The sequence below is a fragment of the Ctenopharyngodon idella genome, chromosome 2 (assembly GCF_019924925.1).
Source record: "Ctenopharyngodon idella isolate HZGC_01 chromosome 2, HZGC01, whole genome shotgun sequence".
Lineage (NCBI taxonomy): Eukaryota > Metazoa > Chordata > Actinopteri > Cypriniformes > Xenocyprididae > Ctenopharyngodon > Ctenopharyngodon idella.
The window spans coordinates 21352022-21424110 of NC_067221.1; the positions used below are offsets into that span (position 1 = coordinate 21352022).

The 72089-nt window shown below is 40.3% G+C and overlaps 3 protein-coding genes across 3 annotated transcripts in view; all 3 read left to right on the forward strand.

Moving 5' to 3' along the window:
• Positions 1-26514: 26514 nt before the first annotated feature.
• On the forward strand, positions 26515-28999 carry LOC127505335 (atypical chemokine receptor 2). The gene has a single exon (XM_051880802.1). It carries the CDS (start codon positions 26952-26954, stop codon positions 28035-28037), a length of 1086 nt encoding a protein of 361 aa, XP_051736762.1. The 5' UTR covers positions 26515-26951; the 3' UTR covers positions 28038-28999.
• A 19234-nt stretch (positions 29000-48233) lies between these two features.
• rgs5b (regulator of G protein signaling 5b) lies at positions 48234-49996 on the forward strand. The gene is made up of 4 exons (XM_051878284.1): positions 48234-48382; positions 48669-48814; positions 49111-49277; positions 49378-49996. Exons 1-4 carry the CDS (start codon positions 48339-48341, stop codon positions 49549-49551), a joined length of 531 nt encoding a protein of 176 aa, XP_051734244.1. The 5' UTR covers positions 48234-48338; the 3' UTR covers positions 49552-49996.
• Positions 49997-61209: 11213 nt separating this feature from the next.
• The window catches only part of nos1apb (nitric oxide synthase 1 (neuronal) adaptor protein b), an 18592-nt gene continuing 7712 nt past the window's right edge, over positions 61210-72089 (forward strand). Inside the window, exons 1-6 of the mRNA XM_051875356.1 lie at positions 61210-61855; positions 62186-62257; positions 63913-64005; positions 64150-64208; positions 64760-64868; positions 71188-71266. Coding sequence (XP_051731316.1) covers positions 61751-61855; positions 62186-62257; positions 63913-64005; positions 64150-64208; positions 64760-64868; positions 71188-71266 — 517 coding nt within the window. The 5' untranslated portion in view covers positions 61210-61750. The remainder of the gene's footprint in view (positions 61856-62185; positions 62258-63912; positions 64006-64149; positions 64209-64759; positions 64869-71187; positions 71267-72089) is intronic.

Here is a 72089-nt window from a genome sequence, read left to right on the forward strand (position 1 = left end):
GCAAGCTTCTCTTCCAAACGAGAAGCTTCTCTGAATCAGGGCTTTTCTGGAATCTTTCTTCTCATTATGCTTTGTTTCTTAGCACGATATGCTTTATCTGCTCGGTCACCTTAATTTCACGATGAGTATTATTCCTCCAGGAGGCTCATCAGGCCCAGGGAGAACTCTCCCTCTTGATGCCTCTGAGAAAAAAAGGCCTCCTCAAGTGCAACATATGATTCTGCACAACTATACAATTCACGAAGGGCAGAAATAATTCTTTCTGGATCACTCTTATCGGTGCTTGAACGATATTTAATTTCATCGCAGGCCTCCCCCTCCAAATGATCATATAGAAAGAAGGCTTGTTCGGCACACGACATAGTACGAGTGCACATATGTGCTTAGGCTTCTTAAACCCACTTATCGATGCTAATACCAGTCCTGCCATTAAATCTTGGACATCGTCGCAATTCATCCTCCATGATGACACAATACAAAAAGGTCACTTACCCAAATGGAACACCAGCACCAACAGTCACCGCTGCGCTGAAAAAAAAACAAAAAAAACAAAACAAAGAGAGACAAAACAGACAGAACACACACCAATGTCTCAGTCCTTTAAGCAACAGCCATATCCTTCCGACTACGCCAGATTGTGGCAGACGAAGTGGTTACTCTCAGGGAGTAATAACAAGAGAAATTTAAAATTTGAACCAGGGAAAGAATTACATATACAGATAACCCTCCCCAGAGGCAGACTTGAAAATCTGCACCTCTAAAAATACCTGACTACGCCACCCCAGAGTCTAATATACCGGGCAATCGCCTGTTATAAAATCACAAAAGGCACACAGGTTCAGTTATGGCTGAGTCAGGACGTGAAACAGATATGAAGTATAAACAAAACTCTATTGAAAACCATTAAGTAATATATCGTCCCTTTGGAATTATAAGGTTCTATCTGCATTCTGAGATATTGAGCTTCAAAGTTTTTGCATTCCACTGGACTTTGTAGATAGAACCTTGCTTTCTAAATAAAAAGTCCCTATATTTACTCAACATTACCAAAAACATCACATAATGTAAATAAGTTGTCACAGAATAAGAATATGTGAATAACTCAATTTTTGACAAAAATGTCAGATAGAACCTTATAATTCCAAGGGGACGATATATCAAAAATGCAAATATAAAAAAAATCAATACAGCATACATGCAATTCTGCCTCCACTCCAGGGCTGGGGCCTAGTTCTCCTAATTTAAAAAAAACAACAGCACAGCAAACCTGTGTGCACTCGCACTCCACCTCACCCACAAAAAATAAATAAAACAAACAAAAATTACAATTCACAGGAAGCTGAATCAACAAGAAGGAAAAACAAAATTACAATACACATAAAAAATAGGCAAATACAACCACAGTGCACAGCAATAAATGGAAATTGCAGCAAGCCAAGCTTCCGCTCAATTCCAAGTGGCCAACACTGCAGTAAACACATTGGTAGCAGCATAAGAAAAGCACAGTTCTGCAGCATACAAGTTCTAGTTCACAAGCTCGGAAACCACTGGTCTGGCAGTTTAACAAGCACCATGCCTTATAACAAGGCCGTTTGCACCACACTGCTGCACGGAAAGCAGCAACGTAAGTGTCCCCATGCGAGCATGCAGCCAACAAAGTTCTGACGAGAAACCCACTGCAATGTCTCTCAGTGCCTTTTTTAAACTGACAAAAGTACAAAGAAAATATTTCCAATGTTTTCACTGATCAATTTTGATGGCTGCAACACACTACAAAAAAGTTGGGACAGAGGCAAAATAAAAGTGAAAAGATTATATAATATCCAAGGTAAACTGTTTTCAAACAGTCCACAATTAGCAGATGCATTGGTAATAGGTGAGGGTATCGTGTTTGGGTGTAAAAGAGCTTCTCAATCTTTGCAAGAAAATATGTGTCATGGCTCACCACTTTGTGCCAAATGCCAAATGAGAGAATTGTCAAACAATTAAAAAACACATTTCTCAATGCAACATTGCAAAGAATTTATGTCTTTCACCATCTACCATACATAATATTGTAAAAAGATTCAGGGAATCCAGAGAAGTGTCAGTCTGCATAGGGCAAGGTAGGACATCTCAGTTGAATGTGCATGACCTTTGAGCCCTCAGATGGCATTGCATTCTAAGAGAGACACTAGGTCTGTGAACCACACTCGGGTTGGCCAGAATGGGGCTACCAATATGAGACGGACCCCGTCCCGCCGAACCCTCTCCAGAACTCCGGGGAGCACAGCAATCGGGGGAAATGCGTACAGACGCAGCCTCGGCCACGTCTGTACCATGGCATCCAACCCCAGAGGGGCTGGATGGGTCAGAGAGTACCACAGCGGGCAATGAGACGTCTCTTTCGAGGCAAATAAGTCGACTTCTGCGCGACTGAAATTCTTCCATATGAGCTCCACCACCTCGGGATGGAGTCTCCATTCCCCGGGCCTCGGCCCCTGCCTCGACAGGATGTCTGCCCCCACATTTTGATGCCCCAGAATATGAGCTGCTCTCAGGGAGAGGAGCTTCCCCTGGGACCATAGGAGGATCTGATGGGCTAACTTGCACAGCTGGTGAGACCTCAGACCCCCCTGATGGTTGATATAGGAGACCACCGACATGTTGTCTGTGTGAACTAACACGTGGTGGCCCCTCAGGTCTGGGAGAAAGTATTTGAGTGCTCGAAATACCGCCATCATTTCCAGCCGATTTATGTGCCAGGAACGATGATGGTCCTCACAAAGACCCTGAGCCGAGCGACCACTCATGATCGCCCCCCAGCCTGTGAGGGACGCATCCGTCATTAGCATTACGCGACGACAAGGAGCACCCAACACAGGTCCCTGGGACAGGAACCAAGGCTTCTTCCACATGAATAAGGCGCGAAGGCATCGCCGCATGACCTTGATCATGCGGAAAGGATTTCCCCTCAGAGAAAACCCCTTGGTCCTGAGCCACCACTGTAAGGGTCTCATGTGCAGCAGGCCAAAAGGTATCACGTCGGACGCAGCTGCCATCAGACCCAACAGTCTCTGAAACTGTTTTACAGTGAGTGACTGGCCTAATTTCACCCCTTTCACGGCTGAGAGAATGGAATTCACCCGAGCAGGAGACAGACGTGCCTGCATCGTGGTGGAATCCCAGACTACCCCTAGATAGTTGGTAGTTTGCGCTGGAAGAAGCACACTCTTCTTGGCATTGAGTCTCAGTCCTAACCTTCTCATATGTGGCAGAACTACATCTCGATGTCGAACTGCTTGCTGCTCTGATTGAGCTAGAATCAACCAATCGTCGATATAATTTAGCACGCGGATGCCCTGGAGTCTCAGGGGAGCCAGAGCTGCATCCACACACTTCGTGAAGGTGCGGGGTGAAGGAGATAGGCCGAACGGAAGAACCTTGTATTGATAAGCTTCGCCCCCGAAAACAAACCTGAGGAACTTCCAATGTGAAGGATGGATTGACACATGACAGTAAGCGTCTTTCAGATCTATTGTCACAAACCAGTCCTCGGACCTGATCTGTGTGGTGATCTGTCTGAGTGTAAGCATCTTGAACTTGAGCTTTTGCACTGAACGATTTAACATGCGTAAATCTAGAATGGGACGCAACCCTCCATCCTTCTTCGGAACGATGAAGTAACGGCTGTAAAACTCTGACTGTTTGCTGGGAGGAGGAACCCTTTCTATAGCTCCTTTCTGCAAAAGTGTCATAACTTCTTGTTCCATAACCAGAGACTGCTCGGGGCCCACCACTGTAGGAAGGACCCCTTTGAACTGGGGCCAAACTGTATTTTGTAACCCTTTTCTATCGTGAGCAGCACCCATCGAGAAATATTGGGAAGACGTTTCCATTCTTCTAGAAATTCTACTAAGGGAACCAGTCTCTCGAGACTGGCCTCTGGTGTTTTTTGGGCATTTGACTCGGCGCCCTGAAGCGGCGCACCGGCAGGGAACAGCCGAATCAAACGCTGGCCGGCCCTCCTCAGAGGGTCGGTGGGGACCGCTGCGCCCTGAAGCACACGAGGTGGCAGGGTTGGCAGAACGGCCCCCTGAGGGCACCGAAGAGGGGTTAACTTTATAGATTTTAATACAGGACCCTCTTCGGAGGGGGCTGCCCTCGGAAGTCCTGCGCCACTGGCGTCAGGACTTCTTCGATACCTTCCTCGCGATAATGACAGTCCGCAGATCTGTCTTACCCTTGGAAGGCTTCGACTGTGTCGCCCGTCCTGGTCCCCAAGCTCTTTGCGGGGGAGCACGGGCAGCAACACTCTGTTTTTGCTGCGCTCTATGCGCAGATGAGGAGCTGGTAGATGGCCGAGGCTGCTCCTGCTCAGAAGCCTCGGCGGGGAGAGAGCGGAGGAACTTTTGAAAGGCCGCTGATTGTTTCTTGGCCTCCTGGAACCTCTCGACGACCGAGGTGACTGAGTCGCCGAAGAGGCCCAAGGGAGACAATGGCGAGTCTAAAAGCACGCTTTTATCTCTTTCACGGATGTCGGAGAGATTTAGCCATAAATGCCTCTCCGTGGCCACCAGGGCTGCCATAGAACGGCCGATTGTTTTTGCCGTCTCCTTGGTGGCACGGAGAGATAGATTGGTGGCTTTACGAAGGTCCTGTATTGTTTCAAAACTCGCCTCACCGCTCTCATCAATCTCCCCAGCAGGTCGGCCTGATATGCTTACAGGATCGACATCGTATGTAAACAGGCAGCAGCCTGACCTGCTGAGGCATATGCTTTGCCCACCAGCGCTGATGTTGTTCGTAATGGTCTGGTGGGCAGCGTCAGGGATTTGAGGGATGATGCAGACTCGGGCGAGAGATAGCCCGCAAGCGTCTCTTTAACCCGAGGCATCGTCCCATAACCATATTGTTTCAGCCCCGCTATGTTTGAATATATCGATGTCTGGGGGCTGTACACTCTATATTGAACCGGCTTCTGCCACGATCTCGACACCTCAGCATGGAGATCGTGGAAGAACGGCAATCCCCGACACTGAGGCTGTGGTATTCCAAATTTATTCCCAATTATGCGACATTGGTTGAATCTCTCCGTGCACTGCTTCGAAAGTCTACTGGCTTTTGCTGGACAGATGAGGCTCAGGAACATTTCAGCTGTGTAAAAACTCTTATCACTGCTAGCCCAGCCCTTGCATTATTTGATCCTTCTTTACTGACGTAAACTGATGCTTCAGTTTATGGCATTGATCCCAGTGTCATGGCGGTACTGAAAGAACAGTTTTTGCATTGAGAACATTGTCCAACTGCGAAAGGAAGTACTCTACAACAGAAAAAGAGGACTTGGCATGTGTTTGGGCGACAGAAAAATGGCCTACCTATCTCTGGGGCCGTCACTTCTCTCTTTGCACTGACCACAGCCCCTTATCTACACTACTTTCCACAAAAGGCCTTGGGCGTGTGTAACTGGTGTGAAAAATTCATTGATTTAACCTGACTTGTTTTGTTTATTTCTTTCTGTATTTGTATTATTTATTTATTTTTTCTTTCTTCTCTTAAACTGGTTTATTAATGCTTTATATTTTCCTACATTTTGTAAGAATGGGTTAATGAACTTCACAAAATTTTGTTCCTATATTATTGTTTACAAGTTATGAGAATATAATGCTAAAGTAGCAAAACTTTTCTTCGGGAATTTGTTCGGGAGGGAACATTATCAGTGGAACACACCTGTGGGGTTTCCTCTTGCGCGACATGCAATAGCCTCAGTCTGCCTGTGTGTGAGGCCAATGACCGCATGTGCTTTTCGCTTCTCCCCATGAATGATCCTGGTATAATGATGTTTCTCGTCTAAAATGCATATTTGTTGCTGGAAGAATGTGATTGACTGGTAGTAACATTCAATTGTGTTAGTTATGATGGAAATGTATCGTTTAATGTGTTATTTGATTTAAATGATGTACATCATGAAGCTAACTAATTAGTATCATATGCTTAGTGTGTGTGCCAGAGAGGGAGAAGTTGTCGCCCTGTCGATCCACTGATTATTTTTTTCCCTGTTACAGGTATGTTGTTCAATGAGTTCTGTGCTAAAGAGAAAAGAGATTTAGTTGACTGATAATGAATGTATATTGTACAGAGAGTGTTACGGGAGAAAGAATCCTATTTAGTGTTTCATTCTGTGCGCACATGGTGCAGCCTGCATGTGATACCGTGCTAACTTATTGAATGTTTTACTTCATTTTTGTGTGTAAATATGGGTTTATACATACAAATGATATTATAAATGTTTATTTGTTTTACTATAGCACGTTATAACGTATAAAAACTTGAATTAATGCATGTTAATAATGTAATATAGATATTGTATTTAATATAATATTATAATACGCTAATTGTTTTATATTATACACTATTGTAATATATTTATTGTAATGTTAATAAGAATATTAATGTGATGTATTAGAAAACAAGAGATTTATATAGTGTATGCAGTATAATTTATTTACATTTATATCATTCTTTTCCGTTATTGTATAATATCAGTCTACCTGTGTGTGAGGCCGATGACTGCATGTGATTTTTGCTTCTCCCCATGTATGGTCCTGTGTGTGTGCCAGAGAAGGAGAAGCTGTCACCCTGTCGATCCACTGATTATTTCTTCCTGTTACATATTGAGTAAAGGAAAGTGCTGAATCTCATCAACGAGTGGTCGTGTGGTCTTTGTGTGTGTGAGGGTGAACTGTCCAGACACGCTACATAAATTTGGTGCTGTGACCCAGGTGCACCAGATTTGTTGCAGCTGATAGCTGGGGTTCGACAATGCTTCTGAAACGACGGACGAAAAATCTTCATTGTTGATGTTTTAGTGCCGGTGTCTAGACATTGAACTTAACTGAGTAACTGAACTCTTGCTTTACATTACGCACACAATGGACTGCACACTTCGTGCACATTGGACTGTTTTCCATTTTAGTTTCCTTCATTTCTATATTTAGAAGCGTACGATAACTCTGAAGTTAATTTTCTTATACATGTTTTTCATTATTATCTAAAATTCGTAATATGGCCGAAGGGGGATGGAACAAAGATTTGATGATGCCACACATTGGCAGGGGGCGTAGGTTGTTTGGGGTATATGAGCCTGTAGTCGGCAAACTACGCATTTTGGTCTATGATTCTATGACTGATCCGACCGTGCCTAATCAGAACTAGTCGAGTAAACCAAGGTCTTCCACCCCTGCCAATGCTGGTCCTGACAACGTTACACAGCAACTACGCGACCTCATTGGTGAGCTCGGAAGCCAGATAGGTGATTTCATTGTCACACGGTTGTTAACGAACAAGACTTCAGCATTGCCTGGTTCCATTCCATCGTTTGAGCAGCAACCCTCTAACACAATGCCCCTGTCTATGAGCTTTGATCTGTCCAAATGAAATCTCATAGTCAAAGCTGACATTAAAGCACCACAAATGTTCAGAGGGGATGGTAGTGACAAATGTTCCATCCTAGAGTGGATTGAACAGATGAATGTGTATTTGTCCAAAAAGGGTTGCGGCAAAGCCAACGGGGTAGAAGAAATACTGAACCGCCTCTGTGGCTGGGCAAAGAGCATTGTCAAGGTTAAGCTAAAAAGTAGCCCGGCTGCTGTACTTAGCCCTGGAGTTGTCTACGAGGTACTGCAGCGCTATTTTAGTGAGAGCCCTGGCTCATGCCAGCCACTAGCCAATTTTTATGCGAACCAGCCGAAGCTTAACGAGCACCCTGTTGATTAAGGGGTCAGGTTGAATGAGGCGGCTGAGCTAGCAGATGCTCACCTGCAAAGATGTGGTAGCAAGATGGAAAATATGAGCTCGGAGATTGCAATGATGCTTATCAGGAACTGTCCCAATCCTGATCTTTCTAATGTCTTTAAGTGTAAGCCCATAAGCAAATGGTCAGCTGAGTAGATCCAAGAGGACATCGACAAGCATGAGAGAGACTAAGTCTTGAAAGCTGCTTCCATCTGTGGCCAAAGTTGCAGTAAATCAGGCTGTTGTTGCAGAAAAGCCCATCAGCACGCAGGTAGCAGTAGGAAGCGAAAGTGTAGGTGTAACTTCTGCAGCGTGTACTGCAAGCCCACACCCTAAAACAAGCGAAGCCGCAGAATTGGGCACTTTAGAGTGTGTGCTGAAAATGCTAGAAAGGGTGTTGGAGCGCACAACCTTACCTGTTTCAGAACCAAAGCCTCATGTGTCACCATGGTATCGAGCATCCCCGTGTGCAGTGTGCGGAGACCGATCTCATTCGACCCGTTCACACTGCATAAGAGAAAAAAGATGCCTTGATTGTCTAGAGTTTGGACATCAACGTAAACAGTGTCACAGGATTGTTGGACAAAGCGCGGCCCAGAACAGTGATGGTCAGGGAAAATAGACCACTCACATTGGGGAGAGGGCAGTGTGAATGTTGAGAGTCAGCCTTTCACCAGCGAAGATGATCTGATGGTCGTCTATAGCATTGTCAGGTTGAGTCAAGTGGCAGTATCATTTTGTTCCAAAACATTGCTGACAGTTTGTTTTATACCGATGTGTTGGTGAATGATATGGTCACTTGCCAAGGCCTGTTAGACACTGGTTCTATGGCATGTACTATTAATGAGGAAGTTGAGTGCAAGCTGCTGGATACATGCGTCTGAGCAGCCCCATGCCAATGTCTTGCTTGTAGGGTGTGGTGGTGTTCGGGTCAAACCCAAGTGTATCCACCAGCTAAAGATGTGTGTGTATGGATTTTCAGTCGTTGTGCCTACCTTGGTCGTACCAGGCCAAAAAGATCAGTTAATTGTTGGTACTAACGTCATCAAGTATGTTCTCAGTCAACTTAAGCAGTCCCAAAGCTATTGGCATGTTATGAACCAGCCAAATTCAACAGGAGAACCAGAGATTTAGCGGTTCTTGAGTATGCTGTCTGGGCATAACAGATGGGAAGGTGGTAGCATCCCAACCATTTTCGGTACCGCTAAGCTTACTCAAGCTGTCACACTTTTACCTCAGCAATAGCACCTCATGTGGGGCAGACTCCCGGCAAGTTCCACTATTTCTGTGGGTAGTACTGTGTTAGTTGAGCCATCTAAGGCACAAACTCATAAGAAAGGTGTTCTTGTTAGGCATGTTATAGCCTGGTTGCCTGGTGACAGATGGGTGCCGGTTAAGTTGATTAACCCATCCAATAAACCGGTCGCTTTGACGTAATGCTAAAATAGCAGATGTATCTCCTGTTTTAGCAGTCGAAGACCTGGACGTGCAGCCCAAACACGGTCATGGGGAGAGTGTGAACGTGCAGAGCCAATCTGTCTCCTCTAGTGCTGTCTCCTCCTCTAGTCCTGCGAGGTGACTCCATATTGGAAAGACCAGCTTCTGCAGTTTGTTCAAAGACATCATTTTATAATATTGCACTGGTGGAGGATGATAAAAAGCTTATGGCCTTTAAAATGCCGATGGGGCTGTTTGAGTTTAATCACTTACCGTAAGGGTTGTGCAATAGCCCCGCCAGTTTTATGCTCCTAATGAAGAACATCTTTGGCGATCAAAATTTTCTGACGTTGCTTTGCTATCTGGATGACCTACTTGTATATGCATCAGATGAGGGTTAGCCCCTAAAAAGTGCAATTTACTCCGGAGGAGCATGCGGTTTTTAGGGCACATCATTGACAGTTCAGGGGTAGCGACTGACCCAGATAAGGTCAGCGCTATTAGAGCGGTGACTGAGTCTGATTTGATGATGGAAGATGGTGTAACCCCATCTCAAAGAAAGATTAAATTGTTCCTTGGGATGGTGCTGTATTACCAGAGGTTCATCCAAAATTGCTCCACCATTGCAAAACCCATTTGCTTTGACAGCCACACCAAGGGGCAAGAAGCCTCCGGAGAAGGGTGCTGCTGCGTTCAGAAAGATGAGTCCTGGTGACTGGAAGGAGGAGCACAGTAGGGCCTTCCAGTTAAAAGCTTCTCTGATCAATTCTGTGGTACTCACACATCCTGATTTCGGTCGCCCATTTATTTTGTCCACTGATGCGTCCATGGACAGATTGGGCGCTGTGCTATCACAGGTAGCAGAGGGTGAGACTAGAGCCCAGCCGATTGCTTTTGCACATGCTCAGGCCAGGTATCCTGCACACCACTTGGAGTTCTTGGCTTTGAAGTGGTCCGTTTGCGACAAATTCAGCTACTGGCTGAAAGGCCATGAATTTGTTGTTTGGACAGACAACAATCCCTTAACTTATGTCCTTACAAAGCCTAAACTTGACACGTTTGAGCAGAGATGGGTTTCCAAGTTGGCGCCCTATCGTTTCAGCATCAAGTACATACCTGGCAGTAAGAACGTAGTGGCCGATGCTTTAAGTCGTCAACCCGCGTCAACCAGAGGCTGCTGAATGAGCCTTACAGTGCATTGCTTGAGAAAGCAGAGCAGTTTGAGAAAGACACATTGCAGGATGCATTCAGGTTTAGTGCAGGTATCCAGAGCGCTGAATTTCCTCCTTGTGTAACACCAAGCCACTGTCCGCTTTCCAGTGCCGAGGTGTCTGCGGTATTAGAGGGTCACAGTGACTGGGAAGTAGGAGTTGAGTCGAGAACAATCTCCTAGATAGGAGCAAGAGAGCCTCACGTCGTGAGCATGCTAGTGAGACGTATAAGGTGCTTAGAGTCTTGAAGCAGTAGGACAATTTAAAGATACTCGATGGTGTACTGTATCGCGTAAGCAAAGATAATCTAACTGCAAAGAAACTATTACAGTACGTTGTCCCTTCTTCTTTAGTCATACAGGTGATGACAGACGTTCACAAAGAAGCAGGGCACCAGGGCCAAGGTAGAACTATGTAACAAATTACAATGTATTAATTAATTAGCTCGAATTATGGGTGAAATATATATATAATTAAATCATAACGCGTTATGATCAATTATAATATAAATCGACCAAAAAGGGAATTATGCACATATATTGTGAATTAATTACAACAGATTATAATTAATTACATATATGGTTCAGGATTAGTTCTAGTTTAATAGTTAATTTAGAAAGACTGGTTTAGTTTGTCCAGCAAACTATCAGTTTTCTTTATCAACTATTATAAAAGGAGATTTATTCCTCTGGCCACAAGGAATAATTTCCTATTCTAGCATTAAAGCATAATGCAGTTTGCGAAATCGAAACGTAGAAGTGACTTGAATTTCTGAATGAGCAACAGAAACAATCAAACATGAATATAATATATTTAATAGATACAAACTACGAATATATGACTACAATACAACAAAAGAACATACATAGAATAAAACGAAAGTAAAGTCAAGAAAATAGGGGTGATCAAAAAAATGGCAAAATTACAAACAGTTAAAACGTTTGAGAGCCAGCAAGGAAACTCAACTTACACATGGAGCTTAAAACGTTTAGAAAGGAATGGTTCTGTACTTGCATAGGTTTAGGTGCTGTGGTTACTTCGTCCTTCTGCAGGAGTTTCAGTGCGTGCAATCTGGAGCGATTGGTCCTTTTCCAATGAAGGGTTCTTTGGCGGGATTATCAAACAAGGTTTTAACTTAAGAGTAAGATAACTGGAAAATAAAGAAGAAAGAGTCCGTCTCCTAGGTGATGAAGAGTGAAGGCTTCGGGCGACGGATGAAGAAGGCTTGACAAAAGAAAAACTTGTTGCATCGAAGAGACGTGTGTCGTTGTCTTTTAAGGACAAACAAACCAGAACGCCTCCTTGGATGCGCCAGCCAATGGCAAGGGTGTAATTTTGGCGGGCAAACTTTTTCTTTGTCTCCATTTACGACCTAATTTGCATAGCATATGAAGTGTCAGATCTGAGTACATTTTCTTCAAAGTACTATTAAAAATAGAAAAATGCATTTTACAGTAATGTAACATACATTGTTAATTAGAACATTCAGAGAGGTTCAAAATGAGACTAAACATGCTAGGTGATAAAGACAGTAAGGGAGATACCGTTTTACACTTGAATATAACATTTAGAGTGAAACTAACAACACTAAAGTCATAACTAAGCTTATATAATAGGGATACATGCATGCAAACTTGAATACAACAACAGGTGCACTTTGGCATGGTCATATTTTGAGGATAAATGTACATACTGTCTCCATGCGTGTTTGTGTGTGTCTGTAGGTGTGTGTGTGATGTGTATTGGGGTTTTGGCCAGTGTCTGACCACATGGCCCTTAGTCCCACCAGGGTGACTCTTTGAAGTCCCTAGAGCTTCTTTGAAGTCCTTAGAGCTGGTGAGGATGTCTTCTGTTTTGCTTCAATGAGGTAACAAAGATGCCAATGGGGCAATCGGTCCCAGACTTACCGGAGCATTCTGAAAATTCTAAAGTTGTTTGGCTACGCTGATCCTGTGCAGACACTACACTATGCACCTGACCAGACAAAGGTTCTTTTGGGTTGGGTTGGAACAAGACATTCGCAGGTACATTAAGTGTTGCAAGTGCTGCGTCATCAGCAAATTGCCCGAACCCAAAGGCAGAGCCCCACTAGTCCAACATCAAGTCCAATGGAGCTAGTATGCATTGATTTTTGGACCGCAGAAAGCTCAAAAGGCCGTAATGGGGACTTGTTGGTCATGACTGACCATTTTTCTCAGATGGCTCATGCTTTCCCGTGTCGTGACCAGTCCGCAATGCAGGTAGCACGACAAATGTGGGATCGTTATTTTTGTGTGTACGGTTTTCCTGACAGGATCCACTCGGATCAGGGGGTCAACTTTGACAGCCAGCTGATCCGAGAGTTGCTGCAGCTTGCCGGAGTAAAAAAGTCCTGAACAACTGCTTATCATCCCATGGGAAATGGGAGTGCTGAACGGTTCAACAGAACCTTGGGCATCATGATCAGAGCACTCCCGCCAAGGTCTAAGGAAAAGAGGTCACAGTTGCTCCAGACACTAACCTTTGCGTATAATTGTACCGCGCATGAGTCCACTGGCTACGCTCCATTTTACTTAATGTTTGGTAGGATCCCAAAGCTACCCGTAGATGTGATGTTTGGCAACATTGAGAGAGACTGTGACGTTGTTGATTATGTCAAATATGTAAAGAGGTTAAAAGATTACCTGAAAAAGGCACTTACTGTTGCTCAGAAGAACACTGACGCCAGTCAATCAGATTGAGTTGTACAACCAATGGACGATGGGTCATAACATTGAGTTGGTTGATCAAGTTCTGCTGGCCAACAAAGGTGAATGTGGGAAGAGAAAACTGGCAGACAGGTGGGAGTCCACGCCTTATAGGGTAGTTGCGTTGAACTCCCAGTGCCATATTCACTGAATACATAACATCAAAACGGGTCAGGAGAATTTCCTGCTACTTGTGTTGGGAGAACCTGAATTATCTGAGGATAGTAGCGGATCTGTCCTCAGCAGTAGGAGTGTGTCCATGGATGATGTTGGTCCTGCATCTGAGTTGTGTTCTTTTTCTGATTGAGTTGTCAGTTGGGTGGAAAAGACTGCAGCTTCTGAGGATCCTCAGAGCTTGTCCTGCAGTCCCGATAGTGCTGCATCATTGGACGTAATCCCTGAGTCATTGGGACAGGAGCAATTTCCGTCAAAAGATGATTGTACCAAGGAGAGCAGCAATGTAGTCAATCCAGATGAAAGACTGAGTTATGATTCTCGCAGTTTGCTGTCGCAGGTGTGAGAATTGCCCGATGGTCTGCGCACCTCCTGTGTTTTAATTACAATGTGGAATACAAACCTGGCTGAGACAATGTGACAGCTGATTGTTTGTCCAGACTTCCGCTTCCAGCAACTGATTACAGCCAGTACCAAGAGCCTGAGATGGTGGCTGTACTGTCTCCTGAATTTGCAGCTGTTACTGTAGAGGAGCTGAAGTCTACTTGTGATGCCTGTCCTATCCTTCAACAGGTAAAGACCTGCATTGAAAAGGGGTGGCCTTATAGCACAAAAAGCTTGAATTCTGCTATGGCACCATATCATCATCTCCGGAATGAGCTGGCTATACAAGATGGATATGTAATTCGTGGCACACATCGAGTGATCATTCCGGAAGCTCTGCAATCAAAGTTCATCCATGTTCATCAAGGGATGGTGCGCACAAAGCAGAGACTGAGGGACTTGTACTGGTGGCCTGGCATGGACTTTCAAGTGGAAAATGCCATCAAATCCTTTTCCACCTGTCTCCAGCACGATAAGACTGCTATTACCCATGCAGCACCACTCTGTCCTGTGCCTACTCCAGCAACTGCTTGGGAGAAACTGGCTATTGATGTCGTTGGGCCTTTAAATAATGTTCCCCAAGGTTGTCGCTTTGCTATAACACTCATTGATTACTACAGTAAATGGCTAGAGATTGCATTTGCACCTGACATTACTTCTGCGACTGTTGTGCAGTTTCTGTCTGCTGTGTTCAGCCGTGAGGGAAATCCACTTGATCTTGTAACCAATAATGGCTCACAATTCGTTTCGGCTGAGTTTGAGGCATTCCTTGCAGACAGAGATATTAAACACTACCCTAGCTCTGTCTATTATCCACAAGCGAATGGTGAGATTAAATGTTTCAATCAAGTGTTCAAAGACAGTTTACAGACCACTAGCATTGAAGGTAAAGAGTGGAAAGCTTTTTTGACAGAGTTTATACATACATACAGAGCAATTCCACATGCTGTGACAAAACTGTCACCTGCTGAACTTTTGCATGGCTGTCAAATTAAGACAAAACTGCATGTTAGAGGTCTTCCATGCATGGCCCCGACAAAAGACCAAAAGAACTTGAAATGAATCATCCAACAGTCACAGAACAAAATGAAACCGTATATGGATTGGCAATGCAGTGCACAAATCTCCAAAGATTCAAGTTGGTTCATTTGTGCACATTAGGAGGCCTGGAATCATCAAGAAAGGACATTCCAAGTTTACACAGCCTTTTAAGGTTGTAGCCCAGAAGGGTTCTGCAACATATCTTCTCTCAGATGGAAACGCTTGGAATGCTATTCACTTTGCTCCATCTGCATCCGGTGTCACCACTTCTGATACAGCTTCTCTAGCAGAAGAATCCTTTAAGCCTCTTCAAGCACCCCAGACACCTCAAATGTCTCAAACGTCCTCGTAGAGCAGTGGTCGGCAATAGGCGGTCCGCGGGCCAAAACTGGCCCGCCAGCAATAGTATCTGGCCTGCGCCCACAGCCAGATTATTTTGATAGTGGCTGGTTCTGAAATAGATCTTCGTTTTGTGGTGCCGTCTAATATTATCACTGTGTCTACACCAGACACGACTCTTTTCATGTCGCGATGCACCGCGCCGCAGCAGCTCAAAGCTGTCTACAATGAACGCGACAAACCGACCGTTGCAAAGCACTTGGACTACGTCAGAAACAGAACGGGGAATCCGTTCACTGTCGGGAGTGTGTTGTGTAAAAGTAGGCTACGTCAAATAATTATTACAATAAGTTAGGCTCCATTGTGTAACAAGCAAATGAAAATGATACATATTTATTATTCACAATATGGAAAGAGGAAATAAAACATAGTCCGTTAAAAATTTTTCGCCAGTGGCGAAAATTTAATTTGCCTTAATTGCCGACCCCTGTCGTAGAGCATGTCGTGCCTCAGTGTGGTATAAGGACTATGTTACATAAAGGGATATACACAGTAACTTAGCATGGGAGGAAGATACAAGGTATTGAAAAAGTGACGATAGTCTAAATAAGGTATTTGAAATTTATGTTGTTATATTTTTTCATGTTGCATAAAAAAAAGATAGAAGAAAATTAATGTTCACCTTTTCCTCAGACTGGAAGCAGGTTAAACATTTGAGTTATAAAATTGCATACTTTTTGGAATATTCAGTGATATAATGCTAAAGGTCGGAATTCCTTGTACGGGCACTTCTCCCGGAAGAGAGTGCGCACACGTCGACCAAAGCGAGAGAGCAAGAGCACGCCCATCAATGCACGTTCGGCTTTACGGAAGTCGTCTGCAGTGCTTCACAGGTCACAGGACTTCAACAATCAACAATGTCACCAAAGAAGTGTGTTTTTGGTTGTGAGGGAAAGATAACCTTGCTTCCCAAAGAACCCAGCGTTAAGTGGAGCTGAGAGTTTTGTGCTCTTGCATTACATTGATGCACTCTTGATATTTAAAATAACCATAGAAACTGATAGTTGCAATCACTTTTTTATTGGTTAAAATGAATGGAGAATATCTTGTGTTTTTCCGTGGGTGCTCGAGCCCTCAGGATTGGCGCTTATGGTTTCATAAACAAGGCCCAGTTCTACTCTGGATTTACAGATTGTTTGAAACTGAAAGATGGAGCGGTCGCAGCGATAATGATCCTGGTCATGAGTCGGAACCACAGGTGGTGAGTAAAACTGCTTCAAATGTCTGTTTTGTTGGCAATAGGCGCCTAAGTGCATATAATGTAAACAACACGAATGTAGTGAATTCATAAATTCATTATTCATCATTCACTATATGCTATATTCATATAGGACGGTACCGCTGGACTCCAGAGTGGCGGGACAATAGGACACACAAATTTCCCCCGGCCTTCCCCTGGGGGTGGGAGAGATGCGGGCATCATCTCCCGAACAGCTGACATCCTCTCCTCCAGGTCGCCCGTCTCAGGACCGCTTCCTTGTTCTCTTGCCACCTGGCTTGGCTGGGGTCTGAGCGGGTGTCTCCCTGCTGTCTGGAGGGTGGAGGCTGCTGCTTTGCAGACTTAGCAGAGGCGGAGGACGATGCAGGCGGGCGCCCTCGGCGATGAGTAGACTGAGGTTGCGCGGCCGACGGTGGGGTGGAGGCAGCAGCAGACCGCCGGGGCAAGATGTGCTTGATGACCTCAGTCTGCTTCTGTGCGATCGAGAACTGCTGGGCGAAGCTTTCGACCGCGTCACCGAATAGGCCGACCTGAGACATGGGGGAGTCCAGGAACTGATACTTATCGGTCTTCCTCATGTCCGCCAAGGTCAGCCACAGGTGGCACTGCTGGACTACAAGTGTAGCCATTGCCTGACCAACAGAGCGAGCCGTCAACTTAGTCGCCCGGAGGGCGAGGTCGGTGGTGGCGCGCAGCTCCCCCAGCAGCTGTTGGTCGAGACCACCCTGGGGCATGTCAATGAGCGCTTTGGCCTGATGGACCTGTAGCAGGGCCATGGCATGCAAGGCAGAGGTGGCCTGTCCGCAGGCTCTGTAAGCTTTCTCTGTCAAGCTCGACGAGAATTTACAGGCCCGGGATGGCAGACACGGTTCACCGTGCCAGCCGGCTGCCGTTGGACACAGTTGGGGGGGAACAAACAATGAACAACTGTATTTTCATTAACTAATGTTAACGAAGATTAGTAAATAACAAATGTATTGCTCATGGTTAGTTCCTGTTAGTTTATTCATCAACTAATGTTTAACTAATAAACCTTATTGTAAAGTGTTACCGGATATTTTTCTTACAAAAACGCATAGCTTCGCTTCAGAAGGCCTTTATTAACCCCCTGGAGCCATATGGATTACTTTTATGATAGATGGATGTGCTTTTTTGGGCTTCAAAAAGAACGGAACCTTTCACTCCCATTATAAAGCTTGAAAGAGGATAATTTTTAATATAACTACGACTGTGTTTGGCTGAAAGAAGAAAGACAAATACACCTATGGCTTGAGGGTGAATAAATTATGGGATAATTTTCATTTTTGGGTGAACTATCCCTATCTTAATCCTGTAGCACCATTTTCATGTCACAACAACACCAAATCAGAATCAGAAATCAGAATCAGAAAGAGCTTTATTGCCAGGTATGTTTACACATACTAGGAATTTGTTTTAGTGACAGAAGCTCCACAGTGCAACAGAGTGACAGCGACAAGACAAGACACAGATAATAAAAAGAATAAAAGAATAATATACAAATATACAAGATAGACAAAGTGCAAAAAACAATATATAATATAGACAATTTGTATGTACAGTTATGATGTGTGCAAATTTGAAATATAAATAAGTATGTGTTTTAAGTAAATAATGTATAATAGTGTTGTGTGTTCCGTGTTTGTCAAGTGTTCATGAGATTTATTGCCTGAGGGAAGAAATTGTTCCTGTGTCTGGTCATTCTGGTGCTCAGTGCTCTGTAGCGTCGACCAGATGGCAACAGTTCAAAGAGCGAGTGTGCTGGATGTGAGGGGTCCAGAGTGATTTTCTTTGCAATTTTTCTCACTCTGGATAAGTACAGTTCTTGGAGAGTGGGGAGGGTTGTACCAATGATTCGCTCTGCAGACCGGACTACCCTCTGTAGTCTTCTGAGGTCAGATTTGGTAGCTGAGCTGAAACAGACAGATATAGAAGTGCAGAGGATGGATTCAATGATGGCAGAGTAAAACTGTTTCAGCAGCTCCTGTGGTAGGTTGAACTTCCTCAGCTGGTGAAGGAAGTATGCTGGGCCTTTTTCACAATGGACTCAATGTGGTTGTCCCACTTCAGGTCCTGGGAGATTGTGGTGCCCAGGAACCTGAATGACTCCACTGCAGTCACAGTGCTGTTCATGATTATGAGTGGGGGGAGAGCAGGGGGGTTTCTCCTGAAGTCTACGATCATCTCCACTGTCTTGAGCGTGTTGAGGGGCACTGGGGGCGCCTGTGCTTACGGTGTGGGTGCTGGATGAGAATTTTCCCAGCCTCACTAGCTACTGCCTGTTTGTCAGGAAGCTGGTGATCCACTGACAGACAGAGGAGGGCACGGAGAGCTAATTTGGGCTGGAGGAGTGATGGGATGATGGTGTTAAAAGCAGAGCTGAAGTCCACAAACAAGATCCTCACATAAGTCCCTGGTCTGTCCAGATGCTGCAGAACATAATGCAGTCCCATATTGACTGCATCATTCACAGACCTGTTTGCTTGGTAAGCAAACTGCAGGGGGTCCAGTAAGGGTCCAATGACGTCCTTCAGATAAGCCAAAACCAGTCTTTCAAATGATTTCATGGCCACAGACGTTAGAGCCACAGGTCTGTAGTCATTAAGTCCAGTAATTTTGGGTTTCTTTGGGACGGGGATGATGGTGGAGCGTTTGAAGCATGAGGGGACTTCGTACAGCTCCAGTGATCTGTTGAACATCTGTGTGAAGATGGGGGCCAGCTGGTCAGCGCAGGTTTTCAGACAGGCTGGTGAAACGCTGTCTGGGCCTGGTGCCTTTCTTCTCTTGTTCTTTCTGAAGACCTGGCGCACGTCATCTTCACTGAACTGAATTGCAGGTGTGGGGGAGACAGGGGTTACAGGAGGTTATTATCGTAATTATCGGAATAATTCCTCTTTGCCACTCTGATCTCCTTTTCCAGTGTGTATTTGGCCTGTTTGTACAAGACTCTGTCCCCATTTCTGTGAGCATCTTCTTTGGCCTGATGGAGTTGGCTGAGTTTTGCAGTGAACCACGGTTTGTCGTTGTTGTAAGTTTGTAGGAATGCACAAATCCTCACAGAAACTGATATATGATGTATGCTGTGTGGCAGCAGCTTCAAAAACACTCCAATCAGTCCATTTGAAACAGGCTTGTAAAGCCCGCTCTGTTTCGGTGGTCCATCTCTTTACAGTCTTTGCTACAGGTTTAGCTGATTTCAGTTTCTGCCTGTAGGTCGGTATGAGATGATGAACTAAACAGTGATCAGAGAGCCCCAAAGCTGCCTGTGGGACAGAGTGATATGCATCCTTTGTTGCTGTGTAACAGTGATCCAGTGTATTACTGTCTCTGGTGGGACAATTCATGCTGTCTGTATTTTGGAAGTTCACGTGAGAGAATCGCTTTATTAAAGTCCCTGAGAATGATTAAAACACAGTCCGGGTGTTGTTGCTTACTCTCTGTGATCATATCAGCGAGTATCTGTAAAGCCGAGCTCACGTGCGCTTGCGGAGGAATGTACACTCACCAGAATGAACGAGCAAAGCTCCCACGGCAAATAGAACGGTTTGCAGTTAATGAATAGTGTTTCAAAATCGGGACAGCACATCTTCTTTAACACAGTTACATCTGAACACCACCTTTCGTTGATGTAAAAGCACGTCCCGCCGCCGAACGATTTCTCCGTTGATTCTGCGTCGCGATCTGATCTAAACAGCTGAAAGCCGGGCAGACTTAACACGCTGTCTGGAATGGCGTCGTTCAGCCAGGTTTCCGTGAAGCACAGAGCAGCCGAGTTCGAAAAATCCTTATTTGTCCGAGAGAGCAGAAGGAGTTTGTCCGTTTTGTTGGGTAGAGTGCAGAGATTCGCCAAATGGATGCTAGGCAGCGGCGTTCTTAATCCGCGCTGTCTGAGCTTCACTATGAGGTGTGGTTTATACATTTACTTTGCTAACTAAGCAATCAGTCGTGTCGATCTTGCCGTGAGCAGAAGCCGTGACCAATGACGTGTGATAAGAAGCGTGACACTTTCGTCGCCCCCCTTCTCCTCTGAGAAGCTGTGTGAGAAGCTACGTGAGAAGCTACGTGACGTCTGCGCCTTGGCGTCTGAACTTTGCCAGTTCGATGTTATTTTGTAAATTGTCTGATGTTCTATAAAATAGTGTTTTTGTTTTGTTTTGAGCAAAAAGAAAAAAACATTGTTAACATTTTATCACCTTAAAATCACTGAATATTTCTCTATTTTCTAAATTTGTTTAAATGGTCAGAATATGTTGACGAAAACATGACATACACTGCAACATATTAGCCAATTAATGAACTGACATTAGAAGATGTGCTATTGCTTAACTTGAAAATGCTTGACATGTCTTAATGTCCTAAAATGATAACCAGAGACAACTAATTTACACATTTCTCTTGTCATAAACACTATTGCTAATATAATGACAGCATAATCCAAGTAAAACAACATGTTGTTTAAGTGTTTTGTCCCCCATCGAAACCCGTTATATAAGTAAAGTGCATGATGCATTAAAGACAGTTAAATTAAAAGACCAAATTCGAAATTAAAAGATTAATTCAGAGTGCAAGCAATGGCCCATGATCAAATAAACACTTTAACCATGTAATATTTTAGTAGAAATTATAATATAGCAAGCTATATATAATACTGGAAAACAGAAATACACAGAACAAACTGTCATATTAGTTAAGAAAGCATATTAGAAAAAGTAAAAATAATTATTCTTGGAATAAGCATTTCACAGATTTCAATGTACAGTACACTAATTATAAAACTATATTGTCAGAACATGGTCAAAGAAATGAAAAGGTCATATACATTCAAAAGTATGGAAACAGATAAGCTTAAAAATAAAGAAGATAAACTTAAAATATTCCTTATCCTGTGGCTCCCTCTAGTGGACAACATTTTCAGGTGAACCTCTTTCAGATGAAATGCTGATCGTTAAGAAATTGCTGTTAGCTTCCCGAGCATCAATAACTGTATTTATTGGCTTCGATGAGTCTGAGACTCCCGGCCTGAGATTGTGTCCCAGACGGCATTAAATAATTTGTGAATATTTGTAAATATTCATGGCTTAAACAACTGGAAAATTGACTGTACTGCAGTACTATGGATGTTTTGCCCAGGCAGGGTTATTATGGTTCCCTTTCGATACTTCACTCGTACTGCGTATGGGGAAAGGTCTCCTTTTTCCCCCGCTGCTGAAGCCTTTTTCAATAACGCAGTGTAACTGCATCGTCATTGGTTCACTCGCGGCCTATGGCGACAAAGCGTGCGAAGAAGCCCGCCAAAAGGGGTGGGGCTTACGGCTATATAAGCAGGCGTTTCGCCATAGGATTTCAGTTCTATCTCCTTCAGCGACGACAACACATCTCTTTGCTGATCTCCGAGCTGAAGCCGTCGCCGCCTGGAAGAAGCTCTCGCCTACAAGCTCTCGCCGCCGTCGAAGAGGCTCCCGCAGCGGACTGAGCTGAGCTCGCCGGACGAAGACACGCCGCCCGCTTCCCGCTTCTGGCCGCCTCTCAGCGCGTCTCCTGCCGCCATCCGGCGTGTCTAAACAAGAGCAGTTTCCCGCGGTTTTTCGCCGCACTAAAAGAGCTTTTTCCCGCGGCTCTCGCCGCTCTAAAAGAGCTTCCAGCGGCCCTCGCCGCTCTAAAAGAGCTACTCAAACGCCGTTTTCACGGCAGCGGCGTTGCTGCAAATGCCGCACCACTCTTGTGGCACATGCAGAGCCCCTCTGCATGACGACGACGGGCACGGTGAGTGCGTCGGCTGCCTGGGCAAGTCCCACGCGGAGGCTCACTGCGAGAGCATGAGTCTAGCCTCTCTGCGCTCGCGGATCGCTTTCTTTACTGAAAAGAAAAGACTTCTTTTCTGCCCTGCCTCAGCAGGGCAGAGCTGATCAGCGCCCAGAGCCATCGCGGAGCAGGCTTGATGAGTGGTTCCTGCCGGGTCGTCGCCAGGCACCTCGCCAGCGCTCCGCCCCATTTTTTCCAGAGGTGCACGACGAGCTGACGAAGTCGTGGCGCGCTCCCTATTCTGCCCGCCTACGCACTACGCACCATTCAGCTCTCACCACTGTGGACGGCTCTGAAGAGAAGGGCTACGAGCACCTACCGCCCCTGGATGAAGCAGTGGTGGCTCACCTCTGTCCCCCCGCGGCTGTGGGTTGGAAGACGAAGAGGGCCCTTCCATCCAAGCCCTGCAGGACCACCTCTGCCCTGGCTGGCAGAGCCTACTCGTCCGCAGACCAGGCTGCCTCAGCGCTGCACACCATGGCTATCTTCCAGGTGTTCCAAGTGAAGCTCCTCCGCTCTCTGGACGAGTCCGACATTGATGCACCTGCCTTTCGTGACCTCCGCAGCGCCACCGACTTAGCCCTGCGTGCCACAAAGGCCACAGCCCAGGCCATTGGACGATCCATGGCCAGCCTGGTCATGCTCGAGCGCCATTTGTGGCTCAACCTGATCGAGATAAAGGACCTGGACAAGACGGCCTTCTTGGACGCCCCGGTCTCTCCTTCTGGTCTCTTTGGGCCAGCGGTAGAGGGCTTCACGGATTGCTTCACCGCTACACAGAAGTCGTCCCAAGCCATGCGACACTTCCTGCCCAAGCGCTCCAGTTCTGCTTCTGCTTCCAGCCGCCCCAGGCCTGCGCCGGCTCAGCAGAGCAAGCCTGCACCCTCTACCTCTCAGGCAGCGCCTCCCAAGGAACAGCGCCAGCGTTCACGCCCCGCAAAGCGCTCCTCCTTCCAGAGATGTCAGGGACCCCGGCCTAAGATTTCGCTGGACTCGACGCCTTCTAAGTCCTCCTGATCTGCCAGGAAGGAAGAGGATGGGGCAAAGTCTCGCAGAGGCCGGACCACTCCAAAAGCTCCTTCATTCAGTCTCCCCTCCGCCCCATTTAGTTCCGGGCGTGGGAGATATATTCAGTGTTGTGCTAACTGGACCCACAAATGTTGCCTCCATGCGAAACGCCATTCTCACGGCGAACACTATAAATATTTTACCTCCTCAAAGAAAGAGCAAACTTCCTCTTCCACTCTCTCCGGTGTATGGGCCCCCGACCGGCGGTCCGTCATCCGATGTCATTCAACCCCTTGTCACGCGGGCCGAGGCCTGGCAGGCCATTCCCGGGGTGTCAAGCTGGATCCTGGGGACCATAAGTCGGGGCTACTCGCTTCAGTTCGCCCGAAGGCCCCCGCGCTTCAGCGGGGTGCTTCAGACTTCAGTAAACACGGACGACGTTCATGTCCTCCGAGCCGAAGTCACAACTCTACTGAGGAAAGGAGTCGGGGTTCTACAGCCGTTATTTCCTGGTCCCCAAGAAAGATGGCGGTCTCAGACCCATCCTAGATCTCAGACTCTTGAACCTCTCCCTCATGAGACGGAAGTTCAAGATGTTAACACTGAAGCAGATTCTCGCGCAGATTTGCCCCGAGGACTGGTTCTGCTCACTGGATCTGAAAGATGCTTACTTTCACATCCAGATAGCCCCCCATCACAGGTGATTCTTGAGATTCACATTCGAGGGCGTGGCTTACCAATATACAGTCCTTCCCTTCAGGCTGTCCCTAGCTCCTCGCACTTTTACCAAGTGGGACGAAACAGCCTTGTGGTGCATTTCTTGAGAGGTTCTAGGCGATTGAATCCACCTCGACCTCTCACCGTTCCCACCTGGGACCTCTCTTTGGTCCTCAGAGCTCTCAAAGCCCTTTGAGCCACTGCGTTCAGCTGACCTCAGGCCCCTGATGCTCAAAACCGCTCTGCTACTTGCACTAGCATCGGTCACTACATCGGTTCAGGACATTCTGATGTTGTATTCCAAAATTAGAGCCCCCCAAACTTCATATATACGCAGTACATGTGTTTTGGGGGGCTCTTATTTTGGAATACAACATCAGAATGTCCTGTAACGGTGTATTTGACACCATGATAAGGTGTACAACCCATCTGACATTAAATTGTTCTGTGGAAACTAGGACTTTTCTTTTTACGATTTTCTGAATGTATAGGCAAAAAAGTGTATATATGAGTTTTTGGGGGGCTCCTATTTTGGAATACAACATCAAAATGTCCTGAAACAGTGTAGTTGACACCGTGAGAAGGTGTACTCTCCATCTGAGGTGAATATGGTCTGTGGAAACTAGGACTTTTCTTAGTTTTAGAATGTATGGACAAAACATCGTATATATGAGTGTTGGAGGGCTTTTATTTGGGAATTTAGCAGCAGACAGTGTCAGAATGTGAGGTGTACTATCATTTTCAGGTCACTTTGGCCTGTTAAATTTTTATTTTTATTTATTTATTTAGGCCTTTTTTTCCATTTACTCGGGGAGACTTTTGTTTTGGAATTCAGCATATCATACAGTGACAGGGTCCGAGGTGTACTATCATTTTCAGGTGAAATTGGGCTGTGAAATATATATATATATATATATATTTTTTTTTTTTTTTTTTCATTTATATTTATTTATTTAGGCCTGTTTTATTATTATTATTATTATTATTATTCAGGCAGACATTTATTTTGGATTTCAGCATATCATACAGTGACAGGCTGTGAGGTGTACTATCATTTTCAGGTGAAATTGGGCTGTAAAATATGTATTTATTTAGTTATTTTCATTTATTCAGACAGACTGACTGAATAAATGAATGTGAAATCGCTTTGACTGAAGATTACTTGTTTTCAGATCAGTTCTCTGACAGTCTTACCGTAATAGCCAGTGTATGCGCGAACCGCAAAATATAGTGGCGGCTAGATTGACCGTGCATTAGAAAAATAATGTAAAAGTGCTGCAATGGCATAAAAAACCTTAAGGTTAGCACAACAAAATTATCAAATATATTGCATGGTTATACATGCTCATATTAGATGTGTTGCATTAATTATTAGTAGTACTTGTTTGTTCGCATGTGCTTGCATTCGATTTGCCTAATGCAATAAATTGAATTATTATATTTAAGCTTTAGTTATATTTGGTAAAACATGTCACTGAATACATTAGGCTAGTTATAGATTTTTTTAGGTGATGTTGCTGGGTAAGTGAATTAAGACCAGTGCTCAGTCATTATAAAAATCACTACAGGCCAGGCGCCAGGATGGCATAACTGGGGGGCACCACTACATAGATTATTTTAGTTATGAAAAATATAATATATAAACGTTAAGCCAAAACGCTAAGTAAACATGCGCTTGAAAAAACATGTTTGACCGTCGAGCTCGTCTCTGTTGTGTTTTATTTGTTTAGGCTCCTAAAGCTGCTTCGCCAAGCGCGCAATTGCAGTGTTACCAAGTGTTACCATGGCCACTTATATGTATATATTGGCTTGTTAATTATTTTTATTATTTTCCATATTAAGAGGTGAAGTTCAGCTGGAATGTGTAAATGGCCTTTGTGCCAGTGTGTCCTTTAAACGGAGAAAAGTCAGCTGTTAATGCGGTGCTTGAGCAACAGAGGTGGCCGGAGGAATGGCCAAGCTTTAATCAGGGAAACGGATTTGTTTGCTTCCTCCAAGTTATGAACATTTCCACCTTAAAGCTTCCTTTGGGCAAAATAGGAATAAAGCTAAATATTATCAATGTTAGTCCACACATACATTATCCAAACGTTTATCCACACGTACGTTATTCAGACGCAAAGTAAAAAATATACTTTCTCAACTACGTCGCCGCCATCGCCACCGCTCACTTTGAGCGCAGCTCCAACAGGTGACCGTGACGTCTAACGTCTCATATCTTACGTCTGACGCCTGAATACTATGGGATTTTGGCCAGACGGCTGGCGTGCGTATACACGTTAGTTCTCCTCTCAGTTTGCTTAGCAATCATCAAATTTTATAGAATCCACCCCCCATACTTCACGAGGGCGCCGGCGCCCTTCCCCCGTCTGCGCGTCCTGAAGCGTCTAAACAACGCCGCCGCTCCACCAACTACAACATTCAACAAAAACGTCTGAATAATAGAAATCCGGTAAAAGATTTTGTGGTGAGTACTGCCGAATGTTCAGCAGTTCATCCCTGGTAAAACTGATCGTATTTGAAAAACAAAAAACAGGAAAAACTAACAAAAACAATACAAACACTGGAGAGCTAAGCACTGTGGCTGCCATGCGCGGCGCCATCAAAATGCAGGATGTGATGATTAATTTTAATTATGTTTAAAGTTTCTGTGTCACAACCTTGATATACAAAGCTGCTAGGCACACCAGAAAAACAAAATGACTGCTGCATTTAATGTGTATGTGAGTAATATGCCCATTTCCTGTTACTCCCAAGCTCAGTTTCCGCTCTTATTGTTGATAGATAGAGAGAAAAAAAAAAAAAAGTGATCTTGTGCTGCTAAGTCCAGGATGTGAACTGTATTCAAATACTTTCCATGCTTATCACTGTTTGTTCTGTGTTTCCAAGAGACTGAGATTTTCCTGAAGAATGAAATGGAAACATTTTATGGGCAAGTATCCTAGAGTGCCGTACTGTGAAAGTACATTCTTAAGTGAAAGGGAACTGTTTTTCTCTCAATAACAAAAATTTGCAACAAAGACTTGGAGCTGATTGCAAACCATGGATGTTTTAAACTCAGAGGACTACAGCAATTATGAGGACTATTATAATGCAGAAGGACTTGAGGAATATGGACTCTGCAAGAAGACACACGTAAAGGAATTCAGCAATGTGTTTTTACCTATATTCTACTACATTATCTGTGCACTGAGCATTATTGCTAATTTAACCCTGCTAATATTGTTCATCAAATACAAAACTTTGAGGAAGGTGTTGCCTCTGCACATGGTCATATCGGATTTTATTTTTACACTGAGCCTTCCGTTCTGGGCAGTGTATGCCAGCAGTGAATGGATCTTTGGTGATCAAAGCTGTAAGGCAATCACATTGGTTTACATGGTCAGTTTGTATAGCAGCAATCTTTTTGTTGCTAGTCAGAGCTTGCAAAGATTTATGGACATTGTATATGTTGTTTCTACCATCAGGATCTTTAACAGTCTAAAGAGGAATACTATTATGTGCATTTTGGTGTGGCTTTTATCAGTTTTGGCTGCTGCTGTTCATGTCAACTTTGTTGAGACTCAAAAGATCCATGAACAGAACATTTGCACTTACAACTTCAACCATAAAGTCGGCTGGAAAATCTATGTAAGATTTCAGATGAACATACTTGGGTTTGTCGTACCATTTTTAGTGCTCCTATTTTGTTCCATCAGACTACCATATGTTGCTGCCGTGAGGAGCACATTCCAGATGTTTAGATATGAAATTGGATTCACTGTCATGTTTTTTCTCCTCTGGTTCCCCTATAGTGTTGTTATTTTCTTGCATGCTTTGCAAGACCTTCATGTTTTTAATTCATGTACCACTAACATACACTTTGACTTTGCTATTCAGGTGACAGAATGTATTGCTTTCATGCATGTTTTCATGAATCCTCTTTTGTATATCTTTTTAAACAAAAAAGTCTGGAAACGATTGAGAAATGCTTGCAAAACTCCAAGGGAGTATCTTCTTGAGGAATCCAACAGTTCATCAAACATGTCAAGTCAGGGTGGTGCTATAGAGCTGAGGTCAGTTCATCAAGTCCATGACCTGAGCTTTTGTGCTGAACGACCTAATAACTTACTACCTGAGGCAATGTAAAAGCTTTATTATGTTTATGATATATGTACATACACAGATCATGCATAACATTATGACCACCTTCTTAATATTGTGTTGGTCCCACTTTTGCTGCCAAAACAGCCCTGACCCGTCGAGGAATGGACTCCACTAGACCCCTGAAAGTGTACTGTGGTATCTGGCACCAAGATGTTAGCAGCAGATCGTTTAAGTCCTGTAAGCTGCAAGGTGGAGCCTCCATGGATCGGACTTTCAGCACATTCCACAGATGCCGGATTGAATTGAGATCTGGGGAATTTGGAGGTCAAGTCAACAGCTCAAACTCGTTGTTGTGCTCCTCAAACCATTCCTGAACCATTTTTGCTTTGTGGCAGGGCACATTTTCCTGCTGAAAGAGGCCGCAGCCACCAGGGAATACCGTTTCCATGAAAGGGTGTACAATGTGTGCAACAATGCTTAGGTGATTCATCAGACCAGGCCACCTTCTTCCATTGCTCTGTGGTCCAGTTCTGATGCTCACGCACCCACTGTTGGCGCTTTCGGCAGTGGACAGGGGTCAGCGTGAACACCCTGACTGGTCTGCGGCTATGCAGCCCCATACGCAACAAACTGCGATGCACTGTGTATTCTGACTCCTTTCTTTCAGAACCAGCATTAACTTCTTGAACAATTTAAGCTATAGTAGCTCTTCTGTTGGATCGGACCACACGTGCCAGCCTTCGCTCCCCACATGCATCAATGAGCCTTGGCCACCCATGACCCTGTCGACAGTTCACCACTGTTCCTTCCTTGGATTCCTTCCTTCCTCCAGTGTTATATTTATATATAAAGGATATAAAGGCATATATCAAAACGGACACTGTACAGTTTATATGTTTATATTAGCTTGGTTTTATGTGATTTTTAATAAAAAAATATATTTTAAAGTTAGTTGAGCTCTCCACAAGCAATGGCCGATTCAACAAATATAACACCAAAGTCAATGTAATGTGTGTGTGTGTCTCTCTCTCTCACTCTCTGAGCTTTCTAAACTCTGTGAGGTGGGAGGTAAAATGCTAAAATGCTTATGTGATGACAAGTATTTCTGCAAAAAACTAATGTTGACAATGTAAAAGACACTGTTTTCAACAGATTTTGAGATATGCCGAGTCAGTTCAACCAGTGACCTTTCCACAACATTCTTATCATAAAGATAAGAGTAGCCTTGACCCTTCATGTTTGGGATTAAAAATTACTCTGCTAGAACTTAGAAGCATAAATAAAGAAAGCTCAATTTATTTTATCTTCAAGAACTTTAGTTTAAGTTTGAATAGCTATGATAGCTTTTGATATGGGTTGTTTTGGAAACTAGATTAATATGTGAATTTACTATATACAAAGGTCTTCTGGTCTTTGTGTTATTGAGTCACAAAATATTGAAGAAAAACCATTTAGTCTAAAGTTTGTGAAAAGAGGATTAGACATAATGGCACTGTTCCACAAATAACTACAAAAAAAAAACGTTTTATTTATGTTTATCATGATATATATTTATTTGGAATAAACAATATTGCATTCCAGCTTTACCAAAACAAGTGATCTAGATTTTTATGCCTCAAGTATTTTGCTAATTGTATTTATGTTAGAGTTGTATTATGCAGCACACTGGTATTTTGTGACATATTTTACAGATTTTCACAGTCATTATTATTATTTTTTTTATTATTATTATTTTTTTTCTTCTTGACTTACAAATAAAATGCTATTTTATATTCGATCTATTTGTCTGAAAACAATGTTCCCTGCAACGAGCCAATACACAACCATGTTTATATATTTACATATAGGGATATACAGCCATCTAGTGGTTAAAACGTGGTATTATAGATGACAAACGGTTCATAATTAGGGTTAACCTTCTATCGCACGCATTGTGATAGACCTATAGAAAAAAATATTTGACTCTTTTTCTTTTCTTAGAATGGCTTAACTTGAAGTGCTGTAAAAAAAAAAAAAAAAAAAAAAAAAAGGAACAAAATAAGGTACTTTATGACATACAATAGTGGAAATAACTTAGAATAAGTGTAAGTGTATATAGTTAATATTTTTCCTCAGAAATGTTGTTTGTATTGAATCAATTAGTGCTATTATAAGCTTTAACAGTATAAACGACACCTTATACATACTTTCACGGAAGCGCTAAACGTCCATGGATTATTATTAGCCTATTTTTTTTTTTTTTTTTTCTATCTTGTTTTCTTGTGATCACGACTTATTTTTTCTCGTTATCTCGAGAGAACAAAAGTTGTTTTCTCGTGATCACGACTTAATTTTCTCGTGATCTCGAGCTAACAAAAGTTGTTTTCTCGTGATAACGACTTAATATTTTCTCGTGATCTCGAGATAACAAAAGTTGTTATCTCGTGATCACGACTTAATCTCTGCTCTAAATTACACAAATGTGCCAACAGGTGTCAGTATATTACCAAATATAACTGATGGGGTGCGGTAAATATCCACTTTACTGTATTAGTTCATATTGGCCCAGATTGTACTGGTACAAGAGTCTTCGTGATCGCTTTATTTTGTGCAGTATTGTGTGCGTTAAGTAATTAACTTAACTGTTAAATGCTTGAATATGATTATTTTAGATGCATGACTCACAAATTCACTACCGCAATAGTTCGGTCTGATACTAAACTTATTGCTTATTAAAACTAATTTTGATGTCACTGTATAGTATTCTGTTTGCACCTTATTGTGTATCTTTAAGACGCCATTTTAATCATTGCAGTTTCAGTGTTCGTTTACCTCACTATGTCACTCAATGTATATTGATAAGAAATATGATTTATAGCCTATGTCATTTAATTCAGTGATAGTGTGTAACCGTATTTTCTACATTTCTTTGTAGGAAACCACACACATACACATAAACACTCTTCCCAAACAGCATCCCAAGATTGTTTTAGCCTATATCAACTGAATTAAAGTTTTGTTTTTTGGAAATCTGGAGTAGGCCTATTGCACCTCTTTTTAATGGAAGAGCTAGAAGGAGGAAGACAGTTTAACGCGCATGATATCAGCCTATTCTACATGACGAATAAAAATAACGAACACGTTATGTAATATATTTCAAGCGAATGAGGAAAATAAAGTGGGTTTAATCCAAGCATCTTTAAAAGTTTTTAGAATTATAGAATAATCTGGCATATTTCGGAAGGCACTCCGTCTGCACTTGAGATGTTGAATGCTCTGTTGATTATTAAACATACACAAATAAAATGTTTAGCGTACATTTATTGAACAGTGATTGATTAGCCTATATTATTTATTGTAAACTTTATTATTAAGCGAAGTAAACATTTTGCTGAAATATCCACAAGATATAAGAGCGCATGATTTATCCGTCGAACTGATGCGCGTGAAAGTTGTGTTCGTTTCTATAGCAACAGTAGAATCCGGGTGCAGTGTTTCAGAATCAATCATTGTAAAAAGAACTCTTATGTCGAGATCACGAGAAAATTAAGCCGTGATCACGAGAAAACAACTTGTTATCTCGAGATCACGAGAAAATAAGTCGTGATCACGAGAAAACAAGATAGAAAAAATAATAATAGGCCTAATAATCCATGGCCGTTTAGGGCTTCCGTATACTTTCCAACATCTTGTGCTTTTATTTATTCCATTCTTTTTTGCTGAATAATGCTTTATATTCTTTGGATTTCATTACATTTCTCATGAATATTATTTAAATTGCAAATTTTTACAGTTAAAAACAAATATAATACTGTTCATGTATCATAAAACATTGACATAAAACCAAAAACATTGCAGTTCATGAAAATTCAACATTACACAATCTTATGAGAGGAAGATTATGAACATAAACCCCCCATAATCCTTGAAACCACTTTTTTTCTGCACAAAACTTCACAAAGCAGTTTTTTTCAGAGGTGAGGCACAGGTAAACATCACATTTGGTGCACTTCACCCTAACAATACACTTACAGCCACTTGCACCTGCCTTTTTGAGACACCACGGTAGGCCAGTGGTTGGTCTGGTCCAGTAGTACTGGCTGTGGTGGCAGTGGGCAGGCAGGTCTCCGATGTTGATTTAATCCATAATACAAATGCCATGGCAGTCCTTAACATACGACTAATCAACATTATATCACTAGCATTAATGTTGTTATTGTTACAGCTTAACAGACTGCAGCTGACCTTTGCTAGCTAGCTAAACTATTACAATAATGTCATTCCATTATTGCTTGGCAACACAGACATTTTATCGATTTACCAAAAACTAGTTTCATAAAAACTTTTTTGAGTGGTGAATGTCATCATAACTTACCTGAGATGATGTTACCAATTTTTTTTGTGAATGTGACATGGGCTGTTCCTTGTTTGTTACTGACGTTTTAGTTTGCTTTCAGCAACTACCGACAAGAGATGGCAGTCTGTCAGAAATCGCGCCACAGAAAAAAGTAGCATGTCATGTGACTTAACCAAAGCACATCATTGGCTAAACTAAGGTCTTCTCTTACCAACAAAAAAAATGAGAATGTTCTCTTCAAGAGACAGTGGCAGGGAAATGAACACAAAGAGTATGTTGCCATGTGGCAACACCATGCAGTAGAGAGTTAAATATTTAGTACCATAAAATCCCCTTATATAACCAGTACTTATTTCTGTTTTTCTCTGTGCCACCCCGAATAGCCATTAGTGATATTTATTTGATCACAAATATTTTTGATGATTATTAGTGATACACCTTATGAGTCATGTGCATGTGTTTGTATTGGGTGTGCGTCTGGGTTGTCTTGGGGAGGCTCTAGAAATCCCTGAGCCTAGGGGCCTGTGTAGACTTTAATCCACCCCTGAGCGTATGGCCCCCTAAAGTACTCATCTTGCTGAACCTGTCTGCTGGTTTTGACACAGTTAACCACCAGATCCTCCTGACAACCCTTATGACAATGGGCATCTCAGGAACCACACTCCAGTGGTTCAGGTCTTACCCCTCAGGTAGGTCCTTCAGGGTGTCTCGGAGGGGTGAGGTGTCTAATTCGCAATATCTTGCTCCTGGGGTACCTCAGGGCACAGTGCTTGGACCATTTCTCTTCTCCATCTACATGTCATCACTGGGATTTGTCATTCGGAAACATGTTTTTTCCTATACCATAACTCCTTCCGGGACAGCCAGGAACCTTGGAGTTGTGATTGATGATCATTTAAGTTTTACATATTGCTACAATGGCCCAGTCCTGCAAATTTGCCTTTACGACATTAGGAAGATTAGACCCTTCTTATCGGAGCACTCTACAGAACTCCTCGTAGAAGCTCTTGTTCTATCCAGACTGGACTTTTGTAATGCTCTCTAGGCAGGCCTTCCAAAATGCACTGTCAAGCCTCTGCAACTGAACCAGAATGCGGCAGCAAGAATGGTCTTTAAAGAGGCGAAGAGAGCACACATCACACCTCTCTTCATCAGTTTGCACTGGCTGCCAATAGCCGCTTGCATCAAATTCAAGGTTCTGATGTTTGCCTACAAGACAACCACTAACTCTGCACCATTACACCTAAACTCACTACTTAAGAATTATGTGCCCTCCAGAAGCTTGTATTCTGCAAGTCAATGGCACCTTATGGTGCCATCCCAAAGAGGCACAAAATCACTCTCAAATTATCAGAAAATCAAATGCATAGCAGCCACCACACAACATCCTAGTATTGTGGGGGTTTTTTCTTCAAAAAAATTAAAAATCTATCTGTTCATTTATTGGATAAGTATTATAAATACTATAAAGTATTATGAAGTAAGTCACTGTGTGTTTATATTCGGATACCTTACTAGAGTTATAATATGCTGTTGCTAGGAACTTTGAATGGTTTATTCTGGCAAAATTATATTGTTTACTTCTATTAGCTTTCTATTTTTCTAGGGCAGGGTGAATCACTCTTTGGTTTGGAGGAAATGAGATACACGCACTTTAGGGGCCTCCATCCATCGTGATATCTTGTAAGGGAGGCAAAGTCTTACTAAATAAGACACTGCATTATCTGTTTTAGTGTTTTGAAATTTACCACCACCAACAACTTTGTCCTCACTGGTTGTCCAACAACTGTCCAATGACACTATCGCATGAAGGCCCTTGATGAAGGGTAGTGTCTACATGAGCAATCAAATGAGAACCTCTATGAATATAAAGTAACTGATACAATCATTAAATCCAAGTTTTCAGATGAGCAATAAACCCGCTGCTCCTCATTACATCAGATTGCCCTTGCCTGAAGATAAAGCAATGGAGCTATCAAGCTAAAATGAATTGAGCTGACATCTCACATTTATAAACAAGACATTTCACATATAGTCTCTTACATTTATTAACAAGGATTTCTCTGACTCATGCCATCTCATATTTTTTCTTGTTCTTGTTCTCTAAGCAAAACCACATTTGACATTCAAATGTCAAAGATATCTATGTCAGTGAGGGACATGGGTTTAAGTGTATGAAAACTACATATATTTTAGTTCCTGATGTTATTTTTCCAATTTTCATATGTAATTCAAATCATATTTCAGTGTAATCCAAGTCATTCTGAAGGTAAGTTTTTGCACAAATTGCTATAAAGATCATCTAGTTGCACTCTGCTGCTCTCTAGTGGTTTCAATAGGTTACCAAGATCATTTGAACATATCACTGAGTGTGTACCGAACAACTTGAGAGGCATTTACACCAGATTGAGCAGGACTACTGTTTGAAGAAAAAAAAAAAAAAAAAAAACACTGATCATTGATGACGACTCAAATAACACCCCATTCCCACTGCTGTGGTCTCTTAACGTACAGTAATAGAGCTTTTAGGATGAGAAAATAATCCATATTACAAAAATAAAACAATGCAAATATTACAAAATGTGGCAATAAAAAGTGTATAAGTCACTTGTTTTTCAAAAGAAACGCTGTCCAACAGCGACACCCTCAGGTGTAGCTACAGTGAGAGTCCACGTCTCTCGTGCCTCCCTTGAGCTCACAGAGAATCAACAACGCCTCTAAGGCTGAATCCCAAGTGGCACACTTCTATGCACTTTCGGTCTTGTGGACTTACAATGGCTGCCGCGTGCGTGTGTCCGTTAAGTCCACGAGACCGTAGGGTGTCCCATTCATCATTTTAGGTTTCAGAAGGGTGGTCGTGAGTGCCCCCTTTGCGGCTGCTATGCGCCCTCAATGTGCACTTCAGCTGAGCCCGCAAGTCTGCGAGCTACGCAGAGGTCTTTACCCGGCAGTCAAAGCGGCATTACGTCATAAAAAGTGTGGACTCAGAGGAAGACCGTGAGGAAGCCATTTGGGACTGGGCCTAAAGCATGCGGTGGGTTTAGAGGGGGGTAATAGAGAATGAATGGGGGGAAGTCATGTGAGAGGAGGCAATGCCTCCATCGCGCTATGATTGGATATGATCGGTTATGATTGGATATGATTGGTTTGTGCGATAAATCCCGCCTCTTGTTTACGTGCACGTTCTGTGCGTCAGTATGAATGAACATAATAATGCCGTCAATTGGAAGACTAATTAAAATTAAGTAAACAGCTCAGCCACATACATATCACCGCTTTATGTCACGTCAAAATCAAACTTGAAAAGACCTGAAAACATCATGACTGCGGGGGTTTTTAGTAGTGGTGAAATTAAAGATACATCTTCGTGCCTGTGACAGAGTGTTTACCGAGCTTTATGACTGATGACCCGAAATAAGCTGACTATTAAAATGAACAGCTGAAAATCAACACACAAATACAATATAGTTTAAATTAGTACTGCTTTTAGTTATTATTTTGGAATTAATGGGCATTTTTTCACAGTAAAGGGTAAGTCATTTAGAATCTGCCATTAAATAGTCATTAAATTATTATTATTATTATTATTATTATTATTATGAATGTAAAATGGCCAACAAACACTGTAATTATTCATTTCACAGTTTTATATAATATAATTATCACAGTTTTCAATAATATAATTACAGTTTTTTTAAGAAAGTACTACTTTTCTTCAGCAAGGATGCATTAAATGTCATTTTAAGTGACAGTAAAGACATTTATAATGTTACAAAAGATTTCTATTTCACATAAATGCTGTTCATTTGAACTTTCTTTTCATCAAAGAATCCTGAATAAAATGTATCATGTATCTTGAGCAGCAAATCAGCATATAAGAATGATTTCTGAAGAATCATGTGACACTGAAGACTGGAGTAAAAATTCATCTTTGCATCACAGGAATAAATTACATTTTAAAATATATTTAAATAGAAAATAATTATTTTAAGTTGTAATAATATTTCACAATGTTACTGTATTTTTGATCAAATAAATGCAGTCGTTTTGAACATAAGAGACCTAAAAAAAAAAATCTTACTGACCCCAAATTTTAAACAATAGTGTAAATTAGACAACACCCGTCTTGAGAATAAAGTGACATTTCATCATATGGGCAAGTTTGTCTTTTGCAATGAAATCTTTTAAAACCGTAATTATTAGACACAGCATTGACATTTGACATCCTTATCATCTCTTCAAGCATAAGCCCGGCCCAGGAGTTTCAGTAACCACGGAGAGGATGTGACATGTCACATCGAAACAACAAGCACACTTTTTTACACTCATTTACTAAGGAGGTATCAGTCAATGCTCTTATCAGTGAAATGTTTTGTGTTTAGATGTCATCTGTCAACTGAATTAATCATCTCTGCTAGTTTGCCAACTGTTGTTGGTTAAACAAAACTTGGTTCAGGAAATCCCTTGAGATTTGAGCTACACATAACACAGAGTGTAGGCAGGACGATGTCTGTCACCGTCTCAGTCTTGCGTATTACTCATCAGATAGGGTCAAAGCGCTCTGACTGCATCTCACTGGGGATTGTTGTGTTAAACTCTTGCTCTATTTGACGGAGCACTAACTTCATCCCATCTTTTGCAATATGGAATTTACAGAGGGGGATGTGGCCAGAATATTCTCTTTAGGGACAGAAGGGCAAAGGGTTGGACCATTAAGAAGATGCAAAACTTCCTGTTTTGTTGTTTTCTGAAGATAGACTGGGCCTTCCCTTGTGAAAAAGAACATACTTTAAATAAAGTGTATTTATTATGAAAATAATATACTTTAAAAGAATATACTTGAATGTAATGTTTTCAGACACATAACTGCATGTTAGTTACAATCAAATGGAAATCTATTATAGTTTAAAATTATATTAATTGCAATTAGCTGAATTTTAGAGTGCTTTTTGACTCACTTAAGTATAGGATTTAAGTATACATCTTTACATGTAATTTTATAATTATTGTCTTTGAAATATGGTTAAAGTGTGAATGTACTGACAAGCTTTTATGGTAAACTAAAATATACTTGTATGTCCATTCCATTATGTTTATGTTTAATGATGAAGCTGCAATTTAGCAAAAATATATCAAATTCAAATGTAATATCAAATAGCACAACACTGTTAAAATTATAATCATATATCTTACAGGTGCTTTATTATGTTAGTCAGCACATCAAAATAACTGTATCTAACTATGCAAAAAGATTAAAACAATGATGTAAAATGTACTTTAAGGTATAAAAATTTAATTTTAAGTTATTACAAAGTGCACTTTTTTTTTAAGTGTGTTTAGAAACAGTCATTCAAGAGCACTTAAGTGGTCTTATATTTTGTGCATATTATCTGCAAGTACAGTTTTTAAAAATATACTTTTTAAGATTTAATGTACATTACAAGTGCACTTTCAGTACAATTAAGTGCACTTCTTTTTCACAAAGTTTGTCTTCTCACTTTCCACTCAATAATGATTCTATTCCAAGAAACATATTTTATAGAATAATTTAAACTGACAATTTATGGTAAGCTTAGGATAAAATAAAATAAAATAAAATAAAATAAAATAAAATAAAATAAAATAAAATAAAATAAAAATCCTTTTCACATGGATACACTAACAGTGGATATATTTCACATTTCACTAGATTAATTATTTTAAAACTGAACTAATCAATGTCTGAACTATAAAATGACTTAGTAATTTAGATGAAGCGTTCATCAAAGGTCATTTAAGTGCATTTATCAAAGGGTTCGTCCCTCTATAGTAACCTGAGGTTAAGTGTCTTGATCAAGATCATAATGGTGAACATGACCTTTTAATTAGTAGTCTAGATCTTTAACTGTTACACCACAACACCCCATCTAATCAAGAATGCATTTTCTGTATACTTCTACTACTACCAATGTTATGTTACAAATGCCCTCAGTTCATTGTTCCATGTCGTTCCAGTTATGTGGTTTGCGTTTCTCCTGTGCTTCATTGGATATCTCCTGAGTTTATTATTACCAAAACAGTCGTTGAGCGTGCTGTATGTGTGTGTGTGTGTGTATATATATATATATATATATATATATATATATAATAAACATGATGCTATAATCCCCTCCATGATGTTATGTTCTTATTATTATGATTTCGAGGGTGTTGATATGTGGTTGCTAAGGTGATTTGGGGCATTATTAGAGGGTGAAAGAACCAAGTGTGAATGCTAAAATAAAAAATAAAAAACTGCATGATTTGAGGTACTATTCATGTTTGTAGCATAAACTTTGCAGGATGAGTTATCCAGTATAACACAATACAAATACAATAGCATAGTCATAGTGATTCTTGTCTTCACAAACAAAAGGTGAAGGTTCCCCAGGAGCAGCATGGGCCATCATTTCACATCACTACTTCTGACTGAGCCATTTGTTTATTACTGATTTATGTTTTGTTTAACCTCTCACAATTCATTATGTCTAAGCAGTGTGTAGGCAAAATGACATGCCCAGTGCTGTCATCAAAATGACCTGCTTATTACATTGCAGCTCATTAATAGTGGCTAAAATCAGAGGAATATTGATGACAATATATTCACAGTCCTTTTCAAATCCAATGCACCATTTGGGTGTGCTTTATAGTTTCCTGGTTACAGTCCTACAGTCGTAACCTGAGACGTTTTTTATTTATTTGTTTATTTTTTTTATTCCATTTTGTTTATTTAAATTAATTTAGATTTGGTATGGTCAAGTATCAAATAAAATGTAAACTTGCACTGATGAAGTTAATGTTGTTAGTAATTGTTTAAAAATTACCATTGTCATCTACCAAACCGTATCCACTTTTGATACTGAAAAATGTTTACAGATGATTTAAAACCTGTTAGCATTCCACTGTACCACTCATGGTACACATACCATTCAAAAGAGACCTTAGGAATGCTAAGCAAAGCCCTTTACAGTAAATAAAAATGTAAAATTGAACTAATGAAATTATCTACAGCATCAACTTACATTAATGTTAAATAAATAAATAAATAAATAAATAAATAAATAAATACTGCAGCCAAAGTCACCAGAATTGAATGCTTTGGTGCTGTTTTTGTGAAGTACAAAAATTCTTGTGGGGCCTGTGCCCCAGTAGTGATCAAACTCTAGAAACGGCCCTGGGCCCTTTAGAGTTGGGCTCTAATGCTGTCGCATCCCACTCTTCTACCTCCTGCCCTTCCTAGTCCAGGAAACCCATCAAAAAGTGTGGTAACCCATCACCCATTTAGCATCCTTTATATTTCATATGGAGAGAGAAAGGAAAGATGGGCAATTCGCACCTTTATGTCTGTTCCTGGTAGTTCAGGGGTAGTAACAATATTCTAGAGTAGATAAAAGTGCTGTGATAGAAGTAGATGATGGGCAATACCGCAACTTGGGTCCCACATCCTCATTTATTACCCTTCCCCACTCCAATGCCGGAAGTGCAGAGGTGTCAGCTTTGTGCTTCCTCTGTGATTACTTCGCAAATGGGCTAGACGGGACAGGAAGAGTGGGCAGTGCCGTAGTAATGTCCCACTTCCTCTTCTGTCACCATCTATGATTGAGAAGTATCAATCTGTTTCTCTTTGAATCTCGCACATATTGGAAATGGCATTTTGGCGCTTCCATTGGAAAGGGAAGGGGCTATTATCTGACGCCCCCTGTTCATGAGGAGTACTGAGACAGAGCATAAAAGTGGATTAATCGCAGTTAGCGACCCACACTCTGTTATTCACTAGAACTGTAAGAATGGGCAAGCATCAGCCGATAAGAGCTACTTGGTAGGGAGTGTACAAGAGCACCACAGCACTCTGCCCTCTCAGTAGCCCCTCCGGTTCACACTGGGGCTTATAGTCGGGCGATTTTGTCAGGAAAATCTATCTCCCTAGGAAACCCAATACTGGGTAGAGGCCTTCCCTAGGGATTCAGTGGTGAAGTTCTTCGGTGTGAAGAACATTACTTTGTTCTTAGCTAGAGCATACTGTTGCGAGAATACAGTTCTCTCCTGAGGCTTCTCCTGGTAATATGGACAGTATGCTTAATGTTGTGCTCCTTTGGAGTAACTGATGGCTGGGGGTCCGGGTGGCAGTCGGAGTAGTAGCCTTGTGGACTGCATTCTGACAGTCATGCATACAGCTACCTGAGTTTGAGTCTTGACAGAGACTGAGCTGCGTATGTAACCTCAGGCTATCTAGTTCTTGGTCAAGGGTGTGCTGTATGGTAATGCTTTGGCTACAGCTTAGCTTATTGGGCAGTTTACAAGTACAGTGAGATGATATTTGTTCAGTATGGCATATTGGCTATTTCGTTCCACTTCAAAAGGGAACATCTCAGGTCACGACTGTAACCATGGTTCCCTGAGAAGGGGAACGAGACACTGCGTCACATTGCCATACATCTGGCATGCATGTACGTCTTCCTTCAGACAAATGAAGTTGATGAAGTCCTCTCTAGGCGCCCTTATATACCCTGCCGGCGCACCTGTGATGTCACCCGATCATGGTAGCCAGTTAAGATCGGCGTGTAACTCAAGTGCTTCAGACACTGCTTTACGAGGAGGGCTCCCATAACGTCAACTCCATGACGCAGTGTCTCATTCCCCTTCTCAGGGAACCATGGTTACAGTCATAACCGGAGACGTTTTATTCTGACTTTTGTCTAATTAACAGGTTTTATTTTTTCTTATCTCTTGCTTTTTATTGGCTAAAAACTCAAATACACTGCTGAACAATAACCAATCATTTGTATTCTTTAATATTTTTTCCTATATTTTCCTAATAACAATTTTATGATTGTAGAACATTTTATAGTTTCTATACTGTAATAAAGTATATATCAATTAGCACTGCATTATTCATATAATTAATTGTTTTAAAAAATACCCCGAAATGGTTTGAAAAACACAAATAAACCATATGTTGTCGCAAATATGTGTTTATTGTCTTGACATTTCATTAGTCAAAACATTTCTGCTTTTTATACAGCTACAGCAATAGATATGCCTTTGTCCATATAAGGGATTTCTTGGAATGTCATAAGTTATTACTTCTATGAGAAAATTTTGGACTTTATGAAGAATGTTTGCGCTCCAAAATGCTTATGTTGCCTCGATTTGGATAAGAACAAAATCTCAGGTCATGCATAGACGATCTTGTCTCTTTGAATTTAAATCTAGAATTATTCACGTTGGCCCAAGAAAACCTCTATGTGAACACACTTGCCCGAAAAAATATGTGGGGGACGAATTTACATTTTATTAAAAGTGCCCCCAAGTTCCCTACATATTCTATGCCCATGATTGGAAGAATGAATGAATTTGAAGAAAATGAAAAAAAGTTGGTATAAAACTGCCTACATAGGTGATGTGATCTCTAGAAAAAGACAATTACTGAGCAATGTGTCATGAATAAACCCAATGCCCCCCTTTGCCCTTACTGGCCAGAGAGTCACAAGTGAGCTGTCATGGTGTGTTGAAGCCAATCTCAGTGTTTAAAGATATATCAGTGCTCAACTGGCACAAGTTTTACAATGTTCCCAATTAAGTGTCTTGCATGAAAACATCCTGTGGTGAGACCATTTTCATTTGTTGGCCTGTTATCTTTCCAGGTATCTCTGGGAGTGCTTGATTCTGGAGAAAACTGAGTAAGATTGATATACTCAATGCAGACCACCGTTCTATTCAAAAACACCTGCTGTTCTTCACTGAAAACCAGTCAGATGAATTTGAATGCAAGTTACAATCTCTATTGCCATACAATGGCATACTGAAAATATGCTTTGGGTGGAAGATAAACATTGTTCAAAAAAAAAAAAAAAAAAAAAATACACATATATGTATAGTTTATATCAACTCCTGAAGGCAGAAAAACATTAGAAAGTGGTAACTTGCAATTTTTACCCAACAAATCTGTTCCTACTAGCAAATGAAATTTACTTTCAGTGAAGTAACCTAATTTGTCAGGTTAATTTAGTCAGATTATACAGCAGAGTTCCTGCACTAATCTGATCTTTTACTGTTCCTCCAGTTACACAAATGGAGATTCTTATTTTTAGCAACAGACCCTTTGAACCTTCATATTTTAAAACCTCTTCTGGCAGACTTGAGGGAAATTTGACATTTGTTTAGGCCCACAGTTTTCTGGGACAATTGCCAGTTTATGATGACTTGAAACTTCAAGAGAGCTGTATTCCCACAAGTCTGCAGTTCTTCCAGTTAAAATCCAGTTATCCAAAATGTTGGGCAAATCCAACATTCTCTTGAAGAGTAGCATGGGCAATCCCCGCAGTGGTACAGTCACATGTCATTGTCTACGTACATCCTGTGCATCATAATATGTAATTCATACATTTAGAATACGAATTCATACATTTCATGTGGATTTTTTAACTGAACTCATTCAAGGATTCTGAAGGGAATTTTTTTATCTGAAGTCAGTTTGGAAATTTGTCAAAACAAAATATTGGGGATGACAACAAATGACTGTCATTATGAATGAGTCATTAAATTATTCATTCAAAAAAAAAAAATTGTCTGTGTATTTGTTTCTCGTAATTGCAGCTTTATTTCTCACAATGTGCGTTTATTTCTTGACTATGAGTTAAACAAGTGACTGAGTTAATTACTGAATCATTTGACAGATTCATTCAAAAGCACAAATTCATTCAGGAATGAAACAGCACTGCTGCGTTGCTCTGTAACAGTTCTGTTTTAACTCTGCTAGAAACTATTTTCAGAGTAAAAATAGACAAAGTAACTGGCAATATTGTGTCTATTAAACCAATATCACACTTGCAAAAAAAAATAAATAAAATAAATAACAGCACAATCATACATTTGCAAGTCATTCTGACAAGATAGGAAATCTGTTAATTTAAATACATACAGAGATATTAAGAAAGCATTGCTCATTTTAGCCATCATTATTTTTCAGTAATTTGTCATTTAATCAATTAAAGACAGAACTGATCATGCCAAGGAAAGGTCTATTCATTTGCCACTACACCACATAGATTTGGCAGCCATTCGTTAAACAGCCATCTGTTATGAAAAGATATGCCAAAAGGATGAGTGGCGATTATATTTTCTCAAGGGAAATTCTGTTGAATCTGCCATCATGACAAAGACAATGTGCCATCATGTGTTCGTGGGAGTTTAATCATCTGTTTAGTCAACAAGTGCTTAAAACAATGACTAGTGTTTGTGTAAAACACTAGGCCTACATATTACCTTCATATCAGATATTTCACAGTATACAGAAAGAACAAATGAATGCCTTCTCACTTTTAAAAACAGTCAAAAATGAATTTAAGACTTAGACAAACCTTGACACTGTCCTGTGTTCAGTCTGTTGAAAAGAACATTTTCCTTGCTACAAAGGTACACATTTATAAAGCATTATAGCTGACACAAATCTGTTTGAAGTGTTTTCATAACAGATGCAGACAAAATTGCTTTTGAATTGAAGCAACATGTAAAATGAAAGAGAAAATATGTGCTTTATGAATATCTCTGGCCTATTATTTTACTGAATTTAATGAAATCGATTTTTCTGCCTTCATACAGAACACTGTACTGACCCAAGTGTCTATTATACAACATGTTATTGATATAATGTGAATAGTTTAGAAAATGTTTTGGAATTGGTTTATTTATAGTTATCAGGGTCAGGCTTATGAAGAAGGCATAATATGCACCATAAAAATCATGACGACACAAGGATTCTTTATTTCATATTGATCTTCATGTGACCCAATTAGTTGTGCAAAATGAGCTCTTTAAACCCTTTTTTTTTGGCACCATTGGTTTGGCATTATATGTCACCTCCTTTTTAGCTCATATAACAGATATTTCATTCAAAATTGATAAGCTATTCAAAAAGTAACACCATAACCAGTATTATAAAACCTGTAACCTAGAAATGGGCAAAACATAAAATCAATATGATGTGACCTTCACATCAGTGTCTGTTTATCGTTATTATTTATTGTGCCATTGAATTGTTCCCATAAGCCTATAACGAGCCAACTATAAGTGCTGACTTTAAATAGAAAAACCATTGTGGTTCACAATTCCTTGTTAGTTATTTCCATTGTTTAGCTGAGCACGAAACCAAACTCCAGGGATGTGCAGCTTTCCGGAGGCAGCAGCTCACAAGAAGCTTAGCTATATGCATGCATGACAGAGAAACAAATAATGAACAGCTAGGAACAGGAACAGCTAAATAAGAACCTATCGAGTAAATTGCCAAGAACACCGGAAAAAAAAAAAAAAAAAAAAAAAGATTTATGTTCCAAAATCACTTTAGAATAATAATAATAATAATAATAATAATAATAATAATAATAATAAAAGAAGGTAATTGTGGGATAAAGTGTAAAACAAGAAATAAATGCACATTGTGAGAAATAAAGCTGCAATTATGAGAAACAAAACACAATGGTAACACTTTATTTTAGGGTATTTTAACTAGCTGATTATTAGCATGCATATTACTAGAATATTAGCTTATTAGTAATTAATAAGAACATATTAATGCCTTATTCTGCATGACCTTATTCTACATTCTTAATCCTACCTAATACCTAAACTTAACAACTAACTTACTAATTATTAATAAGCAGTAAATTAGGAGTTTATTGAGGGAAAAGTCATAGTTAATAGTGAATACATGTTCCCTATACTAAAGTGTTACCAACACAATTATGAAATCCAATCCATTACCATTTCAGTCATATCCGTCTCTTGGTGATTCTGTGGCCATCTCTTGCCATACTGTACACAAGAGACTGTCCATGAATTTTCTTGGAAATGTTTCTTGGAAAAATTCCAAGGTAGGTTGCCAGTTCTTTGCCCAACCCTCCCCATTACATGGCTTGGGACGTGGCTCACAATTGTGAGATACACAGTTGCAATTATGGGAAATAAAGTCACAATTATGAGGGGTGATAAAAGTTGTAATTGTGAGATATAAAGTTAAAAAAAAAAATAGTCACAATTATGAGAAGAAAAAAAAAAATGATATTGTGAGACACAAAGTTGTAATTATGAGAACTGAAGTCATGAGGTACAGAGTTTCGGTTATGAGAAAACTAAATCACATTTGTGAGAAATTATGAGAAACAGTCACAATTATGATGAATAAAGTCACAATTGTTAGATACAGAGTTGCAATAATAAAATTATTACAATTATTTTCTCTGAAGTGAATGGACTTCCACAGGAAACTCATTTATGGTGACAGTTTAGGACTATTTAATAATGACAATTATTTTTTTAGATCATGACTTTGCAGTGTGTATTATTTTCTGCCTAGGTACAAGCAAAGAAAACATGTTTACATTGAGACTGAAGTGACAGTGGACAGATGGGGACGTGTCTCAATAAGACATGCCACAGCTGGCCTGAGACACACGCTGTAACACTCTGTCCCCAAAAACACTGACCTTTGATTGAGCGTGTAAACATATTTTTGTCCTCTAAATTAATGTAATAAAGTTCACAGTTGCTGGAATCAAGCACTGAGAAGTCAATACAAAAGCCAGTGAACAAAACATGTTATTGCTAATGGAGATGGTTACGGGCTGCCTTAAGAAAATCTCAAATGAGATCTCATTATGATTGTTTCAAAAGCAATAAATTGAGAGATAATTGAGACTTTTGCTTAAAGCCACCATGAAATCAAAACTGACATTTTTTAATGGAATATTGCAGTGCTTGTTATAAATGATTTACCTGTGCACATCATTATTTTTTAAAATTCATGTGCCCTTTGTAAACTTTAATCAAAATAACTTCCCCTCCCTCTTGCAGCTCATCTCTTCTCTGATGATGTGTTTACTGGCACGAGGGTGGGACAACCTGTCAATCACATGACATCACAAAAAGAGTAATCCACAACCATCCAATTAATTAATGATTTCCGGCCTTTTTTCTTTGTCTTTTTTCTTGTTTGAGAAGCCATTTCACTTTTATATACGTCACAATAAGGGAAAAAAGACTATGTTTATGATGACTTTAATTCCACACAGGAAAAAGTGTTAACCTGCAACAGTACCTTCTGCTTTATCTAACACTTAAAGGGTTAATTCACAAAAAAATGAAAATTCTGTCATTAATTACTCACCCTCATGTTGTTCCACACCTGTAAGACCTTCGTTCATCTTCGGAACACAAATTAAGGCATTTTTGATGAAATCCGAGAGGTATATGACTCGTCCGTAGACAGGAATTTAACCATCGCTTTCAAGGTCCAGAAAGGTACTAAAGACATTGTTTAAAAAGTCAATGCGACTGCAGTGGTTCAACCTTAATTTTATGAAGCAACTAGAATACTTTTTGTGCACCAAAACAAAATAATGACATTATTCAACAATATCTTCTGTGTCATTCTCAAACGCTGTTCAGTGCTTCCACGTTCTACATCAGAACGCCAACTCATTATTGGCCGGCTCCTGCATCAGCATCACATGAATGCGTCGTGCTGCTCACATGAACATCCTCTGCCAATACTGAGCCAGCGTTCTGAATTTGTGTTCCGAAAATAAACAAAGGTCTTACAGGTGTGGAACAACATGAGGGTGATTAATTAATGACAGAATGTTCATTTTTGGGTGAACTAACCCTTTAATAACATTCATGGTTTAACCTAAAGTAGTCAAGTTGATTTATTCACATTAAATAGTATTTTTGATTTAAATAAAACTAGTTAGTTTAGTTAGAAATTTCTGATTATTTTTGGTTGTTACAGTATATAAAAGAAGAACCTCAGAGCTACATTTGCCTCATGTTACTTTGCCTCATTGCTTATCAAAAGAAATAAAGAAGCATTTTCTCCCAGCAGGATTTACATGCAACTCAAAAGAGCATAAAAAAAATCACAAGGGGTTACATCTTTTTCTTTGATACAACAACAACAAAAAACACTTTTGGAACAATGAAAATCATTATTAACACATCACCTGAAAAGATTTCTATTTTCATTTCCAAATACCCTGACTTCTGCCACATATTTTGCTTCTCTACTTCCTGTTTTTGCAACAATGCTTTTAAGACCCTCCGCTCGAATGCCAGACGGTTTCACATAGTGTGAGTCTGTGACATCAGCAGGGGTTGTAAGGTGCGTGGGTGGACTTCTACCGAAATCCCCCCATCACTTCCTATATGTAAAACAAATGGTCCCATTTACGTAAACATTTGGTATTTCCATGTGAAATATTAGCCTATAGTTATTTAAAATTACCTCATGTAGGCACTCTATACATTTGCATCAATACAAATTATCTCTTTAATATATAAAGCTATTAATAGTTACAGTATTTAACCAACTAATAAAACATGCAACGTCAATAAATATTGTGGTTTCACACAAAATGCCTTTGAGGGTTTGCTTACTCAAAAAGGTAAATTCTGTCATCATTTACTCACCATCATGTGGAAAACAAAAGAAGATATTTTAAAGAACTGTTTTTGTCCATACAATGAAAGTCAATGGGGTCCAAAAACAACAATAGATCTCATTATCTTTCAATGTATCCAAAAAACACTTAAACATCAATTTCTTATTTGGTTTTCCACATAAATTTATAAGGGTAATAATGACATAAATTTTCTTTTTGGGTGTAAAAGTTTAAAATATGTCAAATTTTGGCATTGCATCCATTTTCAGTGTTTTATACAACATATGGAGACTATTAAGCACATGGGGGGGAAAAAGTGATTCTTTAAGGCAGTGGAAATGATTCACTGAAGACCAAAGACTGCTTGAAGGGCTGAAACACCCCCTCCTTCCACAGCTTGCATTTCATTGGGTGAGTCAAGTGATGTCATGGAGGGTGAAACTGTATAAATAGCCCAGCATTGCTGACACTGAGACAGAATCAAAACTCTCAGACAACATTAACTATTAGACAAGCACTTGTGGAGCAAAGTAGGAAATCTTTGGAACTGCTAACATGTGCCGAGCACTAGAGCATCTGCCAATCACCTGTCTGGAAAGGTATGTTTCATATTTATAAAAAAAAAAAAAAAAAATATATATATATATATATATATATATATATATATATATATATATATGTATATATTAATAATAATTCTTATGCCAGAATAGTGAGAACAGCTTAAATGTCAATATTTTCTTTCAAACTAGACCCTAGTTTAAGTATAGCTTAAGTCTAAATTGTTAAATGATAATACTGTATTTCTAATGATAAATTCAGATTTTTTAATCAATTATAAGTACTTTTCCCAAATGAAATGATGGACGTTTTTGTTCCTTACAGGGCAAAAGAGCTCAAGGCTCGGTTTGGAAATTTTCTGCTAAAGCAAGAGCTTAATATCATGGGCCACTCGCAAAAAACTGACAAGCTAACACTGGAGAACAGACAAAAATGGAGCCAATCTTTCCATGAACTCCTGCTTCACAAAGGTGAGTTTATATCAGCGGGAACAGTGCACTGAGAAGAATGGTAACCTAAAAATGGTAACATGTAAATTATTCAGATGAAAAAAATATTATTTAGCATCACTGAATCAACCAAAATGTATTAATTTACACCAACCAAACTAATTTTATGGGTTAAATGAGGTAAAAAATTGCTCTTTAAGGTATACAATTAAAGGTTACCACTTTTTACATTGTAGCAATATAAAAGCACACCATTCTCAGGCTGTAGGATGAAAGCTATCAGGGTCGTCTAATGTATTCTTCATGTTTCTTTGCAGAAGGACTGTGCGCTTTCACAGCTTTCCTGTCATCTGAGTACAGTGAAGAAAATATTGCTTTCTATTTGGCCTGTGAGGACTACAGGAACACAAAGAACTCCTCAAAGCTGTGCTGCAAGGCCAAGAAAATCTATGAGGAGTTCATCTGCTCTGACGCACCAAGAGAGGTAAATTTCCTAAGAATATTAATAGCGCAGAAGACTCATACTTAATAGAAAAATATCATGAAAAAGTCTAATGGCAAATCATTTCTTTCCATATTTTCAGGTTAATCTTGATCATGAAACTAGAACCATCACCTTGAAGAATATGGAGCAACCCAAACAGTCCTGCTTCACCCTCGCCCAGAGTAAAATTTACACCCTCATGGAGAAAGACTGCTACCCTCGTTTCCTCAAATCAACAGTCTACCAGGAACTCATCACACAACATTTGGGTTAAACTACCCATGGCCACTCTAAAGACAGCAGCAGCGGAATGCGTCCCAGATAAACATGGCATTTATGTGACGTGGCGGTCAGTGAATGATCTGAACCAGTTTCTTGGGGTTCAGGAGGACTGAACTGACTCAAAGCCAGATTGGAAGGCCTTGGGACTTGAAATCCATTCTATGAATACAGCATTGGAGCACACGGGAAGATTTTGTAGTTTGTAGAAGTTTGTAGCACTGGATAATAACTGTGAAAGCAGAATCACTTTTGCACATTTATATGTAAAACTATTTTTGTTTTTGTTTTTTGTGCGTGTTTGAGTATTTTTGTATTTCCTATGAGTATTTATTGAAAAGTTACATTGAAAAAAGTATTATTTATATTTGATGAACAAATGTGGGTTATTTATTGAACTTTGAATGAAAAACACTTGAATAAATTTTTTTACATGCAAACATTTGTCTTTAGCGGTGTGTCTTTTTGAATTATGAAATACTGAATTTAGTTTAGAATATATGAATATATTATAGTTATATAATATAGTTTTATTTCACTGGATTTTGCTTTATCCGGCTTTTGGATTTGTATTTTATTTTATGCAGTTAAAAGTAATTTAGATTTAAAATAATAAAAAATTTAAGAGGCATTCCCACTCTGCATTTTCTCTTCCCGCATTTTATCCCACAGTGAATTTTATTTTGCTTTACTTTTTGGCTTTTATTTTATTTTATTTTATGCTATTTTGCTTTTTGTATTTATGTGCAGCTAAAAGGAAATGTCATAATGAAATACGTCAGATATATCCCCCCTCTGCACTTCCTCTTCCCACACATCCCACTCAAATGGGTTAATGGAGGCTCTTAGTCACCTCTGCCACACAATACATGGCGCCTTTCTCAGTGAGCCTCATAAAAAAAACTTTAAATCTACTCTATTCACATACATATGCGTAATTAACTGCTACCAACAGGATCATTCAGTTTTTCCAGAATATACAGTCAACCAGGGGTGTTTTTTCCAGGAAAGCTCTGTGGCGATGAGGCTGGTTTCCATGGTGATTGCGTGGTCCACTCATCTCACCCACTCCACGCCTCTGCAGGAGCCTGTTTACCTTATGTTGTGATGGCACTGAGAGACAGCGGTGCTTTGGCGGCCCACTCTGAGTCACCTGCTCTGCACCCCCTTCATGCTGCCCTTTAAAACTCTATGAAGACCACAGTGGATGCAATCATTCTCATGATTAAGATATGAATAGGGGTTCAATATTGCCTGTAGTAAAGACAATATTCTTAGAGTAATGAAAATTTACAATAATTTTAATCCTTTTTAAAAATGTTTAAAGAGATCTTTTTATTCTCTATTTCTTTTAAATAAATAAATAAACCTCTATGCACTAGTGCCACTAAGCCAGTGTAATATATTTTGTTCAGTTGAGTACTTACAATATCCCAAATGTTTCCAACTATTTGTAAATCGTGAGAAAATCATGATTTTAACCAAGGATATGGGATGTGTCTGGGAGTTGCCTGTCAATGGCGTCATATCCACATTACCCTCAGTTTCCAGTTTTATTTTGTAGAAACCATGGAAACACCAAATACGCTTTAATATATTACATGTTTTATTAGACAAGGGAACAACTGTTTGGTTGCATTTATAGACAGAAAACGAATTATTGTTATATAGCTCAACACGTTTAGTCTTTTCTTGATTTTGCGAGAGTACCATGCTTTTACCATGCCTCATAGAAAAATACTATTTTGTCAAGTAGCTAAGTAATACAGCATTTTCTCCATCATACAATACCGCCCAGCATGTATTAATATGATATTATAAAATCGATCTAGCTTACTGCAGTGTGCAACAAGTGTCTCACAGCAGCCGCCGAGCGAACGCACAGAGTAACGTTATAATATCATTTTCAACACAGTCAAATGTCTCTGATCTGATAAACAGCACTGTGTTACCTCATACCAGACCCGTTAAATATGTTTTTCAACGGCTCTGCCTCATACGCTTGACCGGAAGAAGCGAAAGCGGCAACCGCGGCATAATAAAAGTTCATGTGTCGCGTTCGTCTCTCATTAGTAATAGGGACTTTAAGCAACAGCTGTTGATGGAACGGCAACGGCGACCGGAAGTAAACTGTCAACTGCCGTAGCTAAAGAACGCAAAAATCGCTAAGCAACAGCAAAGAGGACGACGTGGATCATTTAATCATTTGACATAGTAAACAATACATTACATGTAAATAAAAGCAAGAGAATGGTTGCTTTTGGCATTAAATGACATACAGATACAACTAAAATACCACATAACCATAGAACATAGCATTTACTTATCTAACCTGTCACGTATTATCGACTACGACAAATCGGCTATTCTCCCGTAGTAGACGGTTACAGTAGAACGTCAAGAAGTAGCAGTTAACTTTGCGCATGCGCAACAGAACGCCAGAATGCTGTTGCCGTTGTATCAGCAGCTGCTGCTTAAAGTCCCTAATCTCTCCAGCGACTTTGTTTTGAATAGGCAAACCTCGAGCAGCAAAAAACTACATATCGTAGCTTTAAAGAACTCAGAAAGTGAGAAATTGATCTGAAAGACTTACAATGTAATTATATGGAAAACATCTTCAAACATCTAGATAACCAAGAAAAACTTTTATTTTTAAAATTGAAGGCCATAGTATAGTAACTAAAGGGGTCCAGATGGCTGATGAGCACAGTTTTTCTTAACCAGGAAGCCTGAGCAAAATTCCAAAGGGGGTGCAGAATGGCTTAAAATTATTTTAATTAATATACTATTAAAATAAAAAAAACAGTTTAAAAAAAAAAACAGAATACATATTTCAATGAGAACTAAAAGTGGGCAGTATGATGTTTCATTATAGGCAAACAGATCCACTTCTGCCTGGCCAAACTTTTTCCAAATCAACTCCGCAGTCTCAGGGTGGTGTTTCCATTCCCTTAAGCGTCAGCCCCTGCCTCGACGACAGGATGTCTGCTCCCTGATTCAGGGACTAAATATATATATATAAACTGACATATTGTGAAATATTAATTACAATTTAAAATTCTATTTTAATACATACATTTAAAAATGTAATTTATTCCTGTGATGGTAAAGCTGAATTTTCAACATCGTTACTCGTCTTCAGTGTCACATGATCCTTCAGAAATCATTCTAATATGCTGATTTGCTGGTCAAGAAACATTTATTATTATTATTATTATTATTATTATTATTATTATCAGAGTTGAAAACTCTGCTTGGAAACTGTGATACCATTCAAACATTTGTGGTAAGATTAAAAAAGAGATAAATTAATAATTTTATTAATCAATGATGCATTAAATTAATCAAATGTGACAGTGAAGACATTTAAAATGTTACAAAAGATTTCTAATAAATGATTTAATAAATACATTTAATAAATGCTGTTCATTAAACTTTGTATTCATCAAAAAAATCCTGAAAAAAGCATCACCTTTTCCATAAAATGTGGAATATTTGTTTGTTTTATTAATGTTATAATAAAAGCACTGGACTGTGGAGGCCTGTGGATTGCTAGACAGTGAGTTCACACTGCCATTGTTAAATGGATCTTGGCCATCTCTCTTACAGTAAGACAACATTTCCTTCTTCTAAACTTAACCGAGGATGTGTTACTATTTTAGCAGTTTAATTATTGTAAGTGCTGATGAAATGAATAACATTGGCAACAGACTGACTTATAGCAACTATTTGCAGTAAACGCTGATATGTTTAGTCACTGCCTCTGTTTAGGGTGACATATCCTACACTCACCACCCCGCGCAAGATATTCATAACTCAGGGCTATTCATGGAACATGGTGGTGAAGTCAGATATGAGCATGCAGACACAAAAGAGGAACGATATATACGGAATGGACAGATTTCACAGAAATGACCAGTGTTTTCCGCCTCTATTGTTCCACATGACTGTGGATTGTAGCCTCTATTCCTGAACACATTAAGAGCTGCCGATGAGGAAGTCCTCATAAATCTGTCAGCCGGGAAGGTGGACTGAGCTAGGGGTTTTTAACTACTGTTTCATTTTAATCCCTCACTTTACCCTCAGATATTGTTTGTTTAAATATAAACACCAACTATGGGTGAGTGGATTTTGTATGATTTTGATAATGATTTTGTAATGACAACAACTAAATATTTAAAATAAATATTTGAACAAATGTAAAAAAAAAAAAAAAAAAAAAAAAAAAAATTAAAGCATACAAATGAAGAACAATAATAATACAAAGCGGTTTTAAGACTGTAAATATTTATTTATTTTATTACCTACTCATTTCTCAAAGACAAGTAAAAAATCTCCCAGTTTAAGCCTCTAATACATGTGTATGAAAATGCAACATACAACTGATATAACTGAACATATAATTATAACTGATTGGCTTCATTTAGCATCCTGCTGTTATCAAGCTAATATTTTAAGAAATGATTCACATTCATCCTTTATATTGTGCCTCTCCTGTGTTCTCACTCCATTTCTCCCTCTTCTTTCTTTCTTCAGCTCAAAAGGAGGCTGTTGCACTGATTTGAGGTCGAATTGACAAAAATGAACTGTGGAACAACAAGCTTCACAGTCCCCTAAAGTAATAAGATAAAACTCAATAGGTACTGTGTGTTCTAAGACAGAATTTCCTCACCTGTTACTGTAAAAACATTGTGTGTCAAGAAGTGCGTACGTTTGCTGTGTTATTGTGTGCACTTATTTATAGTCACATCAGAATCAAGTTCAGGGGGATGACGCAAGCCTCTCAACACATTGAGAGGTAGACCCATAAGCCAAAAGAACATAAAAAGAACATTAAGGTCATACTTGTCTCTATAAATGTTGAAGGTTCTGACAGACTGGCAGGTTTTCGTCATGTTAGGCCATAGCCCATTGAAATGCTAACTGAAGGCAAAGACAGCAAAAAGTCCATGCAGGTTTAAAGCTGAAGTGATACAGCCTAATGGTAATATCCAAGCCACTACATTTACATTACATTTACATTTTGTCATTTAGCAGACGCTTTTCTCCAAAGCGACTTACAAATGAGAATAGTAGAAGCAATCAAATCAACATGAGTACAACAGTATGTAAGTGCTGTGTCAAGTCACAGTTTCATCTGTACAGTGCTCGTAGCTAGGTTGGGTTTTTTTTTTTTTTTTTTTTTTTTTAAATATATACGCAAATATATGGAGAAAGAATAGAAAATTGAAAAAAGAAAAGTAAAATACATTAAAAAAAAAAAAGTGCTATATTACTGGGTCAAGTGTTGACGAAAAAGATATGTCTTTAGCAGTTTTTTGAAAATGGCTAAAGACTCAGCTGCTCGGATAGAGCGTGGTAGGTCATTCCACCAACCAGGAACAGACCAGGAGAAGGTCTGTGAGAGTGATTTTGTGCCCCTTTGGGATGGCACCACAAGACGCCGTTCACTTGCAGAACGCAAGCTTCTGGAGGGCGCATAAGTCTGAAGTAGTGTGTTTAGGTATAGTGGTGCAGAGCCAGTGGATGTTCTGTAGGCAAACATTAGAGCCTTGAATTGGATGCGAGCAGCAATTGATGAAGAGAGGTGTGACATGCTCTCTCTTCGGTTCGTTAAAGACCAGTCTTGCTGCAGCATTCTGGATCAGTTGTAGAGGCTTGAAAGTGCATGCTGGAAGGCCTGCCAAGAGAGCATTACAATAGAAGAATTTGTGTGGAAAGCTCCGATAGGAAGGGTCTAATATTCCTAATGTTGTACAGAGCAAATCTGCAGGACTGGGCCGTTGTAGCGATGTGATCTGTGAAGCTTAAATGATCATCCATCACCACTCTGAGGTTCCTGGCTGTCCTGGAAGGGGTTATGGTTGACGACCCAAGTTGAATGGAAAGGTCACGATGAAGTGTTGGGTTGGCACCAACCACAAGCAGTTCTGTTTTTGCAAGGTTGAGTTGAAGGTGGTGGTCCTTCATCCAGGCAGAAATGGCTGTCAGGCAGGCTGCGATGCGACCAGCAACTGTCGGATCATCTGGTTTGAATGAGAGGTAGAGTTGTGTGTTATCAGCATAACAGTGATAGGAACAACCATGTTCCTGAATGACAGATCCTAGTGATGACATGTAAATGGAGAAGAGAAGTGGTCCAAGCACAGAGCCCTGAGGTACCCCAGTAGCAAGATGATGCGACTTGGACACTTCACCTCTCCAAGATACCCTGAAGGACCTACCTGAGAGGTAAGACTCAAACCACTGGAGTGCGGTTCCTGAGATGATCTACAACATGACTACAAAAATCTGCTTTGCAAATTAAAATGTACTTAGAGCCACCATTATAATACAGGTGGAAAATCTTAGGACCACTTGATGAATCAAAGTTCATCTTACAGGTAAGTGACCTGTCCATAAAACATGGCCAACAAATCATATTTAGAGATAGAGATATAGAGAAAATACAACTATTTTAGTATGAATTCATAATATTGAATATAACTGTTTCTTATGAATTTGTTTTGTCTGAAAATGTGACTTTTAGAAAATAATCTAACATTTTGCTAACATTCCCATTAAGTTATGAAAACATTATTTCTGAATGTTCTCTAACCTAGCACTTTTTTTTTTTTTTTTTATTAAAACGTTTCAGGAAAAATGTTCCACGAATAATAAATACAATACATTTCACAGTATTTAATAGTAAAATTATATAATGCAATTAGTCTATGTGTCAGAGAACACTAGCCTCAGAGAAAGAGGTTAGTGGTAAACACAGCAGAGCTTTATTGCACAAATGCTGGTAAATACACGCAGGTGAGTTAATCAGAGGTATTGTGGGGGTTTGGATAGTGGATGAGAGGAATAACTGATTCTGTTTTACCAGTGTGAACAGGAGATTGTGAAGATGGATCGGGGACCGGACTGAAGCACACACCTCGTTGCTTTTGGAGTGAGTGGGTATCCAGGTGAGTATATATCTTTCAGGTTTGACTCACAGAAACACTAGGAGGATTTCAGGGGGAGGATACATTAGGAGAACACTGGAGGAATCACTAGGAGCACGAAGGAGTAACACCAGGAGAAATTAGAGGTAAGATGATCAGGTAAGCAGTCCTTTGTCCAACGATGAGACCAGACGCTGACTGAAAGTGAGGTGTGTGCTTTTATGCAGGATAAGGTGTGTGCTGACGAGGAGCAGGGGCAGGTGATAGGCCTAAGTATTCAGGCGAGTGAGATTGTTGTGAGGGAGTGACGGAGGAGCCTGGTGAATCTGTGACAATATGTAAAATTACATAAATAATACAATTACAGCATTTACAGTTTTTAACTGTAAATAGAAGGTACCAAGTTATCAAATTAACTCTTTTTTTTTTTTTTTTTTTTTTTACAGTGTTTTCACAGATGCACGTTTTTGTTGTTTACACGGAGACCGTTTTCAAAAACGTGCACTTTGAAACCCATTTTCAAAAGTGTGCATTTTCAGGCCACCAAAACGCTGTTGTCGTGTAAATGACGGCCAAAACGCATAACAATTTTCCGTTTTTAGCTGAAAACAGTGTCGTGTAAACGGCCCCTGAGTGAGATTTTACCAGTGAGATTGTTGAGTGATGGTGGAGCCTGGTGAATCTGTGACAATATGTAAAAATACAAAAATAATACAATGTTACACCATTTATGTTTGTTTTTTTTTTTTTTTCTGTAAATAGAAGGTGACATAAGTTACCAAATTACCTTTTTTTTTTTTTTTTTTTACAGTGTACACTGTAAAAAAAAAAAAAAAGCTAATTTTACAGAAAATAACTGTGGTTTTTTTATGGTCATTTTCTTTTTTTTAGATTATACGTAAAACTGTAAATTTACAAACAATGTATGTAAATTAACAACTTGGCTGTTATTTTAAGTATTAAGACATTAATGAAAATTTACAGTAATTCACATATTTTTTTACAGAAAATTTACTGTATTTTTTTCTGTTTTCTTAAATTACAAACAAATGTATGTAAAATTACAAAAATAATCAGTAATTAAACAGTAACAAAACGATAAAAAATGATAAAACGGTCAAATGAATGGAAGCCAAAAAACCCTGTAGAATTAAAGTAAAATATCCTAATTTAAATAAACCAAAAAAAAAAAAAAAACACTATTATTTTACAGGTATTTCCTGAATTATTACAATCAAATACCTTCACTGTAAAAAAATCCTAAAAAAAAAAAAAAAACGGTCAATGACTGGCAGCTATGGCTGCCAACAAAAAAAAAACCATAAAATTAAAGTAAAATATTCTAATTTAAATAAAGTGCAAAAAACTTTAACAAAAATTCTTTAAATGTTAAAAAATACTTTTATTTTACAGGTATTTCCTGATTTGATTCAAATGACTGGCAATAACAGAACATTAAACACTAACAGATCTCTCAAGATCTCAGCATCTTCACAGAGACATCAATAATCAACATATGAATCTCAACAATGGTGACAATCAACAAAGCTTTTTTGTGACTTTAGTAGCTTGTTTTGTGACGTTCTGAGTTGATCTGAATTTTATTTTTTATTAATAATATTCTTGATGTCTGTGTGAGTCTGCATCACCTTGACAAAACGTTTTCTGCATAATGATTTAATAACATTGTTTATAGTACAGCACTGCAGTAGTATTGGCATGTTAAATTACAACTAATATTAAACAATTTAGTCAGAGACCAGACTCTGGTATCAGTGAATCAGTCCACTCTATGATGACTATGCCATCACTTAAAAAGTGACCAGCACCATCTGATCTGAGTTTTTCTTGCTTTTTTTGCTATAAAAAACATGTATCAGAAACACACAGTTAAAGCAGCCAGAGAAAAACTAATGTTAAAGAGTCAAGGGTCAAGAGCCCAAATAAAACAAACACTCACCACCAGAATGGTGACTTTAAACTTTATCATTTTATTCAATAAAACATCAACATCTAAACCTCTGTTAATTCTCAATAAGAACTTTAGTATGAAATAAAGTCTGGATTGTAATAAGTGAAGATGGCTGAGATCTTGAGAGATCTGTTAGTGTTTCATGTTCTGTTGGGATTTAAAGGGTTTCTGTATCGTCTGTTTTGTGGGTCACCATTGTGCTGGAGAGTAGAGCCTGTGCTTCAGTCCAGGATGAGCCAGAAAACAAAGATGTTTTGCAGTGAAGGTGTTTTATTGTAATAATTCAGGGAATACCTGTAAAATAACAGTGTTTTTCTGTAGAAATTTCTGTTAAAGTTTTTTACACTTTATTTAAATTAGAATATTTTACTTTAATTTTAAGGTTTTTGTTTGGCAGCCATAGCTGACAGTCATTCACCATTTTTTTTACGATTTATTTTTTTACAGTGTAGATTTGATTACTAACAACACTGAATTTACGTATAGGGAGGAAGTGAGTAAGAATAATGTTATGGCTTGGCAGGCAAGTTATAGGGGACTGATGCAACACAATGTGCGGACATGCTAAACTTACAGTATCTCACAGAAGTGAGTACACCCCTCACATTTTTGTAAATATTTTATTATATCTTTTCATGTGACAGCACTGAAGAAATGACACTTTGCTACAATGTAAAGTAGTGAGTGTACAGCTTGTATAACAGTGTAAATTTGCTGTCCCCTCAAAATAACTCAACACACAGCCATTAATGTCTAAACCGCTGGCCACAAAAGTGAGTACACCCCTAAGTGAAAATGTCCGAATTGGGCCAAAAGTGTCAATATGTTGTGTGGCCACCATTATTTTCCAGCACTGCCTTAACCCTCTTGGGCATGGAGTTCACCAGAGCTTCACAGATTGCCACTGGAGTTCTCTTCCACTCCTCCATGACGACATCACGGAGCTGGTGGATGTTAGAGACCTTGTCTGGAGACATGCTTGGCCAGTCCACCACCTTTACCCTCAGCTTCTTTAACAAGGCAGTGGTCGTCTTGGAGGTGTGTTTGGGGTCATTATCATGTTGGAATACTGCCTTGCTTCATGCTCTGCTTCAGTATGCCACAGTACACACAGTGCACTCAACTTCTTTGGTCGACCATGGCGAGGCCTGTTCTGAGTGGAACCTGTCCTGTTAAACCGCTGTATGGTCTTGGCCACCGTGCTGCAGCTCAGTTTCAGGATCTTGGCAATCTTCTTATAGCCTACGCCATCTTTATGTAGAGCAACAACTCTTTTTTTCAGATCCTCAGAGAGTTCTTTGCCATGAGGTGCCATGTTGAACTTCCAGTGACCAGTATGAGAGAGTGAGAGCGATAACACCAAATTTAACACACCTGCTCCCCATTCACACCTGAGACCTTGTAACACTAATGAATCACATGACACCGTTGAGAGAAAATGGCTAATTGGGCCCAATTTGGACATTTTCACTTAGGGGTGTACTCACTTTTGTGGCCAGCGGTTTAGACATTAATGGCTGTGTGTTTAGTTATTTTGAGGGGACAGCAAATATACACTGTTATACAAGCTGTACACTCACTACTTTACATTGTAGAAAAGTGTCATTTCTTCAGTGTTGTCACATGAAAAGATATAATAAAATATTTACAAAAATGTGAGGGGTGTACTCACTTCTGTGAGATACTGTATATCTAAATATGTTACAATTTAAAAGTAAATACACATTGTTCTTGAGGGGGGAATCTTCCCCATGTTACATGGGTCATTGATGAATAATGTTTTTGTACCTTAAGGTTTTTGCAAGCATAATGGAGATATAATTAATTTTGAAGATTTATTCAGTGTTAACAATGAGATTATGTGGTTTTTATAATCAATTAGCACTGCTTTTGTCATTTTTTACAAGATGGACAAAATTTGTCACCAAAAAAAGTCATTCGGTTTAACCAAAATTTCGGTTTTACCGAATGACACTTTTGGTTATACCGAATGATGATATTTTCAAACAATGCTAACAGGCTGATATCTTGCTAGCTAGCTAACAAAAGGACAATCAAACATTTTACATTTAGTACAAGTTTTTAAAATATTACAACATTTTCCATGTTTTATAGCGGTTGTACCGAATGACCTGATGTTTCGGGACATGCGTATGAGCAAGTGAAAACGTGAATTAGTTAAGAGAGAGTTGGTTACTTTGCTTCATGACCATGTGGTCCTTTGCAGGTGTTTGAATGATGTCACATCCCGTCATATGATATTGACCGCATGACTTGATCCAAAATGGTCCCTTTATATTGGTTACTCCAAATTACATCAATAAACTTCATTTTTCCGGACATTCTTTCTCGTAACAAAACAACGACTTCTACACATAATTTTAATACCATTTTGCACTATGTTGATATATGATGTTATAAAATCATGCCAGAATAAAAAAAAAATAATTTTTATATATTTTATTTTAACATATTTTAATTAAAATACCTTTATATGTAGCAAAATATGATTAAAACTTTTTGGATTCAATAAAAGAGATGTAGGTGTACTACCTTACATACTTTGGATGTCATATCATTGTTTTTTATTATTATTAAGGGCTTTGGACAAAAACATGACCCGTCACGTCATTGACCCACATATGACTTTTTTTCTACCATGCAGCGTAGATTCACTCGTTAGGCTTGTTCACCTGTTTAACCACAAGATGTCAGCACTTCATAAGTATTTCTAAAGTCCAATATTTCACAGCCTGACAGTGAAGGTGGGTTCACACAAACCTTTTTGAAATCATGGACGAGAAATTACGAATGCTACTACGCTGAAGGTCGGTTGATGAATATTGATCTCATGCAGACTTTGCTTGGAATCCTTAGGTAATGTTTGTCTCATGAATATTACTTAGGTAGCGCTAATGTTGCATGATAACCTTCCAGCGGTGATGGCTTGTCTGCTGAATATTAATAGGCAAGCATTCTCCATAGTAAATTCAAGTTAAAGGGACCGTCTGCGCCAGCGGAGACAGGTGGGATATTTATCGTCATGCTGGAAATCCAGACTCTGCGTACTAACAGGCGGCGTACGCGATTTGAACCTTCTGCTTGGCTATTAAACAAACACTGAGATCATATTTACTCTAAATGATGCCGAATCCCTCTCTGCCTTTGGACATTGTCAGGACTGCCGTCATATTTCTATGAGAAAACCCTCAGAAATCAGTGCGGCCAAGAGGCTTCAGCATGTTTTGAGTAAATAAAGGCATCGAACGATATTTCCATTGCATAACACAATGCTGGAGAAGAGTAAATATAATTTAGTAGACGACTCAATGGATCAGAGGATTCCTGCTGATAATGAAGGGCATTTCCAGCATGGGCTCACATTCGAGGTGAAGGTAAATATTAAGAAACAAAAATGCGCTTGTTTATAAAATGGCTTACAATTTATATTAGTGTACTTGTTACCATGTAATTGCAGTGAGAGTGTGACTTATGTAAGTATGTAATTATCATGTTGAAGGGATTGTATCAACTCAGTGTGACTGTAATTGTTAATGTGTAATTATGTAAATATGTTATAGGCTATAGACACTGTAATGCAAGGTTTTACCATTATGTGGCTAACTGTACTTCACCTGTTGCACTGGCATAAATGCAATTCATTGACTTTTTCCGAGAATATACATTTTATCGTATGTTACTTGTTTTAACCTTTTCTGCCACAGTTCATAGGGAGCCTGGATATTGTGCGACCTAAAAGCAGGATTGAAATATTGGCCGCTATGAGACGAATACGGGTAAGGGTTCCTGAATTTGTCAGATGAAGGATAGGAAGATTATCTTCGTAAAGATACAGACAGTTGACCTTTTTTAAAGAATGATGTGTGAATAACATATCTCATGCACAAATGACTGATAAACAAGCTTAAGAATTATGATATTGCTGGTAATTAACATTATGTAGTATTAATATGATAATAATCCATTCATTTTCCAAACTGCTTGTCTATGTCTCATGGGTATATTAATTAATAATAATAATAATTACTATTATTATTAGTCAAAAACAATAATATAAATGCCAACAATAATAATAATATTATTATTATCATTATCAATCATGAACAGTACTGTTAATAATGACAACAACAATAACTAAAAATGTACATGTCAAGATATCTGTTCCTCAATGTCACAAATATATTTCAATCTGTGACCTAGAAATAGTGCAAATCCTTAAATATTTCTTCTTCATTTTGCATTATAGCATGTCTTTGTAACCATGTAACATTCCAAAGGGTTTTTCAAAGCTCTTAATGATTAAACAGTTGGCTCTGAAAAACTGGTCCTGATAGGTCAAACTCATAAAGTCCATAAGACTCACACTCTGAAATTATGAATAATCCCTTTTATTGTCATGGAAGTTGTTTATTCTGTTAATATGGAACCAGTGTAAAGACGGTGTATTGTTTGTTAGTGTCTTCTTTGCTCAGGGGCCCAGTGTGGCTGTATTTATGGCTATGAGATTGCACCAGTGTGCTGGCAGCAGCAGCACGGTTTAGTTTAATCTAAACTTTGCTCCATCAAAGAGAATATGTTTTTGCAATGTTTAGACATGTTTGCACAAGATTTCTCTTCAGGGAACTTTTCCTGTTTATCAATTAATGGAATCAGTAGTATTTCACAGCTTTCATAGTTTTTTTTTTTTTTTTTTTTTTTTTTCTATTTCATGTATTTGAGGAGAACTGAGAGCAGCAGGACAATCACGCTCCTTAAAAATAAGCTTGCCTTGCTTTTGATCCATTTTAGCTATAATCAAAGCTTCAGATGAAAGAGTGTTCTTTTAACCCAGACACATTTTAGTATGCCTAGTGCATCTCCTTTAATCCAACCCCTGTGGATCTCCTGATTATTTCTTAGTCTTTGATTACTCATGCAGTTTTCCAATGACTGCAAGTCTTCCAAAAAGCAATAGCATCTTCATTGGTGGTTGACATCTTGATATATCTCATCTTATCAGTGAAGGTTGCTCAAGTTTTCCTCTCCTAATCACTGAGAATCTATTTTATTTGTGATATAAGCTATGTGTTATAATCCACATTTTTCATTCTTGTTTGTTTATTTATACATTACGGTGACTTTATCAAAATGTAACTTCGAGTTTACTTGTAAACCAGTTACTCTGAAAACTTGTTATATGTCTTACTCAAAGGCTTAGTAGTGATGAATTAATTTGTTTCATATGTCTCTCACTGTTTACTGACTTATATGTAGGTTGTTAGAAAAATGACACCTGTTATGTTCGGGTCAAAAATGACCCGTATAGACTTAAATGTAGAGTATATGTCTAGAGTATATGTCAGTGGTAGTACAGAAGATACATGTACACAGATTGTTTCCATTCATGTTTCAATTTATTTAGTTTATCATTATTTTTATGTATTATTTTCAGTATGAGTTTAAAATTAAGAACATCAAGAAGAAGAAAGTCAGTCTTATTGTGTCAGTGGATGGTGTCAAGGTAGTTTTGCGGAAAAAGAAAAAGGTGAGCTCTTTTAGTGTTTCTTTCTCATGTTTTTATTATAAATATTCTGATGTTGTGTATGTTGTACAATTATGTATATGCAAACAATTATGATAAATTATTAACATATTTCTATACTAAAAATGTGATAAATATTTGTGTTAGAAATATGAATATAGCTGGGATGAAAGTCAAATGACACTGGCCCAAGACCCCATTTTCAGGTAATTTTACCACATTTTATTTCCATAGAGAGTTGATTACTAATTTTGCTCATGACTGGAGTGACATGGGCTGTGGGGGTTTGGTGACCTTTATCATTGTGCATGCACACGTCACATCAAAATCATTTGGCTCCATGAGTTGCAACAAAAAGCAGAATGTCTTTGAAATCCCCATAGCAACAACGAGTCTCCAGTGCACATAAGCTAATTTTTTAGCAGTAACATCAATAGTGTTGACTAGTGTCAGTCTACTTTAGTTTTATTGTATTAAAACAATACCAATCAATACCAACGTTCTGAAATGGATCCATTTATAGAATATTAGCTTGACACTAATATAATGTAATGTTTACTGTGGTATTTCCAAAACCTGTTGTTATTTCACAATGTATTGAGCACATTTAATGTATTCCTGTAATACTTCATGACATGCCAAAGGGACCAAGTCAGTGAGAGCATGTTAGCCTTGTTGTTGCCATGGCAATGAGACAGTTTTAAGGTCAATTGCTGCAGCTCATTTGTAATTGTTTTTTTTTTTTTTTTTTTTTCAGAATATTTTACGTATCACATGACTCACAGGACCTGAAGATATTCAGTTATATAGCAAGAGACAAGAAAAGCAATGTGTTCCGCTGCAATGTCTTTAAATCCAAGAGAAAGGTAAACACATCACTATTATGCAGGGAATCCTTTAGACATCTGATAATATTCCATTTGGCACAAATATCTTAATAATATTGATTGGTTGTCCAGGAATAAAAATGGCAAATGGGATGTCTCAGCGGTAGATTAATTCTGCTGGACATCAGTTATTTAGCTGTCACTGTATTCATCAGATGAGTAACAGGGATCAGTAACAAGGCTGGCCTGCTGGTCCAGGACTAATGTGAGAGAGACTGATTGAACAGTCACTCGCCCATTTGGGTCAGTGCTGTCTTGCCACTGAAAATGTTAGTTCATATTGTCCATACATTTTTGTGCCCTGCAGACTTAAACATTTATCTTATGCTTATCTTATGTCTATGTATATTATCTTTGTGACAATTCATATTAAGATGTTATTAACATGACAATTCATCTTAATAACAAATCAGCTGAATTGTTAATGCTGTCTAGATGGCTGACAAATGGTAATCAAAAAAAAAAAAAAAAAAAAGCTGATCCCAGCCCAACAATCGCATTGTTACGAAGAGGCGGAGGCAGGGTCGTTAGGATCCTTGTGCAGTTAATAAGTAATAGCGAAAACTTAGAACAAGAAACAGGTGGGGGTTCGGTACACAAAGTTCAGTCCGACCAGGCAAACAGATACAATCCAGGAAGGAGAGTAGTCAAAAACAACAGGCAAACAGAAACAGAAAATGGACTAAAACTCAGGAGATAGAGCCCTCTGGTGGTGGTCTGGAGAGGGGGCAGATACAGTGGGTGTAACAGAGCCCCTGCGTCGGGGCCTACCACGACCTCTGGGAGCAGGATGATTAGGGTGATTGAGGTGAAACTCCGAAACAAGAACTGGATCTAAAATGTCCTCAGAGTTTACCCATGAATGCTCCTCCCAGTCGACCAGGTACCCGGCGTCAAGAATTTAGTCGCTGGTGGACCCTGAAGGCCTCCTCGCCATCAATTTCAAATCAATTTCTTGCACGGAATTCGCAGACTGAGATCTCTGGTGGACAACCACACCCTCTGCAGTCAGGACTTGGTCGACGATGACAATCAGCTTGCTCCTTCTGTCACTGAAGGGCATGTTACAAATGGACGTGGGCGACATTTTCACTGCATTGCATCCATTCGTTGACAGCAGGAACATCAGATGGCTCCCCAGACCAGGGGAAGAGTGGAGGCTGATAGCCCAGGATATAGTTAAAGGGAGTGGTCCTGGTAGCTGGTTTGAACAGAGCATTCTGCCCAAGGAAGAAAGCGACTCCAGTCTGTCTGGTTCAATTGGCAGCAAGTGCAGAGCAATTTGATATTGGTTGATATTGGCCCAGATATTGGTTTAGGCATTCTGTTTGTCCATTGTATTGAGGATTGTATTCATCGATCTGAAACAGTGTCATGTGGTAGCCCATAGAAGTGGAAGATGAACTGAAACAGACATTCTGCACATTCTAAGGATGATGGAAGTTTGGCAAACGAGATGAGTCCACAGGCTTTAGAGAAGCAGTCTAAACTGTCCTATGAGCAGGGTAGGTCTGTAACAAAATCCACTGAAATATGAGACTATGAATGATGTGGGGCCAGCAGTGTTTGAAGGAGTCTGAGTTGTCGCAGTTTGCATGATGTCGCAGTTTCTAACATAGGTGGTGACATCTATAGCAATAGATTTCCACTAAAACCGATTCTGAACTAGCCTGCTACTTGCTTGGATTCCTGGATGTAAAGAGCTGGTTGAGCAGTGAGCTGGACCAGAGCTAGGTGATAGTGAAGTCAAAGCAAGAGAAAAACAGGGACCATTTGGCCTGGCAAAGGTTTAGGCATTTAGCAGTTTGAAGATACTGTGTGCAGTGATCTGTAATGACCAAGAAAGGTAGATGTGCACCCTCAAGCCAGTGTCTCCATTCTTCGAAAGCATCAACCTTGAGCACGAAGGAGAGCAGGGTCAGGATGGTGCAGGATGGGTGCGCTAGTAAAGCATAGTTTGAGATTATCAAAATCCTAATGAGCGGCAGGCATCTAAAACAGCTTCCTGCACTTACCTCGAAGCAGGGAGGTGAGCAGCGGGGTGGCCACTGAATTGAAACCCTGGACAAAGCATCTATAGAAGTTTGCGCTGCAGCTCTTTGACTGATGCAGGCAATAGCCAGTCCAGGACAGCTTGAAGCTTAGAGTGGTCCATGGATACCCTCTTTGGAGAAATTATATAGCTCAGAAAGGACATTGTGGTCTTGAGGAATTCACACTTTCCCATCTTGGCGTAAAGCTGATGTTCAATGAGGCATTGAAGTTCCCTTTCAGTGGGTCACTCTTGACGTCACGTCGGATGACCAATGAATTGGGATCTTGCTAGAGAGGCCAATCTACTTCGAGTGTAACTAAAATGAGCCAATGCACATTGGCATAAAGTAAGTGTATCAGCTGCGCTGTCCCAGGGCACGGGTATTTAACGAGCAGCATACTTCAGCTTTTCGCTTCAGAGCCCAGCATTTGTTTGTTCTTCAAGCTGTATATGATGATTTGGGTGTGGTAGCATTGTCCGAGTCAGACCCAGAGATGACGGCTATGCTTTCCGGGGCCGCCGAGAAAGTCGGGCTCGAGTGGACCCTCCACCGTGTCCTGAACCCTCGAGGCTGGATGATTGGTTTCTCTGGGCGGCCCGTGCTGGTTCTCAGCACCCCACCCGGTTCCTTTCTTCCCAGAGGTGCACGAGGAGCTCACTAGGTCTTGGACGACACCTTTTTCTGCCAGAAACGGACCTAGGTTCTCCTTCACTCTCACCACCCTCAATGGTGAGGTGGCCAAGGGATACACGCGTATTTCCCCTGTGGAATGGGCAGTTGCTATGCAACTATGCCCTAACTCCACCTCATGGGGGGAACTGTGTCTCCCCTCCCGGTCCTGTAAGCACTTGTTGAGTCTAACCGGCAAGGCTTACAAAGCTTGTGGAGAGACTGCCTCTGCCCTGCACACTATTGCGTTACTGCAGGTTCACCAAGCCAAAGCACTGAAAGGCACGCATGAGGGTGGTCACAATCGGCAGGCTGGCAAGCGCAAGGGTGAGAGGCCTTAAGATGGATGACCCAGAGATGGGAGACCAAGATGGGACTGCTTTTCGGTAGATGGTGACAGCACCACTCCTTTCCCTGGAGGATGGCTGGGTGGAAAATCTTCAGTTTCCTTTTCTTTTTGTTCCGCAGCTGGCATATATTGTCAAAAAAAGAGCATTTTCCTTCCTCTCTGGGTCCCAAGAGGGCACAGAGAGCAGTGGACGGTGCAGAACTGGACCACTCTTATCCTTCTCTGTTGCCAGCGGGCAGCAGTGGGCGGTTCGAGGACACAACCAAGCCTTCTCATGCACCCTCTTCCCAACCACGGAACCAGGTAGGTGTTGCGATGCACACTCAGACCACGCTGTGGGCCGCCTCGAAGAGAAAGCCCCCTGGGCCGGGCCCCTGTGTTCCGCCTCGCTGCCCCACTGCAGGTATGCCTGTGGTCTCTTCGGTCCCCCTTTCAAGGTCTCTGCAAGCCTGGCTAGTGCTCCCCTGTCTGTCTCACTGGCTCATTTGGACACATCAGGCTCGGCTATGCGATTCAGTTTGCCCCGCGTCCCCCCAAGTTCAGGGGCATCCAGTTCACTTAAGTGAAAGCTGCCGATGCCCATGTCTTGCGAGCAGAGATTGCTGTCCTACTGGTGAAGGACTCAATAGAGCCGGTCCCTCCAGTCGATATGAAGGCAGGGTTTTACAGCCCCTACTTCATTGTACCCAAGAAAGGCGGTGGGTTAAGAATAATCTTGGACCTGCGAGTTTTGAACCTAGCCTTACACAAGCTACTGTTCAAAATGTTGATGCAGAAACGCATTTCCGAATGCATCCGTTCCCAAGATTGGTTCACAGTGATCGACCTAAGGGATGCGTACTTTCATGTCTCGATTCTCCCTCGACACAGGTCGTACCTGTGCTTTGCGTTCCAGGGTCGAGCATATCAGTACAAAGTCCTGCCCTTTGGGTTGTCCCTGTCACCCCGTGTCTTCACGAAAGTCACAGAGGCAGCCCTTGTTCCCATGAAAGAACGTAGCATTTGCATCCTCAACTATCTCAATGACCGGCTCATACTAGTACAGTCCCGAGATCAGTTAGGTGAACACAGGGACCTGGTGCTCAGTCATCTCAGCCAGTTGGGTCTTCGGGTCAACTGGGAAAAGAGCAAACTCTTGCTAGTACAGAGGATCTCTTTCCTCAGTATTGAGTTGGATTCGGTCGAACGGACAGCACACCTCACAGAGGAACGTGCTTGAACAGAGGAACTGCTTGAACATGTTCAAAGGCAGGACAGCGGTCCCACTGAAATTATTTAAGAGGCTCCTGAGGCAGATGGCAGCGGTAGTAACACCACTCGGTTTGCTTCATATGAGGCCGCTTCAGCACGGGCTTCATGGCCGAGTCCCGAGATGGACATGGCAATGCGGCACTTCCCGGGTGGAAATCACACCGGCCTGTCGCCAAATCTTCAGCCCGTGTTTGTACCCTTCATTTCTCTGGGCCGGAGTGCCCTTAGAACAAGTGTCCAGGCATGCTGGGGTATTCACGGATGCCTCTGCCACCGGCTGGGGTGCCACATACAACAGGCATGCAGTCTCAGGTGTTTGGACAGGACCCCATCTGCATTGGCACATCAATTGCCTCAAGTTGCCGGCAGTACATCTTGCACTAAGCCGCCTAAAAAAAGCACCTACAGGGCAAAGGCGAGCTGGACCGTACGGAAAACACTGCAGCTGCTGCGTACATCAACCATCAAGGTGGTCTATCCTCCTGTTGCATTTTGCAATTCGCCCACCATCTCCTCCTCTGGAGTCAGAAGCATCTGAGGTCGCTTCTCGCCATTCACATTTCTGGCACACTCAACCGTGTGGCCAACGAGCTATCATGAGCTGCGCTTCCAGAAGAATGGAGACTCCATCCCCAGGCGGCCCAGCTGATTTGGCGTTGTTTTGGAGCCTCACAGGTAGACCTGTATGCCTCTCCAGAAACCACCCACTACCGGTTGTTTTATTCCCTGACCGAGGGAACACTCGGCACGGATGCACTGGCACACAGCTGGCCCTGGAGCTTACGCAAATATGCGTTTCCCCCAGTGAGCATTCTCACACAGATGCTGTGCAAGGTCAAGGAGGACAAGGATGAGGTCTTGCTAGTTGCTCCCTACTGGCCCAACCGGACCTGGTTCCCAGAACTGATGCTCCTCGCAACAAAGCCGATTCCTCTGAGAAAGGATTTACTTTCTCAGAGAAGGTGCATCTTATGGCACCCGCGTCCAGACCTCTGGAAACTCCATGTCTGGTCCCTGGACGGGACGCGGAAGTTGTAGGTGACTTACCCCAAGAGGTAACACCATCACTTCAGCACGAGCACCGTCTACAAGACACACTTATGCAAGTGGAACCTGTTCGTCGAGTGGTCGTCTTCTCAACGAGAAGATCCCATATGTGTATTTTTCCACGGTAAGCTCCTGAACAGAAGCTCCGTGTCTTTCCCTTGGCAGAGTCCGCTCTGCTGTCTCTGCCATGTGTTGCCTCTTCTCAAACTGGGTGAGAACCACTCAGAGACTTCTGTATGAAGTACGGCCCTACGGGGTTAGTCCATATGTGTGTTCTCCACTAGACCTCCTGCAGAATGTGGCTTCCACAGCTTCCAGGTCTTACGCTTCAAAAGTTAATACCGAAAACATCAGTACATATATGTTGATAGATAGATATTACATACAGCAAATATAAAAATATATGGCTAAATACGATGGCAAAAATTACTATGAGTTTTCTACACACACATAATAAAGTTTCTCTAAATCCAGATAAAAAAATATATATATTTTGATTTTGATATAATCGAAACAATACTATTTAAGACTATTCTAAGTAATTATGTTGTAAAATTTAGTCTCGTGGGATATGTTTAACCAGAAACAGGTTAGTCGTTTTCTCTAGAAAAAGGAACTGATGTTGCTTAATATGTGCCTCTTTGGCATGGGTTTTTGTTCAAAGCACCAGGGTCCATCTAAAATGAACTAATCCATCACTTTGACAGCACCCCACTATAATTTGGAATTGACTTATGGATGTAATGTTCTCACTCACTCCTTCTCTTTCCCTTATATCTTCTATAAATCCTTTCTCAAAGGTGAATTCATTCTTAAATCTCTCCCAGTACAGCCTTTTTGTCCCATATCAAACAAAAATCCACAGATGTTTACCTGCATGTGGAAAAGCAAGTTTGACATGTTCAATAAACCTTGGTTGCTTAAAGATCTACTGTCTGTGTCTCAGAGCCAAGCCATGAGGATAGTGCGGACCGTGGGTCAGGCGTTTGAGGTGTGTCATAAACAGAGTCTAGACAATGCTGACGGTGAGAAGATATTGACCTTAACTTACATTTTATTTAATCAAACATGAACCACATTTCATCTGAAGTGTTATTGTTTTGTCATATTCATTGGAGAAAAATTAAAATCAGTCATTAAAATCATAACCATCTTCTTATCTTAAAATAACTGCTTTTGGATCTAGCTCTCCCTCGTGTTTTTGAGTTCACCAATCATTACAGAAGACTCGTCAAAGCTTGGATCCAGCAGTTGCATTAGTTCAGCTTCATCAAGAAACTGTCTTGCTCGAGGACCATGTTAGGACTTCCTGGTCATTGCTTATCTAACTGACCTACCCGATTTTGCTCTTATTGATTTCTTTTGCCATGGACTAAACAACCCATTGAAATCCACACTGATCTATAATGGTCCTCGAGGATCACTGAGTGAATTTCTGGACAATGCGCTTATGTTAAGTGGTTTCCCCTTCACTGTGGGGGCAGAGGAGGACCCTTCCCCTAAACATTTTTTTTGGGGGGGAGAGGGAGTTGGGGGGGGGGATCAGTGTCCGAGGGTCTCAAAGGTCCTGTCAACTGTCCACTGTGTTTCCTGTAATGGCAACTGCCATGTGTGTTTGGTCCGCACACACTTTTACTGCTCCTCCCGAGGCAGCGGTGACTGCTCCAGCTCCTCCTGAGGTGACAGCATCCACCCATGAACTTCCTGTCTGCCCTGGGTAGCATTTCCCAAAAGCATCGTAAGCCTAAGTTGATCGTAGAACCATTGCCACCAATGGAGCTACGAGCAATTTAGGCTTACGATGCTTTTAGGAAATGCTACCCTGACACGACCACAGAGGTCATCAAT

What these genes read in the sequence shown, in the direction of transcription:
- LOC127505335 (XM_051880802.1), top strand. Translation starts at nt 26,952, where the DNA reads ATGGATGTTTTAAACTCAGAGGACTACAGCAATTATGAGGACTATTAT.
- rgs5b (XM_051878284.1), top strand. Translation starts at nt 48,339, where the DNA reads ATGTGCCGAGCACTAGAGCATCTGCCAATCACCTGTCTGGAAAG. An exon ending in CCAATCACCTGTCTGGAAAG is followed by an intron (nt 48,383 to 48,668) that starts GTATGTTTCATA and finishes TGTTCCTTACAG; the next exon opens with GGCAAAAGAGCTCAAGGCTC. An exon ending in GCTCTGACGCACCAAGAGAG is followed by an intron (nt 49,278 to 49,377) that starts GTAAATTTCCTA and finishes CCATATTTTCAG; the next exon opens with GTTAATCTTGATCATGAAAC.